We start from the raw sequence: 61,294 nt of genomic DNA on the forward strand, positions 1-61,294 counted from the left end.
ATTTTCTAGCATGGAGCACAAGTAAGGATGAGATGAGGTGAGTTACATTTGAAGCCAGAGGCCAGCATGGGAGAAAGACAGGTGGAGACAGTGCAGTAATTTCTTTCTTACCATATATGCAGGGTAACATTCCCATAACACACACCCTTAACACCTATATACATGCAACACACACTGAACCAAAATGGTGATTAAAAACTACTCTTTTTCACTTAGTTTACTTGAAAGTAACTAGATTAGTCATTCTACAATGGCCAGGATAGGAATCCCAGGCAGAAAGTACACTGTTTGAGAAAGCAGTGTGGGGTGGGGAAGGAAGGAATTTTTGCAGTCCTGAGTTCACATTGATTGAAAATCCTTACCAAGTCAGTTTCTCTAAACTGCCTTGGCCTGAGAAAGTCTGTTTTCTAGGTTTGAACCTTTGCATATTCCCAAACAAAATCAATCTTCTTTTATTTATTCCTATGTTACCTATGCATAGTAGTTATTGAATTATTTAAAATCCCGTTTTGCTCAAGCAAAAATTTTCGTGGATGGCCAATATCATGTAAAGTAAATAAAAATCAGTTGGTGGGGTGGGTAGGATGCCTCCCCGCAATCATCTGAGGTTCATAAAGGGACTCTATGGAACATTTAGGACTCAACAGATACAAGGCTGCCATGTATGGTTGTGCAGTGTGCAGGCTGCACAACAGTACTGACCAAGGCACTCTGTGAGAGCTGAAATCTAGCTTGTGTTCTGCTCATCAAGACTTGGGCTCTAGCACAAGGCTGTACCCATCTGGGAATAGGGTTGCCTCTTTCTATGTGCAAAGTATAGTCTGCTTATAAGCCATATGTCTACAAAGCAGCATGTACCCAGAGGAGACTTCTTCTCAAATTCATCCACCCAGGTGGGGCACCTTTTGTACACAGGCCATATAAAGTAAGGTAATGGTCCTGCATGAACATATTTTGAAAACAACAGTAAGCACTTGCTGATACCTAGAATTTGGCTTTCTATTTTGAGTTTGCTGATAAATTCCAAAACAAGTTCAGTACATTTCCTTGTTCCAGACTTAGAACATAACCACTCAAGGGTGGTGAGGGGCCAGTGGCCTGTTGGAAGAGCAGAGACTGGTACTGTCATTAAACTATGGAGAAATGTGCCAGTCAAGGCTTTCTCTGGGTAGAGTCCCTTGTTGTTTTTTTATTAATTAATGAATTTATTTATTTATTGGTAACTGTGAAAATCAGAACTAGGAGATCAACCCATCACTTTAGGAAAATCTTCTATTTGGAAGACAAGATGGAGGGGAAGTAGGAGGAGGCACCATTTCAACCTGTACCCTAAAGTGAGCTGATGACCTACCAAAGAACTCCAATCACCCATGAAATCAGCCTGCGATCAGAATTATACACATTTGGATCTCTACAGGGGCAGAAGAAGCCAGTGGGCAGGTAAAGCGGAGTGGGAACCGGGAACTGATGTCGGATGATAAACAAAAGGGGGAGGGAGCCACCAGAGGCGACCCATTGGAAAGTAAAACCCCTAATATGAGAGTGCCCTGCGTCTGGGGACCAGTATTAACTTGGAAACTGGTTGAAAGCACTCAGAAAGAGCAAAGGATTGGGGGTGGGGGTGGGGATTGTGGGAATCCAGGCGGCTAGGGACAGGGGCTTAAGTCCCCAGACCCAGGAGAGCCACCCCTGGCGCTGAGCCAGAGAGAGTGCAGTGGAGAAACCAGGTCTTGGTCCCTGAGCCGCCAGGGCGCCCGAACGCATGGGGTCTGGCTCCTGTGATGGGCTGGTAGCTTCGCCAGTTGGCAGACCGCTGAGCCAAGCTACAGAGCCTGAGAAGTGCACACCCCTCACCCTCTCCTGAGAGCCTGCACGAAGGCCCAGCATGGTGCTCTCGGACCGCATCCTGCTCTCAGAGCCTGAGACGCTCACGATCCACAGCCTCCCTGAGAGAGGTGCGTGCAAGTCCGGCGCTCTTAGACCCAGAAAGACCAGGCACTCCCAGCCCAGGCCAGCGGGAAAATCTCAGTGTGCGATCGCTGCTTGGAACCTCTCTGGTGGTCTGGAGCTGCCCAGACAGCTGCCACTGCAGTGGTTTTGTACAAGCAGAAGATCCTGCATCCCCAGGGACCGCGACTTGGAACCTGCTCTGCCAGCAGCCAAGGGGGAATTTATATGGGCTCTGCAACACCCACAGGGGACCAGACTGAAGCTTCTCTCTGAGAGAGGGGTCAGGGTGCAGTTTGCTTTCCTCTAAACCTACAAAAACCATCAAAAGCGGTCAAGGCGAGAGAAAAAAATAAAAAGTGAACAAACATAAAAACCTCCAGAGAACAAAAGCCTGAAAAAAATCGGTTTCCTCAAAGCCCACCCCTTGAGGGGGGGGCTGGAGGACTTAACTTTGGGAACATCATTGACTGAAAACCCACGTGGCAGGCCCCTCGCCCAGAAAACCAACTAGGAAAAAAAAAAAAAAAAAAAAGACTACAAGAGAACAACCACTACTTCATATGACAACTTTTATTTTTAACACGTTCCCACTATTCTGGTTCATTTTTTTAATATATAAATAATTTTTTAACCTATTTACCATCACAGTGAGATGTCCAGTACATCAAATTCCATAATAACCTTCTAACCTGAACTTTTTGATACACACACCTGTGTTTTTCTTTTGCATTTCTATTTTTTAAATTTTTTTCCTAAATTTTAGTTTAGTTTAGTCCAGTTTATTCCTTTTTTATATTTATTTTCTAATATTCATATAGAGTTAAACTTCGAGGTAATCCCCTTTCCCCAATCAATGCTACCCCTATAGGTAAACCAATTTTTAATCCCTTTTTATCTTAGGAAAGTTGAGTCCTTTAACAAAGATATCAAGACACATCCAGGAAGAATCAAAACAACCTTCCTAGCCCACACTGAGAATTTATAACCACTCTCCCATCTTTTTCTTCCACCAGTGTTTCTGTGTTTTTGTGTTTGCCCTGATAGTATATAAATCTTATACTTGGGGTTCTTTTTGACCAGGTTCTTCCTTTATTTGTGTGTGTGTGTGTGTGTGTGTGTATATATATATATATATATATATATATATATATATATATATATATATATTCATATACTTTTATCAGTCTTTTTGTTTGTCTGTTTTTGTTTGTATACTTCATCAGTCTTACCTTGGGGCCCATTTGGGCTGAACCTTCTCTTTTATCTTCCCTTTTTTCCCTCTCTCTCTCTCTTTTTTTTCTTTTTCTTTTCTTTTTTCTCTCATTTGGGTGGGGAACCCTGATTGCTCAGAAGCATTCCAGGGTGGTCGATACATCCAGCTACATCCATTCAGTCATCTCTCACCAAAATGATTAGGAGGAGGAATGCCCAACAGAAATAAAATACAGAGGATGAGGATGAGCCTTCTGCAACGGAGCTAATGACTATCAACATAGACAATATGTCAGAAAGAGAATTCAGGCTAACAATTATCCAGGCAATAGCTAGGTTGGAGAAAGCCATGGATGACCAAACAGAATTGATTAGGGCAGAACTGAAAGCAACTAGGGATGAAGTTCACAATGTTAGGGCAGAGCTGAAAGCTACCAGGGATGAGGTTCACAATGCTCTCAATGAGTTCCAATCTAATCTAAATTCTCTAAAAGCTAGGGTAACTGAGACAGAAGATAGAATTAGTGATCTGGAGGACAAACAGATAGAGAGAAAGGATCAGGAGGACGCCTGGAACAAACAGCTTACAAGCCACGAAAACAAAATCAGGGAAATAAATGATGCCATGAAACGTTCCAACGTCAGAATTATTGGAATCCCTGAAGGGGAGGAGAAAGAATGAAGTCTAGAAGATATAGTGGAACAAGTTCTTCATGAAAATTTTCCCAATCACGCGAATGGAACGAGCGTTCATGTACTAGAGGCCGAATGATCTCCACCCAAGATTATAGATTCCAAAAAACCATCAAGGCACCTTGTAGTCAAATTGAGGAATTATAATTGTAGATATAATCTCTTGAAAGCCGCTAGGACAAAGAGGCTCCTTACTTACAGAGGAAAGCCCATCAGAATAACGTCAGACCTGTCCACAGAGACTTGGCAAGCCAGAAAGGGCTGGCAAGATATATTCAGGGCACTAAATGAGAAGAACATGCAGCCAAGAATACTTTATCCAGCAAGACTTACATTCAAAATGGATGGAGAGATAAAAAGTTTCCAAGACCAGCAAGGCTTAAAAGACTATGCAACCACCAAGCCAACACTGCAGGAAATATTAAGGGGGTACTATAAAAGAGGAAAAATCCTAAGAAAAGCATTGAACAGAAATATAGAGACAATCTACAGAAGGAAAGACTTCAAAGGTAACACGATGTCAATAAAAACATATCAATAATCACTCTCAATGTGAATGGCCTAAATGCACCCATAAAACGACACAGGGCTGCAAATTGGATAAAATGACAGGACCCATCCATCCATATGTTGTCTATAAGAGACCCATTTTGAACCTAAAGAAACACCCAGACTGAAAGTGAAGGGATGGAGAAGCATCTTTCATGTCAATGGGCCTCAAAAGAAGGCTGGGGTAGCGATTCTCATATCAGATAAATTAGATTTTAAACTAAAGACTGTAGTCAGAGATACAGAAGGACACTACATCATTCTAAAGGGACTATCCACCAAGATGATCTAACAATTGTAAATATCTATGCCCCCAATATGGGAGCAGCCAATTACATAAGAAAACTGTTAATCAAGATAAAGAGTCATATTGATATGAATACATTAATAGTAGGAGATCTTAACATGCCTCTCTCAGATAGATCATCGAAGCAGAAAATCAATAAAGAAATAAGAGCATTGAATGACACATTGGACCAGATGGACCTCATAGATATATACAGAACATTCCACCCTAAAACAACAGAATACTCATTCTTCTCAAGTGCACATGGAGCCTTCTCAAGAATAGACCACATACTGGGTCACAAATCAGGACTCAACTGATACCAAAAGACCGAGATTATTCCCTGCATATTCTCAGATCACAATGCTTTGAAACTGTAGCTCAATCACAAGGAAAAGTTCAGAAAGAACTCAAACACCTGGAAGCTAAAGACCACCTTGCTTAAGAATGCTCGGATCATATGGTTTCACTTATTTGTGGAGCATAACAAATAGCATGGAGGACATGGGGAGATAGAGAGGAGAAGGGAGTTGGGGGAAATTGGAAGGGGAGGTGAACCATGAGAGACTATGGACTCTGAAAAACAATCTGAGGATTTTGAAGGGGCTAGGGGTGGGAGGTCGGGGTACCAGGTGGTGGGTATTATAGAGGGCACGGATTGCATGGAGCACTGGGTGTGGTGCAAAAACAATGAATACTGTTATGCTGAAAATAAAAAATAAATTAAAAAAAAAGAATGCTTGTATCAACCAGGAGATCAAAAAAGAACTGAAAGAATTCATGGAAAACAATGAGAATGAAGACACTTTGGTCCAAAACCTATGGGATACAGCAAAGGCGGTCCTAAGGGGGAAATACATAGCCATCCAAGCCTCCCTCAAAAGAAATTGAAAAATCCAGAATACACCAGCTGTCTCTACATCTTAAAGTACTGGAGAATCAACAACAAATCAAACAAACTCCACACATAAGAAGGGAAATAATCAAGATTAGAGCAGAGATCAATGAGGTAGAAACCAGAGATACAGTAGAATGTATCAATTAAACTAGAAGCTGGTTTTTTGAAAGAATCAATAAGATTGTTAAACCATTGGCCACACTAATCCAAAAGAAAAGAGAGAAAGCCCAAATTAATAAAATTATGAATGAAAAGGGAGAGATCACAACTAACACCAAGTAAGTAGAAATAATCATCAGAAGTTATTATCAACAGTTATATGCCAATAAGCTAAGCAACCTAGATGAAATGGATGCATTCCTGGAAAACTATAAACTCCCAAAATTGAACCAGGAAGAAATTGACAACCTGAATAGACCGATATGTAGTAACAAGATTGAAACAGTGATCAAAAACCTCCCAAAAAACAAGAGCCCAGGACCTGATGGATTCCCTGGGGAATTCTACCAAACTTTCAAAGAAGAAATAACAGCTATTCTCCTGAAGCTGTTTCAAAAAATTGAAGCAGAAGGAAAACTTCCAGACTTTCTATGAAGCCAGCATTACCCTGATCCCCAAACCAGGCAAAGACCCTACCAAAAAGGAGAATTTCAGACCAATATCACTGATGAATATGGATGCTAAGATTCTCAACAAGATCCTAGCAAACAGGATCCAACACCACATTAAAAAGATTATCCACCATGTCCAGGTGGGATTCATCTCTGGGCTACAAAGATGGTTCAACATTCGCAAATCAATCAATGTGATAGAACAAATCAATAAGAGAGAAGAACCACATGGTCCTCTCAATCAATGCAGAAAAAGCATTTGACAAAATCTAGCATCTGTTCCTGATTAAAACGCTTCAAAGTATAGGGATAGAGGGAACATTCCTGAACGTCATCAAATCTATCTCTGAAAGACCCACAGCAAATATCATCCTCAATGGGAAAAAGCTTGCAGCCTTCCCGTTGAGATCAGGAGTATGACAAGGATGCCCACTCTCACCACTCTTGTTCAACATAGTATTAGAAGTCCTAGCAACAGCAATCAGACAACAAAGAGAAATAAAAGGTATCCAAATTGGCAATGAAGAAGTCAAACTCTCTCTCTTTGCAGATGACATGATTCTTTATATGGAAAACCCAAAAGACTCCACCCCCAAACTACTAGAACTCATACAGTAATTCAGCAACATGGCAGAATACAAAGTCAATGTACAGAAATCAGTGGCTTTCTTATACACTAACAATGAAAATACAGAAAGGGAAATTAGAGAATCAATTCCATTTACTATAGCACCAAGAACCATAAGATACCTGGGAATAAACCTAACCAAAGAGGCAAAGGAACTGTACTCGAGGAACTATAGAACACTATGAAAGAAATTGAAGAAGACACAAAAAGATGGAAGACCATTCCATGCTCTTGGATCAGAAGAATAAACATTGTTAAAATGTCTATACTGCCTAGAGCAATCTATACTTTTAATGCCATTCTGATCAAAATTCCACTGGTATTTTTCAAAGAGCTGGAGCAAATAATCCAAAAATTTGTATGGAATCAGAAAAGACCATGAATTGCTAAGGAAATGTTGAAAAACAAAAATAAAACTGGGGGCATCACGCTACCTGATTTCAAGCTTTACTACAAAGCTGTGATCACCAAGACAGCATGGTACTGGCATAAAAACAGACACATAGACCAGTGGAACAGAGTAGAGAGCCCAGATATGGACCCTCAACTCTATGGTCAAATAATCTTCGACAAAACACGAAAAAATATGCAGTGGAAAAAGATAGTCTCTTCAATAAATGGTGCTGGGAAAACTGGACAGCTATATGTAGAGGAACGAAACTCGACCATTCTCTTACACCGTACACAAAGACAAACTCAAAATGGATAAAAAACCTCAATGTGAGACAGGAATCCGTCAGAATCCTAGAGGAGAACATAGGCAGTAACCTCTTCGATATCAGCCACAGCAACTTCTTTCAAGATATATCTCCAAAGGCAAAGGAAACAAAAGCAAAGATGAACTTTTGGGACTTCATCAAGATCAAAAGCTTCTGCACAGCAAAGGAAACAGTCAAAAAAACAAAGAGGCAACCCACGGAATGGGAGAAGATATTTGCAAATGACAGTACAGACAAAAGGTTGATATCTAGGATCTATAAAGAACTCAAACTCAACACACACAAAACAGACAATCATATCAAAAAATGGGCAGATGATATGAACAGACACTTCTCCAATGAAGACATACAAATGGCTATCAGACACATGAAAAAATGTTCATCATCACTAGCCCTCAGGGAGATTCAAATTAAAACCACATTGAGATACCACCTTACACCAGTTAGAATGGCCAAAATTAGCAAGACAGGAAACAACGTGTGTTGGAGAGGATGTAGAGAAAGGGGAACCCTCTTACACTGTTGGTGGGAATGCAAGTTGGTGCAGCTACTTTGGAAAACAGTGTGGAGATTCCTCAAGAAATTAAAAATAGAGCTTCCCCATGACCCCGCAATTGCACTACTGGGTATTTACCCCAAAGATACAGATGTAGTGAAAAGAAGGGCCATTTGTACCCCAATGTTTATAGCAGCAATGGCCACAGTTGCCAAACTGTGGAAAGAACCAAGATGCCCATCAACGGACAAATGGATAAGGAAGATGTGGTCCATATACACTATGGAGTATTATGCCAAACTGTGGAAAGAACCAAGATGCCCATCAACGGACAAATGGATAAGGAAGATGTGGTCCATATACACTATGGAGTATTATGCCTCCATCAGAAAGGATGAATACCCAACTTTTGTAGCAACATGGACAGGACTGGAAGAGATTATGCTGAGTGAAATAAGTAGAGCAGAGAGAGTCAATTATCATATGGTTTCACTTATTTGTGGAGCATAACAAATAGCATGGAGGACAAAGGGAGATGGAGAGGAGAAGGGAGTTGAGGGAAATTGGAAGGGGAAGTGAACCATGAGAGACTGTGGACTCTGAAAAACAATCTGAGGGTTTTGAAGGGGCAGGGACTGGGTGGTTGGGGGAACCAGGTGGTGGGTATTATAGAGGGCACAGATTGCATGGAGCACTGGGGTGTGGTGCAAAAAACAATGAATACTGTTATGCTGAAAAGAAATTAAAAAAAAAAAAGTAAAACCATCTATTTTATAATCAGGAAATGATGATCCTGAGAAATGATGGCTTATGTTCAAGGCTACCAGAGTCTAGTTGGTAGAGCTGGGACTCAAATCTAAAGCTTCCTGGCTATGGTCCCAGGACTTTTCAGCCAGCTGTGTGATGACAGAAATCATATAGCCAGAGAAATGATATGATCTTCCTCTGTGACCTCCTTCTCCAAAGACAGATAATTTATTTCTTGGAGATGTGCTGGGCATGGTCTTACTCTGAGGGAGTAGAGCACCTCACTCTCCATGGGGAGCCTGGCAACGTGCCATCGTGTGATGTTATTGAAATGGGCCCTCTCTATATCAATGGCTCCCCCAGCACTGAAACTCCTCCTTAGTCTGTCTTGGTGCTGAATCAGCCATGGGAGTCATGCCTACTTCCTGGGCTGCAAGATGGGTGCCCCCAACAACAACAGTAATAATAACAACAGTAATGATGGCAAGCCCCGTCATCATCTTATTGGGTCCAGGCAGAGCACCTTTGATCTGGGGATTTCCGAGCATGTTGCCAACATGATCCAGCAGCTAGTGTCATTATCCCTTCTTTACAGACGGAAAATGAGGCACAAGACATTGAAGCTAGAGGCTTAAGTTCTCGCGGGGCGTCATTAGTGGAGACATGTGAGGAACTCAAGTTGTTAGCTCTGAAATAAAATCTCTGGACACTTAACAGGCTTTTGGTTGGCAACGGCTGCTCTTTACGAGGACTGTCTATTTTTATAAACCATGCCATAAAAGTGAATACTGATCATTAGATTTCATTTCAAGCCTGTCTTTCACAATCTTAAATGCTGCGAGCATGTAGCACACATTCTCCTTGCTTCAAACAGCCTGCTGCTCTCAGAGTCCTCTGTAATACTCAGTGGCTCCCCAGTGGTCCAGGAAGGTGAACCTTCTCTGCCAAGATTCAAAGCTGGCATTATATATATGACAGAAGCAACACTGGTCAAAGGCTCAGGGGGCCTCAACTTGTTGCTTTCCCCCAGCTTTATTGAGGTGTAATTGACAAAATTGTATATATTTAAAGTGTACAACACGATGATTTGACATACTCTTTGAGATGGTTTCCACGGTTCTATTAACTAACACATCTATCGCTTCACAAACTTACCTATTTTTCTTTTCTTTCTTCTTTTTCTTTGTGTGTAGTGAAAATGCTTAAGTTCTCCTATCTTAGCAAATTTTAAAAATACATCACAGTATTATCCACAATGGTCGCCATGTTGTACATCAGATCCCCAGAGATGATTCTTCTTGTAGCTGAAGATTTATACCCTTGACCAGCTTCTTGCTGACTCCTTAACCTCCCCACCTCTGATAACCACCATTCTGCTTTGTTTCTATGAGTTGGCCTTTAAAAAAAAAAATTATTTATTTTTTAAAGATCCCTATATAAGTGAGATTGTATAGTCTTTTTCTCTGGCTAATTTTGCTTAGCAAATGGGAGGGTTTCCTTCTTTCTCATGGCTGAATACTCTTCTGCTATATATACACCACATTTTCTTCATCCATTCATCCCTTCACAGATATTTGGCTCGTTTCTGTATCTTTGCTATGTGAATAATGCTACAGTGAACACAAGAGGGCAGATATCTCTTCAAGAAACTGATTTTTTTTATATTTTAGATTTTTTTATTTGACAGACGGAAATCACAAGTAGGCAGAGAGAGAGGAGGAAGCGGAAGCAAACTCCCTGCTGAGCAGAGAGCCTGATGCGGGGCTTGATCCCAGGACCCTGGGATCATGACCTGAGCCGAAGGCAGAGGCTTTAACCCACTGAGCCACCCAGGCGCCCCCAAGAAACTGATTTTATCTCCTTTGACTAATACACAGATGCAGGATTGCTGGATCATGTGGTGATTCTATTTTTAATTTCTTGAGGAATCTCCATACTGTTTTCCATAATGGCTCTACCCATTTATATTCCCATCAGTAGTATACAAGGGTTCTTTCCCACACATTATTACCAACACTTAATATATATTGCTTTTTTGATAAAAGCTATCTTAACACGTCCTTTGTCTATTTTAAAATCAGACTTTTTTTTTCCGTATTGAGTGATAGGAGTTTCTTCTATATTTTGGATATTGCTTCTTTATTAGATACATGGTTTGCAATTCTTTTCTTCTATTCTGTAGGTTGTCTTTTCATCTGTTGCTTCCTGTGCTGTGCAGAAACTTTTTAATTTGATGTGGTCCCATTTATTTATTTTGCTTTTGTTGCCTGAGCTGTTGGTGTCATAGCCAAGAAATCATTGCTAAGACTAATGATGAGGAGATTTTTTCCTATGTTTTCTTCTAGAAGTCTTATGGTTTCAGGTCTTACATTTAAGTCTTTAACCCATTTTGAGCTAATTTTTGTGAGTGGTATTAAAGAAGAGTCCAGTTTCATTCTTTTGAATGTGGGTATTTAGTTTTCCTAACACCATTTTTTAAGTAAACTGTTCTTCCCCCATTGTATATTCTTGGTGTCCTGGTGAAAGGTAGTGACTAAATATGTGTGGGTTTATATATGGGCTTACTATTCTGTTCCACTGAGCTGTATGTCTGACTTTTGGTCAGTACTTACTGTTTGGATTTCTATAGCTTTGTAATATGGTTTGAAATCATGAAGGGGTGTCTCCAGCTTTTTCTTTTTCAAGATTGCTTTGGCTACTCAATGTCTTTCGTAATTCCATACAAATTTTAGAATTGCTTTTTCTATTTCCATGAAAAAATCAATGGAATTTTGAAAGGGATCACATTGAATCTGCAGATTGCTTAAGGTGGGATGAACATTTCAACAATTAACTCTTCCAGTCCATGAATATGTGACATCTTTTCATTTATTTGTGCCTTTTTCAATTTCTTTTATCAGTGTTTTATGGTTTCCAGTGTTCAGATCTGTCACCTCCTTGATTAAATTTATTCCTAAGTATTTTATTGTTTTTGATGCTATTATAAATGGGATTGTTTTCCCAATTTCACTTTCTGAGTGTGCTGTCCATGTATAGAAATGCAACTGATTTTTGTATATTAATTTTGTATCCTTCAACTTCACTGAATTTGTTTATTAGTTCTAACAGTACTTGGATGAAGTCTTCAGGATTTTCTCTATGTAAGATCATGTCACCTGCAAACAGAGGCATTTTTACCACTCTGATGGATAGCTTTTTTTTTTCTTACTTACTTGCTCTGCCTAGGATTTCTAGTTGGATAGAAGTGGCAAAAGTAGATGTTCTTATCTTGTTCCTGATATTAGAGGAAAAGTTTTCAGCTTTTCACTGTTGAGTATGTTAGCTGTGGGCTTTCATAGGTGGCCTTTCTTATGCCAAAGTACATTCCTTCTATATCTAATTTCTTGAGAGTCCGTATCATGAAAGAATGTTGAATTCTGTTAATGCATTTTCAGCTTCCACTGAGATAATGATATGGTTTTTATCCTTCATTCTGTTAATACGGCGTATCATATTTATTGATTTGCCTATGTTGACTCATCCTTGCCTCCCAGGGGTGAATGCAGCTTGATAATGGCATGTGATCTTTTTAACGTGTTGTTAGATTGTGTTTGCCAGCGTTTTGTTGAGGATATTCGTATCTATATTCATCAGGGATATTGGACTATTTTATTCTTGTAGTGTTATTGCCTGGCTTTGGTATCAAAGTGATGTTGGCTTTAAAAAAGTGAGTTTAAGAGTGTTTCCCTCCTCTTCAGTTTTTGGGAAGAGGTTGAAAGGGATTGGAATTAATTCTTTATTTTTTATTTTTATTTTTTAAAATATTTTATTTATTTATTTGAGAGAGAGAGAGAGATGACAGGTAGGCAGAGAGGCAGGCAGAGAGAGAGGGAGGAAGCAGGCTCCCTGCCGAGCAGAGAGCCTGATGTGGGGCTTGATCCCAGGACCCCGGGATCATGACCCAAGCTGAAGGCAGAGGCTTAAACTGCTGAGCCACCCAGGTGCCCTGGAATTAATTCTTTAAATGTCTGGTAGAATTCACCATTAAATCCAGTCCTGGACATTGGGGAGGGTATGTGCTTTGGTGAGTGCTGTGAAGTGTGTAAACCTGGTGATTCACAGACCTGTACCCCTGGGGATAAAAATATATGTTTATAAAAAATAAAAAATTAAAAAAAAATCCAGTCCTGGGATTTTGTTTTTTAGGAGGTTTTTGATTACTGAGTTGTTCTTACTCATTATTGGTCTGTTCAGATTTTCTATTTCTTTGTGATTCAGTTTGAGGAGGTTGCATGTTTCCAGGAATTTATCCACTTCTTCTAGGTTATGCAATCTGTTGGCCCATAATTGTTCATAGTAGTCTTTTATGATTCTTAGTATTTATATGGTATCTGTTGTTATATTTCCTCTTTCATTTTATTTATTTGAGTCTTCTCTCTTTTCTTTTATTTAGTCTAGCTGCAGGCTTGTCAATTTTATCTTTTAAAAAAATCCAGTTCTTAGTTTTTCTATTATTTTTCTGGTCTATTTCATTGATTTCTGCTCTGCTCTTTTAAAATTTCATTCCTTTTGTTGACTTGTTTTGTTCTTTTCCTAGCTCCTTGAGGTATAGAGTTAGGTTGTTTATTTGAGATCTATCTTTTTCATAATGTAGGCATTTATTGCTATAAACCTCCCTCTTACAGCTGGATCTTGCTATATCCTATTAGATCTGATATGCTGTGTTTCCATTTGTTTCAAGATATTTTTTAATGTCCCTTTTGATTTCTTTTTTGACTCATTATTTGTTTAAGAGTGTGTTGTTTAATTTCCACATGTTCATGAATTTTCCAGTTTCCCTTCTGTTGTTATTTTCTAGTTTTATATCATTGTGTTTGGAAAAGATACCTGTATGATTTTAATGCTCTTAAATTTAAGACCTGTTTTGTGATCTAATGTATAATCTATCCTGAGGGATGTTCCATGTGTGCCTGAACAGAATTTATATTCTGTGGCTGTTGGATAAAATGTTTCATATATGTCTGATAGGTCCATTTGGTTCAAATGTAAAGTTCAAGTGCAGTGTTTCCTTACTGATTTTCTGACTGGATAATGTATCCATTGTTGAAAGTGAAGTATTGAAGTTCCCTACTATTATTGTATTGTTTAAATCTGTTAGTATTTACTTATGTAGGTAAATGGATGTTGGTGCATATATGTTTACAATTGTTATATCCTCTTGATGAATTGATTTTGTAAGCATTATGAAATGACCTTCCTTGTCTTTTGTTGCAGTTTTTGACTTAAAGTCTACTTGTCTGATATAATTATAGCTACTCTGCTCTTTTCTGTTTTCCATTTGCATAGAATATTTTTTCCCAGTTTTTCCTTTGTGTCTGTGTATGCGTTTAAAGCTAAAATCAATCTTTTGTAGGCAACATGTAGTTGGATCTTTTCTGTATGTTCAGCCACTCTATGCCTTTCCATTGGGGAATTTAACCCATTTAGATAGAAAGTAATTATTGATAAATAAGGATTTACTGATTCCATTTATTGTTTTCTGGCTGTTTTGTAGTTCTTTTGTTCCTTTCTTCCTCTTTTGTGTCTTCCTTTATGAATTGATAATTTTTGGTAGTGGTATGCTTTGATTCCATTCTCTTTATCTTTTATGTATCTATTACAGGTTTTGTTTTGTGATCACCAGGAGGCTTACGTAAAACATCTTATAGTTATAACAGTCTATTTAAAGCTGATAACTACTTAACTTCGACTGCATACAAAAACTCTACCCTTCTACTCCCACCTCACATTTTATTTTTGGTATCATGATTTACATGTTGTATATGCAGTCACCAATTATTGTAGCTATAGTTATTTTTAATAAACTATAGCTTTTGTCATTTAACCTTTTATACTAGAGTTTAGTGATGTACATACACCATATTACAGTATTAGAGTCTTCTGAATTGACTATATACTTACCTTTACCAATGGGCTCTAGGTTTTCATGTTACTAGTTGGCATGCGTTCATTTTAGCCTGAAGAACTTGTAAGGATTGAGAACCTGCAGCATTTCTTGTAAGGCAGGTCTAACCATGAACCACTTCAGCTTTTGTTTGTTTGGGAGAGTCTTTATTTCTCCTTCATTGCTGAATGACAGCTTTGTTAGGTAATGTATTCTTGGTTGGCAGTTTTTTTCCTTCAGTGCTTTACATACATCAACCTGCTCTCTCCCGACCTGCAAAGTTTCTGCTCAGAAGTCCACTGATATAGTCTTATGGAGGTTCCCTTGTTCCCTTGGATTTTTTTTCTCTTTTCTGCTTTAAAAATTCTCTTTGTCTTTGATATTAGACAGTTACATTAAAATGTGTCTTGGAGATCTTTTTGGGTTGGATCTTTCGGGGAATCTATGACTATCATGAACTTGGGTATCTAAATTTCTCCTCAGATTTGGGAATTTCTCAGCCATTATTTCTTTAAATAAGGGTTACCACCTTCTTCTTTCTTTTCCATCTGAAGTTCTAATAATGCTTAGATTGTTTGCTTGATAACATCCCATTAATTCACAAAACTTTTTTCACTCTTTTATCTTTGTCCTTCTCTGACTGGATAAGTGAAAATGATGTGTCTTTGTCTTCACAGATTCTTTCTTTTGCTTACTCCATCCTGCTGGTGATGCTCTCCATTGCATCTTTCATTTCATTCATTGTATTGTTCAGTTCCAGAATTTTTCTGCTTGGTTATTTTTTAATGATTTGTATATCTCTGTTAAGCTTTCTGGTTTTTTTGTGTATTGTTTTCCTGATTTCATTGAATTGTCTTTCTGTGTTTTCTTGTAGCTCACTGAACTTTCTTAAGGCAATGACTTTGAATTACTTATTGCACACATCACAGATCTCCATTACTTTGGGGCTGCTTACTGGAAAATTACTGTGGTCCTTTGGTGGTGTCATGTTTCCTGGATTTTTCATGCTCCTTGAAATCTTGCATTGCTGTCTTCACATTTGAAGAAGGAGTCACCTCCTCCAGAGTTTACTGACTGGCTTTGGGAGAGTAGTGCCTTCCATCAGCCCTGTTAGGGATTCTTTGACTTTATCAGATATTTTCTATTGGCTTCATCTGTTTTATACTTCTTGTATCCTCTTGGTGGTGCAAGAAGTTTATGCCTTGGTGCAATTGTGTGCCTTCTTTCAGTCCTGCAGAGATAAGCATAGCACTGACAGCTTCCTATTTGCTTCCCCCAGGGCAGGCTAAATCTCAAACTTCTCTCAATCCTGCAGAGTTGGGTTGACTTCCTGACATGCTCACTAGCTGTCTACAAAGACATGTACTCAGTGCCTTCAGGAGTGTGCCCAGGAAGCCAGCCATGGGGTTGGGAAGTGTGTAGGTGAGGTATGCAGAACCATGGGGGTGCCTCTAGGACAGCTGGAGGGATCTGAAGATGAAACTTCCCAGAGGCTTGTTGTCAGGTACTTGTCTGCAAAGTGATTAGTAGAAGCCACATTCAGGTGACCTCAATCTGAACCACAGCTCTGCCTTTACTGTCTGTGCCACCTTGGAGAAGGGATGGGGATTCTCTGGACCTCCAACCCATCTTCGATTGTACTAAGAAGGATTTGCATTAAATCTTTGATTCTAGGTTTTATTTTGCACTCTGAAGGCAAAGATCCAAGAGCTCCTCCAATGCCAATAGGTACACCTTGCCTATTAAAGGATTTGGAGCTATAATCTAGATATCTGTGTGGTGTGCTTGAGGAATCAGCAAGATTTCCTTCTCCATCAATATCTCCCTTGCTGGGCTAACCTGGCCCTTAAAATTTCCACCATTAATATTACTTTTTGTGTGTTACCTTGAGGATATGCATATTTAAATATGTTAAGGCAGTAGATCATCTTGGAGTCATCTTCCCCAACTTCATCAAATAAGATGATAAATAGCTCTTTGAACGGAGCCTGCCTTTGGAAGATAAACTTAGAAATATCTGTCCCACTAGATTGCAATGAAGAGAAGTGAGGCTGAAGTGGAATACTTGACTCCAGTATTTGACTGAGAGTCCAAAAGTTGAACTGAGTACCGACTTCCTGATATACGTACTAGCACTACTATGCAGTTTTCAAATACAACTATGTGAACTGGGGCAAGTTATGTGATCTTTCTACACCTCTGTTGGGAGGATTAAATGAGAAAACCCATGTTTAGCACAAAATAGAGAATCAGCAGATCCAAGCTGTGAGGTCAGAGTGACCACTCCAGGTTGATTTGGATCTTGATCTACATGGTCTTCTCCAGAGGGGAGTTCTGAGGGGTGTTTCATTTCTCAACAAGGCTTGGTGAAGAGACCGCGCATGGAATCCCATTTGGTCTGTACAATAAACCCTGGTGGATGGGAAATAAAGGGGTGAAGGTCAGTAACAGATGGGGTGTCCCCAGGGACTAGCAAGAATGAGAAGTTTTTTCTAGTCTCTAGACAGATTACCCCAGTGAGCACTGGAGCCAAGGGAGTGGGGCTGCTTCATGGGATCCGTGACCATTGCTTGGGGGACCAGCTGCTGCCATAACCTGGCCCAGTAGGAAAGAAGTAAGGGCAATAAATCACTCGTCTCTCTCTCCTCCTGCCTCCTAATCTCCTCCTGGAACCTCCAATTGGCTGAGTGTCCCTAGAAGGCAGAGGGTAAAGGAGGCTGGCAATGCAGTCTACAGGAGGCCAACCTCTTGAGGCCCAGAGAAGAACCTGATCCACAGGAAAGGATGTGCAGAGCTGGGGAGCAGAACAAAATCAACACCAAGCAAGAGGCTCCTCAATCTCTCACAGTCCTGGGTCCAAGAAACCACATCTCCCCCACCCAAGTTGTAGCTCAAGCTCAAGGAGCTGACCCTCGCACTCCCTCCCCCAGTGGTGGTGAAAGAGCCGTGGACCACGTGGGCTGGTGGGGCGGAGGAGTGCCCATGTAGTAACGGAGTAGGGGAGAAACCCGACTTCTTTGACTTGTCTTTCCCAGAAGATGAGGAGCAGGTGTGAACCAGTGCTCTCCCCCAGGACAAATGTATCTTTCCATTCATGGGAGGAGTAGGACGGACTCACATTTGTCAAGTATTGATTATACATGGGGTACCGAGTTGACCCTTTCTGTATGTTGCCTCTTTGAATCCTTTGGTGATTGACTCATGGGGATCAACAGCTACAGGGGCAGTTGGAGGGGGCAAGTAGGCCTAGCTCTTAGAAACCTGATGACACTAAAGAAATTTGACCACAAAGCCTTCCCCACTCTCTGACTCCTGTGATACCCACCTCAACTCCGTGGGCCAAGCACCCATGTATTTCTCCTATCAGGAGAAAATGTCTGGTGAAGTTATCCGCCTGTCACCCTTCCCAGGTGAATGTGTGTTTCCCAGAATGGGCCAGAGAGTGGGTGGTACTGAACCAAAGGAGTGAATCACTAATAGTGGAATCCCAGGCATTTAGGGAGGTCATATTTCTTGGGTGGGTTCCTTGCTGACATTGTTGATATTATACAGAGGTGACAGCCACCTATTGTCCCCCGAAAGGAGATCGTCTCTGTGGGTGTGGTGATGATGAGGAAGGAGGGGCCCATCCAGGCTGGAGCCAGGGTGGTCTGATTTTCAAAACCAGATCTGTCCCTGAGAATGAGAGGGAGCTTAAACACCCATGCAGCCTCCCCGAGTGTCTCGAGCTTCTGTTGCCTCTCTGAAACCGGGTTCTCTGCACCTGGAACACGGTGCTGTCATTACGCAATGTCCCTGTTGGCAGAGGTGTTTGGGCCCCTTGTTTTCAGGTCTGTGCCATTTCCAAGAAGGAGCTGTGGACTTTGAGGAAGACTCAGCTACTGAATAGCAGCCCCGGTGCCAAACGAAGGCGCCAAGAAGAGGCAGAGAAGAGAAAGTCCTGACTGTCACACGCGGATGAGGCAGCCAGCCCCGCAGCAGCCAGATGGCGGCCCTGCTGTCCCCCAGTGGCCTTGGGTGCAGGCTGCGGTCAAGGTTGGGCTGGGGGCAGAAGGAGGCCAGGCCAGGCCCCGGGAGAGAGAATAGTGAGGTCTCCAGCCACCGGGTCGTAGGATGGGAGCAAAGCGACTTTTGTCAGGAGCTCAGGGCCTGGTGGATATCGCTCCACATTCAAGTCCAGCGCCCCACAACTTTATAAAAGCCAGGCTCAAGGAAAAAGTTTTTCCTATGAGACCTCAGCAGCGTCATTAATAACAATAACCGCTGCTACCATTTACTGAGTGTGCGCGCCTCAGCCCTATTCAGAAAGGTCTATCCTTGGGTAGACTTGCTGTCGTGAAGGGCCAGCTGCGACTTCTAATCCTTTCATGTAGTTATCATTTATTCAGTGTCCTAGTGACATTGGCAGGGAAGTAGGTCCAGTAGGTCCAGGAAGTAGGTCCAGGGACCTACAGGCTTGTAAGGGTGGCCTCCAGGCTCCATTGGTTCAGATGGAGTAGGGGTCCTCCGGCACCCTGGGATAGGTCTCCTGAACCCAGGGAGCACTGGCAGCAAGAGTGGAGAAGGTTCTCTGCTCTGGGGAGCTCACCTGCCCAGGGCGGCCTCTAGTTTTCACAGTGAAGAGCTTGAGGCTTGCCTTTGGACCAGACTCAGGGCTACGCCAGATGCAAAAGGAGGACAGCCTTGTCTACGTTCTTCTGCCTCTTGTCCGAGTTTCTGTCTTGAAGGAAGAAAGGTGGCCTCTGGTTGTGGTCCCCTGTTCTGCGGGGTCTCCCTTCTTCCACCCCCAGACATAATGGTACATGGCTCTGAGCCCCGAATAGGGCCGCCAGGGATCTCACGCCAGCTGCCTTGACACCGTAATCCTGGGGACTTGACATTGTTTATCATTAGTGTCCAGGAGAAATGGGGAGACTGAACTGATTGTGAGAGGACGGCAGGTTATTTGGGGCCAGAGACCAGGAGGGACGACGGGAAAGGTCAAGGGGAGCGCGGTGTGTTAAAAACAAATTCCATCTTCCTCTCGATTTTACCCAAGACAGGTGTTGCCTAGACAGCCTACATTTTGGTAGAGTGGTTTTCATGACAGAGTGGGCCACAGGTGACAAATGTCTGGCACACTTGCCACCATCCCCCTTCTCCCCACACCTTCTCCTGGTCACTGGATTGTAGGGTCAGCCCCTTCTCAGTGCAGTGTTCCAAGCAGTCTCCACCCACGAGAGTCAGCAATGGAGGTCAAGTGCCTTCCCTATGCCTATTTAGAACTTTTGCTCTGAATTCTCCACAGTAATGTATTCCCAAGGCATCTAATCTTGGTGTCGTGACTGTCACAGAACCTGGAAACTCAGCGCAGTTCAGTGTTGACTCCCATATTGTCTTCTGCTTCGATGGCTGTCAGTGTATACTGAACTTGACTGACTCACTGGTATCTATTTGTCTCCTCCTCCTCCTCCAACCAAGCTGGTTCTCTGGGCTTGGCAGGAGTTCTGGCTGAGACCTCTCCTTACTCCATATTCTCTTCATTAGTAATGAGGCGTTGTTCCTTAATTACTAGGTGCTGGATACCAGAATTGATTTCCTTTGTTTCAATGAATTTAGCAAAGAGCTCAAGAATACTTCTTGCGCTTGACACAAACTGACAGATTTTTCATTTCCAGAACGCAAAGATCACCAAAGGCGAAGGGATGCCTAGAACATCAACAGGTGTGAAATTCACCTTCATCATTGAAGCGTTCAGACCCTTTGATACACGACCCCTGGACACTCTGTTGCCTCATTGGAAATGAAAAACCAGTTAGAATGTGGGAGAAATACATGCTCCAGGTAACTCAATATTCTAATGGATGAAAATGAATGAAATTAGGATATTAAATCACTAATAGCTCTCGCTGTCAAAAACCATTCCAACATAGATTAGTCTAAATTTCCTACCTCAGGGTGTCCCACCTCTTGAACATAACTGAGTCCTTAATGATTCAGAGTTTCAAAGCCTCAGGGTCCTAATCCTGAGAAGCAGAGACTGGGGAAAGTTTACTGATGTTTGTTGGCTGGCTATAAGATCTATTAAGAAATTGTCTTTTTTCTTGGATTAAATCCAAGAGTTTTGTCTTGTCTTTTCTTCTCTTCTCTTCTCTTCTCTTTTTGCATGAAAGCCCAAAAGTTAAGGAAGGTAGAAGCTGGCTGGAATTTCATTTAATGGACAGGCTCTTTCTCTATGTCTTGGAGAGCTTATGTCTGAGGGCAGAATACATGTGAAGTCCCGGTGATCTGTGTTGGCCATTCCAGCATAAACAGCCTGGGTTTGCAATAGTCGGAATCATCTAAACCACCCCTGGCAAAAACGTGGATCCTGGCAAGTCACCCAACCTCTGTGAGCCTTGGTTTTCTCTCCTGTAAAATGGTCAGGGTAATCAGGCAAGGTGTGGTATTTAACCTAAGTGAGGAATGTGGATTATTATTGCCCTGAAAAACTTAAGAGAGAGACATTAGAGACATTGTTATTTAATAGCATGTTGAAATTTATTTTTTTAAATCAGGATTGTTAGATTTTCCAAGATCAACTGAATATATTTCTTATATACATTTTAGACAACACAGAAAATTAGAAATAAGAAAAAACAATCATGCAAAATCTCCCACTCAAAAACAGTTTCTTTTTAGTTTATTTCCAGCTAGTCATTTTTGGGGCAACTTTTTTTAATATAGTGGCAAAAAATACCGAACATAAAATTTACCACTTTCACCATTTTTAAGTGTACAGTTCAGTGACATTAAGGACACTTTTTATTGTTGGGCAGTCTTCACTACCGTCCATCTTCAGAACTTCTTCATCATTCCAAACTGAAACTCTGTCCCTGTTAACCAATGATTCCCCGTTTCCCTTTCCCCCGTCCTTGGTAACCATTATTCTATTTTCTGTCTCTATGAACTTGACTAGTCTACATTCCTCCTACCAATAGGATCATTTCTAGTTATTTTTATAAATGGGTCTTCTTAAAAAATACCAACATAGCCTAATGAATAGGGAATTCAGCATCCTGGTTTCTTCACATTGTCAGCTACATCTAAAATATTACAAACATTTTTTAAAAATTTTGCTGCATCCTCTGTATAAACGTCTTTGCAATGGCTGACTGTTATTGGGTTGAGTGGATGTATCACTCATTCTTAATCTTCCCTAGTTTGCTGTGTTAGAGAAACACTGTGTTATGAAAACAGTTCTGTGTAGAACTTTTATCCTGTTGAGGCTCACTTTCTTTAGGCAGATTCTAGAGAGGAATGACTGGCTTCAAGGGAATAAGGACATTTTCAGGCTCATGATTTGCACCACCAAATGTCTGGGAACAGTGTTTCAGATGGCGCCAATGACAGCTGCATGACTGACAGCTGTGTGATTGATAGCTGTCTGGCTTTCCCCATGGAGGGGTGTGCTGGGAGGTCCTAGTCTCTTCAGACGTTGACAGTTTATGGGGTCCATTCAAGCACTGGCTCTTTGTGGCGGTGAGCAGACAGGGCTAGTTCTGAAATTCCTCTGTAGGAGCAGGTTAGGCACATTGATGTCTTCCTTGGGGGAAACAGGAGTTTTCCTTGAAGCCGCACGTGCAGAGCAAGCATACCATTTTCCCTTTATATTATGTGTTTATTTGGGGGCAGCGTGGAGGTTCACTGATGGAGGTCATGGAGAATCTATGGAAAGGCATCCCCCATCCCAAAACTTTGGTTCCTCTGCCAAAAAAGGTGGACTCTAGTGACCTTTTGAAGCTCTCCCAAATCTGTGTTTTTGTTCCCTGGGATCCACTATGATGCAGGCCCCTGGCGGGACTGGCCAACTTTAACCTTCTCATGTCAGCTTGGCTGCTCCTCTTTGGTTTGGTCCCAAGTGTCAAGGAGAGGTGGACGCACCCTCTCCCTTCCCAGGAAAGCCCATGTCGCAACGAGCACTCATGTGCTTCTCTCCCTGTGGCTTTCTCGGTAGCCCAATCTGATGACACTGCTCCCACCGCCCTCCGCTGCTCTCCAAGAAGACGTCACAACCTCTAGAGATCCCAATCAGCCTGCGTTCTCCCTGTGGCACTGTGTGCTTTGGCTGCCCCACCAGAAAGCTGGGCCTATTTTTACCTATCATTTTGATATTATCTCGGGTCGTAATTGGAAGCGAGCTCTCAGTGTGGAAATTCTTACTCAGAACACAAAGGATTGAAGAGAGCTTGGAGGCTGAACTCCGGAAGGACTCTTGCCCAAGGCCTCTTGGCAGGGTTGGCTCTGGTTTCTTGGAGCAGGGGGGATGGCCAATAGATGAGTGTTGCCCTGGGAGCGATTTTGTGCTTTTTTAGTAGCTGTGGGCCATGGTGAACACCAACCATTCCTGCCTTCTATGCATTATTTAGTGAACTGCCCTTGGTTTAATTTCAGTGGCAATGTAATCAGCATTTGCTGGTTTTTCTTGTCCCTGTGAGAATGCTGGTCTGCATCTCACTGTTTGCCTTGAGATGTGGTCTGGGGTCCTTTAAGCTGCCACATGTCCCTCTGAGTGATGTCATTCAGATTTCAATCAGATTCCAAATCAACAGTCTCGGCCTTGAGAGCTACCTGTGTGTGGGGGAGGTCCTGTCCTTGGTGCCCACACCAAAAGTATCAGCTGAAAAGTGTCTGCAAAGGACATCATTTCAACGATCCATGACATTTGTCTCTTTTTTGAGTTTTTCCTTGCACAGATCATGCAATGGTTGTTTTAAAATCAAGCCCCTTTCCCCGCCTCTCCTAATTATTATATCTTGTGTGTGGTTGATTCTAACATAATAGCAAACAATGGGCGCATGTTCACTAGACAAACTCATGATTTTAGGAAGACACGAAAAGGCTTACAATAATTTCTGTGAAATCCACATTTGATCATTTTCCTTTCTCAACTGAGAGGTAAGTTCTTACAGTGCTCAGTAAAAATAAATAAATAAATACATAAAGTTTTTCTTTTCTTTTTCTTTACATCTTAACTATTTTTAACTACTTATTATGGAACTAAAATATTTAAGTTGGCCAAATAACTTACATACCTAGATATCCATCTCTAAGCCTCCTTAATGATCAACCTTTGGCCAATTCTGCCTCTTCTGATCCCCAGCCACTTGCTGCCTCCAGATTTCCTTTGAAGCAATCTTAGACAGCCTGTCATTTCACACCTACGTTTTGTACTACGCATCTCTAGAAGATAAGCGTTCCCTTGAAAAGCCTATACCTACTTTTAAAATGAAGAAACTTTTGGGACATTTTCAGAGAGGACTTAGAAAGTGATGAAACTATTTCTCCTTCATTAAAAATTTGTTAAACTAATACATGTTAATTGTTACCAGTACAGGCGTGTTAGCAGTAAGAATGGCAACAGGTAAAATTAAAGAGAGGCCATTCCGAAGGATATGTCGAAATTTTTAGTCACTGGTTGAAATCAAGACTTTAATTCTGCAGAACCCAGTTATTAGCATGGTTCAGAATTATAGATGTTGACTATAGTTCCCCAGAGGTAAGCTCAGACCCAACTGATTGACTTTTCCATTTGCTCAGCTATGTGGAGTGGTCATGTTAGCTCTGTCCAGGTGTCTCCAAGAAGTTTTGACTGCATACTTTGATCAGGAAACAATTAAGCATGTATCCACAATAGAAATTATTTATTTAAAAACTGTATATATACTCAATAATGGTGATTAAGTATGTCAGAAAACACATATCAAATAGAAACTAGAGGATAAAATGATAAGTAAGAATGTGTGGCAGTTCTAATATTTTCTTGCTGCCTTCAATGGGTCCCCTTGTATGTGCCCCAAAACTGGAGAAGGTGGGAGACAAAATGCATCACGGTGAGGTGTCAGTCGTGAGCCTGGGCTCAAATCCCAGTGCTGCCCCTCCTTAGCTCTGTGACCTTGTACACATCACTTAGCTTTTCTAAATCTATTTTGTCATTCATCATGGGAGAGCATTCATGCCTTTTGGGGTATTGTAAGGGTTAATCCTTACACAGTGCTTGGTGCATGGTAAGTACTCAATACATTCTAGCCAATAATGACGCTGCTCATGAGAATGAGTTCCTAGAGGGTTGGGCTGGACTCCTCGTTTTTATGGAGTACCCAACGTGAGTCACGTGCTTATTGGCCCTGACTCCCGGGTTTGGTGTGCTGACGGCGATGTGGGTGATGCTACGGGATAGTTACGGGGGGTCATATTGGGTGTGATCAATAAAGCAGCGTACATGTCTTCACTCATTCAGATTTATTTGAACTGATGGTAACGGTGACAGGATGATGACACTTACAAGGAGGATCACATTGAGGAGGGCGGTGACTATGACCCAAAGGGGAAGCTCTTTTGCAGTCCCTGCTGGAACTGCACCATCAGTGTCTGCCCTTGTCTCTCCTAAGAATGTACCCACCCAACAAATACACTGACTAGCTTGTTTCACTGTCTCCCTGCCTGGCCTCTTTGCCTTGTTGACCTGTTTTGCTGCTGTGCTGTCCTTTCGGGCTCCCGTGCCTCTGTCTCTCTGTAAGTCTGCTGCTCTCCTTGCCTGCACATAAGCCCAGGAGATGAACCAGCCCTCTGTTCCCTGCAGGGCCATATTATTTGCCAGTGGCTATTTGGTTCTCATGTCAAGGAACCTGCTTCTTAGCCCCTGAGGATAGGTGGTGCTAGAAACCTAGAGTGTGGCCCTTTGTGGCCTTCTTCAAGAGGTGGCCCACGTCTTTTCAGGTGTGAGAGAGGGCGGAGTAGTAGAGAGCAAACTCATGTGCTTGTACAAATCTGGAACAAAGGCCCAAAGCCGGTCAGGCGGGGCCCCTGGAAAGTTCTGGTCTGGGAAATCCACGATGCAGCTCTGTGCCTCTGCTTCCCAAGTGACGGGAGAAGCCTCCTAGAAGGGCCGAATCCCCACTGGCATGAGATCTCAAGAGAGGTGTCGAGGAAGGACTCCCTCCTTTCCAAAATCAGGACAAAGGAAGGTTAGCGTTGCATCCAACAGTACCAATAAGTAAGGGTGGATTAAAACAAGAACTTGCCTTAGGCTCTTTTTCTGGGGGTTTGTGCGTGTGTTTTGTTTTGTTTTTTTCCATGAACCTTATTTGCTGGGTTTCTGGGAAATATGCTTCACCCTCTCTGGGGTGGTTCAGATTTCATGCAATTAAGAATTTAGAGAGTCTCAGGTTGACATTTCCTCAGGAGCACCCCTAACTCTTTCGATCTAGATACTGACTTGGGAATTAATCTCCTTAGGGAATTCCAAATATGGTAGCACCTCATAACTTTCTATTTTTAATCCTTTTTTTTAAAAAGATTTTATTTATTTATTTGACAGACAGAGATCACAAATAGACAGAGAGGCAGGCAGAAAGAGAGGAGGAAGCAGGCCCCCGCCGAGCAGAGAGCCCGATGTGGGGCTCGATCCCAGGACCCTGAGATCATGACCTGAACCAAAGGCAGAGCTTTTAACCCACTGAGCTACCCAGGTGCCCCTTTTAATCCTTTTCTATAGACCTCATGGTATATACCTTGAATATTCTGAAAATGGGTGCTGACACCTAAGAATATACATTTATCTCGTCATACTAATTCTTTAATTGGGATGTTGCTCATGTCTCAAAATGACTAGGGTATGGAATATGGAATTCTGTAGAAGAAGATCATGTGCTCTTAAAATACTAGCTCTGAGGGATTGTTCTTTAATATAAATATTCTAATGACTTGAAAAAATTTATCAGTTCTATACTTAATTTTAAATATTCCTGGGGTTAAGTAACCAGACAGTCATGCTATTCTAAACAGTTTGGAATTGCCTTCCCAACCACATTTTTGGGGTTTTCTTTGGCGGAGAGACCCCAGGCCAGAGAAGAGGAATGGATTTTGATTCGTGACTCTGATGGGGTAGACTGTATCCTTTTTATGGTCACTCCAACAGGGACTGGTCATGGGACAGATTCCTAAAGCAGAGGTTAAAATGAAAACCAGGCTGTTGTGTGGTCGGAGAGATAGAGCTTGTATCCATACTTAGTGAGATTGTTTTAGTGAACTGTGGCAGACCTACCTGTAACATATGTCATCTCTCTTTTTCAACTCCCATCCCTGATGACAGGATAGGAATAAAAGAGAAGAGATAAGTCCATCCACTGACAAATAGGTGCACAAATATGGTATATCCATGCAATGGAATATTATTCAGCTATGAACAGGAATGAAGTGCTGATACATGTTACAATGTGGATAAATCTTGAAATGTTATGGGAAGTCAGAGAGGACAGCCACAAAAGGTCACATATTGTATGATTCTGTCTATTGGAAACATCCAAAATGGGCAAATCTATAAAAGCAGAAAGCAGGTTGGTGATTTCCAGAAGGTGAGAGGAAGAAGGACCAGGGAATGACTGCTTACTACATATGGGGTTTCCTTTTGGGGCGATGACAATGTTTGGAACTAGAGAGAGGTGGTGGTTACACAACACTGTGAATGTACTCATTGCCATTGTGTTCTGTACCTCAGAATGGTTAAAATAATTTTTATGTTGTGTAAATTATACCTTGGCAAAAAAAAGAACAGAATGAGACAAGGAGAAAGGCAGAAGAAGAGAGGTCATTGGAGACATATCAATGCCTTTTGGAATATGGGAAACATTTGGAGACATGGCGATTGATTTACCAGAATGGAGAGAGCAATGACCTAAGGGACTAAGGCAGGGGGATGGGGATTAGTATCTGTGAGAATCAAGCCACATTACTGGTCAGAACCATAGGAAGGTGAGGCTTGGAGATACCAAGTGCTACAGGTGGTAGCAATAAAGGGGGGATTTCTTGAAATTTCAAATATAGAGAACTTAGTTGCTAAGTTTTTATTTTTCCCCATGCTAAGCAACCAGGAGACTCTTTCCTGCCCCTTCCTCTGAGCTGGGGAGACCTAGAGACAGCCAAGTTCAGGGTGGAATCCCATCCTGAAAATAAGGGAGAAATACAGGTCTACAGCTGAGACCCTGGCTCTCTTCAGAATGCTCACAGCCAGGCCTGGGTCAGTGCCTTTCTCAGATCATCCTGCCCTATGCAGAAGACTGGAATATTCCTTTCTGGAGAAACTGACTAGTCCAAAAGAAAACACCCATTTTCTTAGTAAGATCTTTACTTTTGGGAGTTCCCTAGGAAAAAGGCAGCTCACTACCTCATCAGCTTCTGGGGATGCCCACTGGTCAGGGTTCACTCTGAACGCATACCTTCTAATCTATTGTATGGTACTTTAGTCTTAATTATGGAAAGACAGGATCACTTAAAATTTATTTATTTTAGAGGGAGAGAGAGAGAGTGCACACTTGCACGAGTGGGGTAAGGGGTAGAGGGAGAAAATCTCAGGCAGACTCCCCACTGAGCATGGAGTTCTATACAGGATTGATCTCACATGAGATCATGACCTGAGCCAAAACCAAGAGTCAGATGCTAAATGGACTGAGCCATCGAGGCGCCCCAAGACAGGCTCGCTTTTGTAGAAACTTCCAGTGTGAAAAAGAGAATAAAATAAAGAGGAGGAAAAAAAAACTTGATGGTGTAAAGAGAAAAGAAATCTGGCAAGGAAAGAAAGTAAGTTAAAAAACTGAAACCTTTATATAATTAAATATATATATATATTTAATAAATATCTATAAATAATCTCTTTGGAGAGATAAAGAAATATATTGCATCCCTGAAACAAGTACAAGTTCCTGTGGAGACAGATTAATTAAAGAAGAGAAAAGAGCTCCTAGAAATTTAAAAAGTGAACAACAAAATAAAAGTAAAAAGTTGGGCAGAAGATTTGAAGATAATGTTGAAAGAATAATACTTTAGATTTCAAAAACAATGAAGAATCAACTCAGGAGGTCGTATGTGACCAAAAGAAATTTCAGGAGACAGAGGAAAGGGAGGGGGAAATATTCTAAGAAAAATTTCTACAACAAAAGACCATGGATCTCCAGATTGAAAAGATTCACCTTGTTTTCAGAAAAAAAATAGATTAAAAAAATCTTCATTGAAACCCACCCTTGTGAAATTTTAGGACAAGAAGACCCTAAAAATTTTCAAAGAGAAAAATAAGTCACATATAAAGGAGTTGGACTCAGAATGACATCAGACTTCTTCCCTAGGACAATATTGGATGCTACAAGAAAAGAAGCAATGCCTTAACATTTCCAAGTGAGAATAATTTTTAACCAGAATTCTATATCCAGTTCAACCAAAATCCTGATGTGAGGGAGGAAAGTAAATATTATCTAAAATTTTACCTCCAATGCACCTGATCTCAGAAGATGCTGGAAAATGTACTTCACCAAAACAAGGACCTAAATCAAGAAAGTAGAAGTGGGGTCTGGAAAATAAGGATGCCACCCAGTACAGGGCACAGCTGGTGGTGGGGGGTTCCCAAGAACAGAGCTCTATAAGGGACAGCACCAGAGGAAGAAACCAAAGGACTATCTGATCAGCTTAAGCATTTGGAAGTAGTTTTCAAAATGTATGTAGCAGATATGTCCCAACAGTTATAAAAAATAGCAGAAGGCACAAAGAAAGTCAAACAAATGAAGAGTAAAGAAGACATGGGGAGATAAAGAGGAGAAGGGAGTTGAAGGAAATTGGAAGGGGAGGTGAACCACGAGACACTATGGACTCTGAAAAACAACCCTAGGGTTTTGAAGGGACAGGGGGTGGGAGGTTGGGGGAACCAGGTGGTGGATATTAGAGAGGGCACGGATTGCATGGAGCACTGGGTGTGGTGCAAAAATAATGAATACTGTTATACTTTTTAAATAAAAAATAAAAAAAGAAGGCAATGCTTAACTCTTAGAAAAACAAAAATAAAAAAGGTCTTCAAGAAAGGAAATGCAATCATGCTTTACTACTTGACTAATTGTTGAATAATATATACATAGCCACTGATTATTCATTTAACCCCAAATCAAGACATTCTGGAGGAAGGGGCAGGGACAGTGTGATATAAGAGAGCCAAATCTAAATCTTCGTTGACAATAATGTCTAAAATTGACATATGAAAGAATAGCAGCATAAGGACATTATTTAGAAATAATGTCCGGGGCGCCTGGGCGGCTCAGAGGATTAAGCCTCTGCTTTCAGCTCAGGTTGTGGTCTTGGGGTTCTGGGATCAAGCCCCACTTTGGGCTCTCTGCTTGGTGGGGAGCCTGTTTCTCCCTCTCTCTCGGCCTGCCTCTCTGCCTACTTGTGATCTCTCTCTCTGTGTCAAGTAAATAAATATAATCTTAAAGAAAAAGAAATAGTGTCCAAATACTAGAATGCAATACCAGAAGAAAAGCCAAAAGAGGCAAAACTTGCCTCTGCAAACAGGACTTGGGAAGTAAGAGCAGGGGAGCAGGGACTCGCTGCTTTGTTGTTGTTATTACTATAAGCCTTTTAGTGCCATTAACCAGGTTTTCAATGATGTTGAAAACTAAAAAAATAAATATTAGTTAAAAATTAGTTTAAAATATGGAGTGTTCCCATGGCATGTATGCCAAGACTGTTTAATTGTGGTGACTTCCTTGTATTCATACCCCATACGAGCACAGATAAAAACTGGTGGCATTTATTGGACATTGACAATAGACCAGACACTCTGCATTGTCTCCATTAATGTTTCCAACAAGCCCTTGAAGGAGGCTCTTTTACTCTCTTCTTTCACAGATGGGTAAACCCAGAGATGGAAGTGACTTGCCCATGGTCCCATAGCCGGTAGCTTGTAGGTGTAGAGCTGGGATTCAAACCAAGTCTGGGAGACCCCACAGCCAGTGTGCTCACTATTGTAGTTTTCCTACCTGTCCTCTGCATCTTCATTAAGTACTCTTAGTTCCTAATTGCATATGCCCTGTGCTGAGGGCTGTAAGGAGAATTAGAGCAGGCACAGTGTGCTGTGACTCTTGTTGATAGCAAGAGGTTAGGAGTAAGGGAAACACACACCCATTGCCCACTGACTCAGTGATGGGACACGGTGAGGGGGTGGTGTGGAGAGCACCTGCGACCCTGTAATTTGGGGGACCTGGATGCTAGAGTAATTTGGGATGGGGTGGGTGCCGGTGGGCATGTATGGGGGAGAAAGAAGGATGTTCTTCTGAATCAAACATATCCTTCATCACTTAATCCTTCACCCTGGGAATCTCCTTTCCCCTTTTACAATTTCTCTCCTACACCTGCTTCCCAATTTCTCTTCCTGTTCAAATCTGATGTTCTGTTTCAAGAAGCTGATTTGATTTTTCTCCTGTATAAAATATAAAGGTGGACTTTTTTTAAAAAATTGGGAAATAGAGAAAAATAAAAATAAATCATTCAAGCACTGTTGGCCACATCTTCTCCTTTGTTTCTTTAAAATTCATTTTATTGATTTTTTTTTTAATCAAATGAATACATGTTTCTAGTTCAAACATTCAAATAGTGCCACAGGTTTATAGTAGCTGACTGTAGCCCTTCCTAGCTCAGCACTCCAATATTTTCAGTTGCTGCTTCAGGTCCTTACCTCCATCATTCTCAACATGTTTAAATGGGTTTTCTTATTGATTGATTGAGTTTATTGCCATCAAAAATGATGACTTCAATCAGTCACTTACAGTACTTTCCTCTCGCCATGCCCCCTCTCTCCATCTATACTCAAAGTCCTGTCCCTGTCCTCCAGGTAGTAATATCAGCGTGTTGAGTAAGTCAAGGTCACTATTTATGTGAAAACTACCCAAAGGGTGTTCACAGCTGATATACATACACGTAATGTATTAAGATATAAGATATAAGATATGAGATAATACATACACATAATGTATTAAGAGTAGATATTCTTTCTTTAAACGGTCCTCATTCTCTACCCCTGCCCTCCATGTCACTCTAGCATTCACAATGACCTCATTTTTCCTTTGCTTAGTCTTCCAAGCACCTGTCACCAATTTTTCTCCCAACTCCTTTCTCCAAATTTCAGTAAGATTTTTTTTTCTCTCAATCACATTGTCCCATCAGGTAGTATCTCAGCTTTTCTCCAGCTGACTCCTCTCCCAGAACCCTCCACCCTGCTCTGGTGGTCATTCCTGTTGGCTGTTCCACTGTTTTCCTGGGTTTCTGACCTCTCCTCCATCATCTCAGGAATTCTGGTCTCATTTTTCCTGGGTTGGGTCAAGTGTATCCTGGATTCCGTGTCTTTCTGTCTCTTGAGTTTATTTCCTCAATTGGCTCTAGTTCACCAACTATGAACATTCTAAGAAATAGCAAAAGATAAATTTTCTGAATTCTGGGCTGAATTTTGTAATCACTGGTCTGGAACCATGGCAGTGTTTCTGTTAGTACACCAGGATTCCCCTTGCACATAAACAATCCCCCTTCTACTTCCCCAGCTTGTGGTGAACCCATCCCCCAGGACAACACTGTTGAGTGTCCTGGTTTGGCACGAGGCCACTGTCTGTGCCCAGCAAGTGCCAATCAACAGCACTTGCCTTAATAATACCTTAGCCTCAACACCCAAGGTTTAAGTTGTATTAATCACCTAATAAAGAAACCTTCACAAGTGCTAATTACTAGCCTAGTCTTCATATGAGGCCCATTTAAAGAGGTGCCATTTTAGAAGCTGTAGTGCTTATAGTCACTTAACAAACATTTATTAAATGTCTACCATATACCAGACACCATGATAGAGCTTTGACATGAGTTGTATGGTTTAATCCTCATGGCCGTCCTGTGAAGTGGGCATTATTGCCATTTGTAAATGAGGCAACAATTTCAGAGAATAAAGCTTCTCCAGCGATTCATTCCACACATTTACTGAGAATCTACTATGTGCTAGGGGATGGGGATATTGTTGGGGCGGGGAGGGGAGACACACACATATCCCTGGCCTCACGCAGAGTCTAGTTGAGCCAAGGGAGACAGACTTCGAACAAATAATTTTACAAGTAATTTGTTAAATACCTTTGAAAGAAGTGCCATGAGAAAGAAGTATGAGGCGCTATGTCCCATTCTGGGGATTTAGAGACTGTTTTCTGGAGATGGTATATTAGATCTTTAAGATGAGTGAGAGTGAGCCAGATGAAATGAGGTGTAAGAAAGGGAGAGAGGGAGGGAAGAGCATAAGCAAAGGCTCAGAGGCGAGAAGGGGTTTGCATTAGTGAGGGGCTCATAGGTCAGTGTGATCAGAACAGAGTGGAATGATGTGCCATAAAGCCCAGTGGGGACCAGGTCAAGGAGCAGAGTGTCAAGCTTTTGAGTGCTCTATTAGAAACCTAACAATTATCTTTGAGGATAAGGAGAGGCTTGTCAAAGATGAAGAGGTTTGATCAGTGAATGAACAAATCATCATATTATCAATGAAATGATGAGATTTATTTTTATAAAAACTCCTTCGGGGGGCACCTGGGTGGCTAAGTGGGTTAAGCTTCTGCCTTCGGCTCAGGTCATGATCTCAGGGTCTTGGGATCGAGTCCTGCATCAGGCTCTCTGCTCGGCCGGCAGCCTGCTTCTCTCTCTGCCTGCTGCTTTGCCTACTAGTGGTCTCTCTCTCTCTGTGTCAAAAAAATAAAATCTTTAAAAATAAATAAATAAACAAATAAATAAAAACTCCTTCGGGTTTTTGTGGGGACACTACATGGGAGGAGGCAAGAGTGGACCTGGGGAGAGCCAAGGGATGGCTGCTCCAGATGTCATAATCCAGGTGGCAGTTGAGGGAGATGGGGACAAGTGGAGGGACTCAGGATGTGTTTGTCAAGAGGCTCGGCCAGCTCTCTTTCTGATCTACCAACGCTGCTTCTTTCTCTGTGCAAGGGTCAGAGGGCACACACACCCTTTCTCTCCCAGCTTGCTGGCTGGGGATGCTAAGTTGTAACCTAATAATTGTGAAGAACCTCTTCCTTGTGCAGTGCGAGCTCCTGAATTATACTGTGTAATATGTCAGTCATTTGGGATATAAAAAGAAAACATAATCATTGCTTTTAAGAGCACGAGCATCCTAATAAGGCTATAGGGATGTAAACAGGGTCTTCAAACAAAATTAAATATGAGGAAGTTAGGGGCGCCCAGCTCAGGTCATGATCTCAGGGTCCTGAGATCGAGACCTGCATTGGGCTGGCTCTCTGCTCACAGGGAGCCTGCTTCCCCCTCTCTCTCTGCCTGCCTCTCTGCCTACTTGTGATCTCTCTCTGTCAAATAAATAAATAAAATCTTTAAGAAAAAATATGAGGAAGTTAGAGAAGCTCTAGAATCTCACACAGTTCTTAGGGTCACAATCCTAGAGCTACAATTTAAACAATTAAATTTAAACAGTGGACTGTTTAACTCCATTATACCCGGCAGTATCTTTAATGATCCCAGAATTAGGCTGTGTTTTTGTAAACAGACTTAAAATAACACTATTCTTGGACAGCCTGATTCTTAATCTGGGCCAGAAATTGTATTCCTTAGAAACAAGAGTTACACATTTGAAATTTTTTTCGTATTCTTTAGGTCTAATTATTCTCCTAAATCATTGATCTTCATGGATTTGTTATTGATGCTTTAAAACCTCATTAATAAACTTCTTAGTCGTGGGCCCAGAAGGTACAGAGTCCGAGAATACAACACTGTGACCTAAATTCCATACAACATTCTTAGTTTCCATATATAAAAACAATGTCAGAACATGTATGTAATTTTGCTTTGAAAATAAGTTTCACCTCCTGGGTCAAGGGTCAAGTGTGCAGGAGCTAGCTAGTACATTTGACCCTTGAAAAACATGAGTTTGAAAAAAAAAATAGAAAAGAAAAACATGGGTTTGAGTTGCATGGGTCTACTTACATGCAGATTTTTTTTTTTTAATAATACAGTAGGATCCTGTAAATGTATTTAACTTCTTTTTGTGTGTGTGTTTCACTTCTTAATGATGTTTTTAACATCTTTTCTCTAGCTTACTTTATGTAAGAACCAGGAGGATATAATACATATAACATGCAAAATATGTGTTCCTCAACTGTTTATGCTATTAGCAAAGTTCCCAGTCAATAGTAGGCTATTAGTAATATATTTGGGGAAAGAAAAGTTCTATGTAGATTTTTGACCATGTTGGGGGTCAGCACCTTTAACCCCCATGTTTCTCAAGGGTCAACTGTCACTTGTTTCCAATGGAAACTTTGAATTCAGTTTGAAAAGGGGGGCAGGATCTTGTAGATCTCTTGACTTCTAGACGAGAAAGTCTCTTGCAGAAGCCTTGGGAATTCAGACCATGTCTTTGGTGGGGGGCCTTCTGTGATGGGGCAGGGCTGAAAGGAGGAAAAGAAAAAATATTGTTTATGGCACATGATTCATTCTCGAGGGTTGTAAAAACCCTGTGTTACCTGGCCTAGGCCATAACAAAATAGATTAAAGTACATGAAGTCGAGTGGAAAGCTGGTAAATATTTATTAACGTAAAGGATGTGCAAAAGCAATTTATAAATCACAAATGATACAAAACTCTTTATTGTAGTTTCCTTATAGCCAACAGATTCCCATGGAATGGTCTTGACTTTGGCCCTGGGCTCATATATCTGGAGTTTCTCCCATCTGCTCTTTCAACTGATGAACGAGTGCAGGTCCAACATGAATGTGGGTTGATGTTTTATGTTAATAGGTGAGAAGAAAGCAAAACCACAAAGCTGGATGTTGGGTCTCCAATCATTTGTCAACGACAAAGACAACTTCTTTCCAGAAGGAGATGATTTTTTTTCAAATATCGGAGGAATACTTCGTGTGTGTGTGTGTGTGTGTGTGTGTGTGTGTGTGTGTGTGTCTGTGTGCACGCATGCGCTACTCATAACATTTTGGCTATAAACACTTTTTAGAATTTAATCGGCATTATTAACTTTTTCCTAATACTTTCTTTAAAGTCTTGACCAGGGATCTGGAAACAAGGGTCTGTGGGTCAAATCTGACTCTACCACTTCTTCCTGTAAATCAAATTTATTGGAACAATCCGCTCTGTGGTTTTCCATATTGTCGCAGCTGCCTTTGCCTTACAGTGGCCGAAGTAAGTTAGAGAGTGTATGGGCACCAAGCCCAAAATATTTACTGTCTGGCCCTTTACAGAATACCTTTTGCCAAAGCTGGGTTTAGAGAGTCAACAAAACAATAAATCAGGCCTTGATCTGGTGGTGTTTGCTGACTTCTGTAAGATGTCACTACTCCCACGGTGGCCAATTCCCATCTTCCAGGATGCCATCCCTAAACCCAGAGCTGGGAGGAGAGGCACAGCAGCATCGCTTGGGACCATGTTCTCACTATGCAGCCATGGCCCGTGTCAGTCGCCTCCAGAACCCTCCATCACTGGACAACGCGGTAAGATAATTAAGAACTGATGTGTTTTCGGTATTCCTATCCTTGTTTCTGAATAGAATCTGTTTAGTTATAAATTTATAACCTTTAATTTTTTTAAAGACTTATTATTTATGTATTTGAGAGGAGGGGGAGAGAGAGAGAGAGAGAGAGAGAGAGAATCTCAATCAGACTCTGTGCCGAGCGCCAGGGCCCAACGTGGGGCTCGATCTCCCCACCCTGAGATCGTGACCTGAGCTGAAACCAAGAGTCCAACTCTCAACCAACTGAGCCACCCAGGCGCCCCATCATCTCATTTTTAATATGGTTGTTTTAAGTGGTTTGCAAGATTTTTGAGCATGTAACGATCTGCTGTCACGAGCTGGTTCAAATGCTCTCCCGTGTGTCCACCCCCCCCACCCCAGCCTGTTTTCCTATCTCTGGGAGAAAGCCCCTTCTTCTCAGCACACCTGGTTCCCAGAGTGTCCGGTGCCCTTGTAATGACCCTCTGGCTCTTCAGGGACCCTTTTTTTGCTAGTCCTGCCCTCGACAACGCCTTGTTCTCACAGAATCCCCATTTCCTCTCATCGTTTTGGGCGACGCATTTAGCTCTGTGGTGAAGACTGACCTCAAGTAGTGCAGGCGGGTGGGCCCCAGAGTGGTGGTGAGAATCAGCAGACTCTGGAAATGCAGTGAAGCCGGATGGGCCGCGGGCTGTGAGAGAAGAGGAATCCCGGGGGCGACTCCACAGGGTTTGGCCTGAGGAACTGGATGGATGGGACTTCCATTGACCACGGTGGGAAGGGTTGGGGCCAAACCAGGAATTTGGATGTGAAGGAGCAGGAGGCTGGCTGAGGACAAAGCAAAGGCTGGCGCCTTGCACCACCCCCCTTCACCCGCTCCCCTCCATATGTGTAGCATTCCTCAGGCACCCCTGACGGCCATCAATATCCTGGTAGTGTTTTTTTCGCATGCGTGGGCTAACCGGCCAGTTCTGCTTCTGTAAGATTGCTTTGTCTGCTTTCGCGCGGGGTCCCCTGACCCAATCCACTGACGCCAAGTATGCCTGTTCAAACTATCAATCAATCAGCTCAGCCCCACCCGAAACTTGTTTGTATCTGTCTATAAAAATCCTGCACCAACCCAGCTCTGGACCTCTCGGGCGTTATCGGCAACGAGCGCCGCAGAGGTCCAGGTTCGAACCTGCAATAAACGACCCTTGCTGATTGGCTTTGACTCACGTCTCTGGTGGTCTTTTAAGGTGGGGGTAGTACTCTATTGGCATTTCAGATGTGGACTTGGTAGTTTTGATGGCTTAGTCGACAAGGTAGAGATGTGGGGTACCCAGCCGCATATATGAATCTGGAATGCAGAGGGAGAGCCTGGGGGTGTTGGCACGAGTTTAGGAATCATCAGCAGATACTCTGCATTTACTGGCGTGAGACTAGATGAACCCATGTGTCGAGGGAGATTAGATGCAGGAGGGAAGTGGTTTGAGGACTGGGCTTTGGGTCTTGACGTGTAGAGGGGAGAATGCAGCCGAGAAGACCCTGTATTTATAAAACGAGAAGGCATGAAGAATCCTTTCTATCAGGGCCTTTGCCCAAGGGCTCCTTGGAAATGGTTGAGTGAGGTGGGGACTGGAGGAAAAGTCCACTTGACAGTGCCCCCGGACCCAGGCCAGTGGCCTCTGCTAGAGTGAGATGTTCTGCGTCCCACCTCTTTCTCAGAGAGGCCGATATCTGGCAACATTTCTCCAAGTCAGTTTTATTTATTTATTTATTCCTCTAAGTCAGTTTTTTTTTTTTTAAAGATTTTATTCATTTATTTGACAGACAGAGATGACAAGTAGGCAGAGAGGCAGGCAGAGAGAGAGAGGGAAGCAGGCTCCCCGCCGAGCAGAGAGCCCGACCCGGGACTCGATCCCAGGACCCTGAGATCATGACCCGATGAACATGTATGTCCTATGGCTTTCCAGTGTGTCCTACAGTCAAACTAAGAACTGTGGGATGTGGCAGCCGCAGAAATGCTTCTGTAGTTGTCGGGCCAGAAGGACGAGGACCGGCTGAGCGTGGTCTCGTCACTCCCTGAGTAGAGAAGCCCCGGAAGCTGTGTGCAGAGCTCTTTGCACCCTGCCCGGCCCACGGTGGATTAACCATTGTTTTCCCCCTCCTGTCAAGTCCCAGGGCTGCCATTGGTGGCTGTGTGACCTCAGGAAAATTGCTTCACTTCTCTGAGCCTCTATTTCCTCCTTCGTAATGACTCATTATTCCCACCAGAGGGTGTTTGTAAGGATTAAATCATTTAAAATGGACTGAAGCATGTAGTAAACTGTGAAGTTATTTGCAAATAGGAGGCGGAAATGACTCTGTCTGTACTAAGCTCAATTCACACATACTAGATTTTTACCCTTTGCAGCAACCGCGAGGGTTTCTCTACGCAACTCACAGAACAGACTATCTTTGGGACACGAGTATGCCAAACAATACACGGAAGCACTCACTGTTGTGTCACATGTTTCTTGCTGGCCCCCGAGAGTGACAACGATGAAATGACGGATCAAGCCCATCACCGTCACTGACTCCCGAGTTGGAAAGATAAAGCACAGAACAGCATTCTGGGTTCTCACGTCTGCCCACTCTCTTCCCCTCTTGGTCTCCTACCTGTCTCCTTTCTGTGCCGGTTGTCAGTTGAAAATGCCTCTGGTCTTCCTCTCCTGCCTTCCGTGAAGTCAATAAAAAGCAAGAGGGGGCATGCAGAGCGAGGACGATCCTGTCCGTGCTGGCCTCAGTTATGGAATCCGTTTAAGCCCAAGTGTGAGGGATGAGCACTGCGTGTTACACTAATGAGTTGTTGAGCGCTACATCAAACACTAATGGTGTACTATGTGTTGGCTAATTGAACATCATAAAAAGCTTTAAAAAATCTTAAAACAAGTGTGAGGTGAGTGTATGTTGAGGGGAGGGTACTCGCATAAAGGCTCAGTAGGTCTGGTTTCTAGCTCTGACACAAACTGCCTCTACCACATTGCCATTATTCGGCCCAAGGAAGGGAATCTGATCCAAGCTCTTCCAGGTCTTTCTCTTTGGGATTCTGGGATTTCAGTCCTTTAGAGACGCCTGTGTACTTATGTCAGTATCATTCCACCAGGTGGCGATGTTTCCCTAACCCCAAAGCAAGTTTTCATTCAGGGGGAAAAAAAAGCAAAAGTTTGTAGCCAGTTTTTTGGTTCCATTTTGTTTTATTTATTTATTTTTTTCCTCCCCTGATTGTGTGAAAGAATGATTCTCCACAGCTGGAAAGAAGAAACTTTCCTTCTGAACACCTTGGGCAGTTTGTACTGGAAACAGACAGGGTCCCTGTTTCGAAAATTTCTCCTCCCCGCAAGGAGTGGAGTGGGACACTGGGTCAGAAGACACAGGGGGGCGGAGGCAGCGGTGGGGTGGGGTGGGAGATGCTGCAATTCCTGGATCCTAGGGAGGTTAGGGGCAGTGGACATAGCACTAGTCGTGGGCCTGGCAAGTCCTGCAAAACTCCGCCCAGAGAAGGGCACTGCACGCCAACCTTTTCCAGGCTATGTGAGAGTAAGTGGTGGCCGGTGCTCGCTCGAACGGCTGAGGTGGTCCTGCCAGAATCAGATGGCTTTACTTGTGAAGGTCAGAGGTGCGAGAGGGGAGTGTGACGTCCAATTACCCCCTCCCTGCATGCAGATGGGGAAACTGAGGTGCAGGGTGGGTCAGTTCTCCTGATTCCATCTCCTTGCCAAATTATTTCTTCCTTAGACATTTCAAATAGACTTTTCAGGTGTCTCCTCTGGTATGTGCAGCTAGCACATCTAGTTAAGCCTGCTAGCCTCCGGGCCTTGCCAAGCCTCTAAGTTATGCACACCAAGCACACTGCCTTGAAAGAGACTCCAAGAGCTGGTTGGTTTGTCTCAAGACCACGAACAGCAGACCGATAGAGTAGGAGGAAAAAACCCATTTATCTTTATCTTTTTTTTTTTTTTAAAGATTATTTATTTATTTATTTATTTGACAGACAGAGATCATAAGTAGGTAGAGAGGCAGGCAGAGAGAGAGGAAGGGAAGCAGGCTCCCTGCCAAGTAGGGAGCCCGATGCAGGGCTTCATCCCAGGATCCAGGGATCATGACCTGAGCCGAAAGCAGACGCTTTAACCCACTGAGCCACCCAGGCGCCCTGAGAAAACCCATTTAAAGCAACTTTATTAACCTGTAAAACAGATGTCATGGTAGGGTTTGTTTGTTTGCATTTGATAATAATGTAATAACAACGAACTTTTATTTAGGGCTTCCTATGGACTGGGTTCTGTGTTAAGTGCTTAACATAGTTGTATCCTCTAGTGTCTTCCTAACAAAGCTGTGAGGCAGCTATTGCTATCTATTTATAGCAGAGGCTCAGAGAGGTTGAGTAACTAGCACCAAGTCACACAGCCGGAAGGAGCAGAGGCAATATTTACACTCTCATTTGCCTAACTCAAGCTCTGGTCTTTTAGCTTCCGCGTTGTACTTCGTGACACTTTCTCCCATTGAGAGGATCTGATATAGAAACTTACAGGAGTTTCTTTCTGGAGTTGCAGCCACTATCTCATCATGGTCCTGTTGCTCTGTGAAGGCTCAGCAAAAGTGAGCCATCTCAGGGCCTGGAGACATGGTGACATCAGTGTTGCGTCTACGGGCCCCTGGAACATGGTTGCACGGGAGGAAGAGAGATGCTCCCGAAGGAAGCTGTTGGCACCGGACTCCGAGAAGCAGTAAGTGTGTGTTTGGATGTGTTTCCTACCACCTGTGACAGTGGGATGACCAGCAGCCTGGGGGCCTGGGGAACAGCCACATGGTAACGGTGGCTGGGTGACGGATGTCACATTTAGTCCACATGATTGTATCCAGGCCTCAGCGCTGTCTTTGTCCCCAGCTCACAGAGGACAATATCTCCAGTACACGAGGTTTTCTAAAGAAGTGGACGCCAGATATGAATGGCCTTCAGAAATCAAAATTCCTGTTTACTCTCAAATGGGTGTGAAACTGAAGTGCCTTATTAAGGTGTAGACAGATGCCACTCAGTGCCCAGAGCAGCAGTTACTGGTACCGAAAAAGGGACAAGGGTCTCCAGCTCATAGATTTCGATCTCCAGCTTAAGGCCAAGCCATTTGAGCCATGGGGACCTTGGGCAAATTACCGAACTCTTCAAGACTTAATCTCCTTGTTTTTAAAAATGGGCCAACATTATATACATCCCGGGGTTGCAGGGAAGGTGAATGAGATGGTGTATGGGAAGTGCATGGCGTGGTTTATGCAGAGGTACTCAGTAAGTACTAGTGATGATGATGAAGGTGGTCGCTGTTAATGCCCTGACTCCAGATACTTCTTTATGACCACAGTGAGGGACTCTAGAATGTCTGAACCCACGTAAACCCCATTGACCCAGAGCGCCTAGACATTTCTGCCTGTTGATGGCTCACTGGTTTCAGGGATGACCCTCGTCCGCCACGTCCTCATTCTATGTTTTGGCAGAATTTAGGTTGTGAATTCTCAGGGCTTTGGGAGCCAAGTCTCTGATACGTTTACTACCTGTGCCCAGTAAATGTTCAATGAATAAATAAGAGCCAATAAAACTATAAAAAGGAAGAATAAAAATAAGTATCCTTATAAGCGCTTTAGATCTTAAAAGGTCTTTATATTCAGGCTGCTCAGAGTCAAGTGTGTATCTAGTAAAGATTTTACAAAGGGCCTGGAGTGGTGAGACCAAAGGAAGTGGGAGGCTCTAGCATCCGTCACTGGCCCGATGAACAGCCACCCCCCCGGGCAAGGCTACTGGCCTCACATCTCCGGGTCCGATAACCTCCATGAAGGACATGCAGGTCAAAACATATTTCGTGTCAGAGAAGGGAGACCAGAAATGGAAGAGGGAGAGAGGAGGAGGCCGGCCAAGGGCACCTCACTCTGAAAATAAGGACTGCAAATTGACCACAGAGAGGCTTTTCAAAGGTGGCCGTAGGCTGTCTTGATGAAGTTAGTAACTATGCAGAAAAGAGCCATAAGGAAGACCGCAAAGACCATGGACACTCACCTCCATCCGCCATCCCCAATCCCTGAAATCCGGTCACCGGGAATTTATTTTTTCCCTTTGAGTTTCCTTTCAGTTTTGAGTTAACAAACAATGAAGAATGATGTCTGGAAAATTCTAATTTTATATCCTCAATGTTTGGATTGTCTCTTCTAGATTATAAACACACAAACAAAAATTAATAACTTCTCATTTTTTTTTACATTTCTTATTACAGAGGAGATCCACATGCATCATAGACTATTTGCAAAAAGAGAGAAGCAAAATTAAGGAAAGAAATTCAGACTATAATGTAATTACCCAGGGTTGGCTGTTACTAAAATTTAGGGATTCCCTTTTGCTGTTTTCTTTAAAAAAAAAAAAATCCTTTTTTTCTCATAAAATTTAATAGAACACAATTTATCTTTTATAGCTAACAGTTTTTATTTATGGTTGAAAAAAATCTTTTTTCTGGGTTATGAAAAATTATCCAGTATTTTCTCCTAAATTTTGATAATTTATAGTTTTGTACAGGGTTGCCTTTCAAATAAAGTTGAATCCACCTAGAATTGATTTCTGCGTATGGCATGAAGTAGGGACAAGTTCTATCCCCCACCCCCATGGATAGCCAGTGGTACCAAAACCATTCTTCCCCTACTACTCTGCAATTTCACTTCTTGTTGAAAAATCAATTGTCCAGGGGCACCTGGGTGGCTCAGTGGGTTAAGCCGCTGCCTTCGGCTCAGGTCATGATCTCAGGGTCCTGGATCGAGCCCCGCATCAGGCTCTCTGCTCAGCAGGGAGCCTGCTTCCCCCACCCACCCTTGCCTGCCTCTCTGCCTACTTGTGATCTCCCTTCTTTCAAATAAATAAGTAAAATCTTTTTAAAAAATTAAAAAAAAATCAATTGTCCGCAAATGGGTGGCTATCTATCTGAGCACTTCTGTGCCCCATTGGACTGTCTGTATGTTGGACAAGATAGGATGCGCTGTGCTTTGTTTGGGGTAATACATAACCGCAATATCTCATGGCTTCACATATTAAGTTATTTATTCCTCACTAAGAGGTCACTGGTGATGTGGGAGCTGTGTCAGGGCAACTGTCCTGCATGAATGAAGTGTCTACACCATTGGGAGCACTCTCTATCCAGAGGAGAGAGACTGGAGATTGCCCACTGACTCACCGGGTATTTTTACTCATCATTCACTTCTTCCTACAACACATTTGCCAGAACCAGTCAGAAAATTAAACTCATGTCTGAGGAGCTATGAAATGTTTTCTGCCATGTGCTGGGAAAGGGAGGCTACCCAGATCTTGGAAAACACTAGTGACATCTGTCTTCCTCTATATCCTTGAGTGAAGACCACAGTCTCAATCACTCTACTCTTATAGTAAGACTCAGTGCCTGACAGAGTAACTCCTCTGATCCCGTGTATTTCTTCAGGAAACTCTTGGCTAGTCTTGGACCTTGGCAAGTCCATATACAATGTAGAACATGTTTGTTAAGTTCTGAAACAACTTGATCTGAAGAGGCAGCAAATTACTTTGATTTTCTGATAATAAAGCAACAGTCACACCAGCATCCTGGAATTAGTCAAATTTGAGCATGACATATTTTCCTTTTTATATATTGTTAGCTTTGGCTTGTTAGTATTCTGTTTAGGGACTTTTCTGCCTCTCTGTTCCCTGTTCACGAGGAAAATTGACCTGTAATTTTCTTTGCCATGCATTTTTGTTGGGTTTTGGTGTCAAGATTACTTCAACCTCACACAACAAAATGGGGAGTTCTCTCACTTTTTCTGTTTTCTGGAAGAGTTTGTCTAAGGTTAGCATTGTATCTTCTTCAAACATTTCATAAAATTTGCCAGAAAGATATTTTATTTGTGAGAAATTTATTTTTAATAAAAAATCAATTATTTTAATATAGGATTATTCAGATTTTTAAATTTCTTTTTTTGTTAGGTTTGGTAAGTAATGTTTTCCAAGGGATTTGTCTATTTCATCTAAATTTTCAAATTTATCTACAGAGTTATTAATAATATTTCCTTATTATCTTGTTAATGTCTGCAGCATATGTTATGGCTTTCCCCCCCCCCAACATTGACATTAATTATTTTGTACCTTTCCCCTTTTTTGTTTTTCTCTGTCTTAGCAGAAGTTTATCAATTTATTGGTCATTTCAAAGATCCAAATTTTGACCTCTTTAATACTATTTTATTTTTGTTTTATTAATTTTTCTTCTTATCTTTTTTATTTCCTTTATATATTTGAGAGATTGTTTTGCTGTTCTTTTTCTAACTTCTTCTGAGGAGTTATTCTCTATATTGAGAATATTGAGAATCTATATTCCTGAAGAAAATATGTTAAGTCTGCTTACTATATTCTGCTCCTCTTTGTATTTTCTATTGTCTTGTCTTTCTGTGCTTTATTCTAGGTCATTTCTTCTGACCTGTCTTTCAGTTCACTATTTCTCTTTCCTTCTTTATTGAATCTGTTATTAAACCCATCTGTTGCAATTTTCACTTTGATCATTGGATTTTTTTTTAATGTTAGCATTTCTATTTGATCTTTTTCTCAGAGTTACAATTATTTAATTTCAGTTGATTGCTGAAATATGCTAAATTCAGTATTTATCTCTTTGAACATGGTAAGCACAGTTGTTTTATAGTCTTTATGTAAATATGATCTCTTTCTTCAAGCTTTCCAAGTTTCTGGTGGTAGGAGTAGCCATGAAAGGCAAGGACTCTCTCCTTTGGGTTTCTTTTTTCTTTTTTTTTTTTTTTTTAAAGATTTCATTTATTATTTATTTATTTGTCGGAGAGAGAGAGAAAGAGAGTTAGCACAAGCAGGCAGAGGCAGAGACAGAAGCAGGCTCCCTGCCGAGCAAGGACCCCCCCCTACCCCGATGTGGGACTTGATCCCAGGACCCTGGGACCATGACCTGAGCCAAAGGCAGTCGCTTAACCCACTGAGCACCCAGGTATCCCAACTCCTTTGGGTTTCTTTAGTCCTCACCCACATTTCACTCATGACATCTATTATCTTCTTATCTCATTATGTAGGTATCTTTATCCCTTACTAAACTAATGGTTCAAGGTCTATCAAAGAGAAATTTCTCTTTCTGGTTTATCTTTGTCTTTGTTAGAGTATCAAGCAGAGTTCCACTCAAGATGTGAAGTTATTATGAATACATGAATGAATTTCATCATAAATCCTTACCTACCTACCTACATCTCACTTAGTTTTTTCCTTTGGCTTCTTCCCGAACCTCAACTCCTACTGCCTTCCCCATGGTTCACTGTGTTTAAGCCACACTGGCCTCTGTGCTGGTCCCTAAATGAAAAAGCCTGCTCCCACATCAGTGTCCTTATACCTGAACTTCCTTCTGTCTGGAATGCCCTTGCTCCACCAGATATCCTTCTGTCTTATTCCCTCCCCTCATTCATGTCTCTTATCCAGTGTGGCTTCTGCAGAAAGCGCTCCTCTGACCACCGTATCAATAACAACATTTGCTCTCCCTCTGCCTTTCTCTATCCCTCACCCTGCTCTAATGTGCTTCATAGCATTTTTTACTAAGGGACAGAAGGTTGTAAGTGTAGCTGTTTATTGTTCATCTCTACCACAATTTTATAAACTCTCTGAGGGAAGGGTCCAGATATTTTTGTTGACTGTAATTATCGCCAGGCCTTAAACGGTATCTGGCACACAGAAGGCCCTCAAGAAGTAGTTATTGAACTAGGTGCTGTGATAATTGATTTACGTGAAAGTTTTTAAAAAGTTCTTCTCCAGCAGTTCTGGAATTTTAATCTGTCATTATTGTCTCCATGTTACTGATGGGTGGGCTGAGGCTCCGAGAAGTTACTTAACATGTCCGAGAAGACACAGCTAGTGAGTGATTGACTTGGAATTTGAACACAGGCCTCTGCCTTCTACAATTAGGTGGGAGAGCCTGACATAGGTGACAAATGCCTACTGAGACTTGCACAGAAAATTAAGTGACACAGGGTGGGGTTCAACAGCAGTTGGGTAGGATAAAAAGAGAACACTGAAGACATTGGGGGGCACCCTCCCATATACCGTTCAAACCATCACCCTGGTCTGATGACCCCCCACCCCTGCCCCTGTATCACTCAGTGTCTGTGTGGTGGGTTCACTGCACTATTTGATCCAAACAGCAGTGTCAACAGAATGATGAGCAGCCATGGAGAGCAATGTCTTAGACAAAAAGGGAGAGGCGGCTCAGATGACGCAAGATCGTCCAGATGTCAAGCACCCTGTGCTTGCACACTTGCCCATTCATGTTATTAATTTTTTCAACATCTATGATAAGAAAAACAGTTGGGCTGCTTCCCCCTGAGGCCTCCCTGGATGGATTAATGCAGACATCTGTGGCTTCAGGTTTTCTGATTGGTTTCTACTGGTCTGGGGCAAAACCAGAAACTTCTGAGCCAAGTGAAGGGGAGAAGATCTGGGGAAAATTGAGGAGGACAATCAAGAGATCAGTGGGAATCTCTCTTGCCAGGATCCTTTCCTATCACTTGACGGTTTAGAAGGACGGGGTTGGACATCATCCACCGGCCCCCCTCTTTGTAGCTACATTGGCATCTCACTCAGGAACAAGTGGTAAGAAAACCCATACCCTCTAGAGAACAGGGTTAGGATGCCCCGCACAGAACCAGATTAGCATATCGTTGTTCCCATGATCATTTGGAGATGGGAGTTGATTCCATTCTGGGGCGGGGGGCGAGGGTGACAAGGACAGACAAGAGCGCAACTTTGGAGTCAAGCAGAACTTACTAGAATTTGGGTTGTAGCTAGATGACCCAGGGACAATAATTCTGAGTCTTAGATTCCTTATGTGTAAAATGGGGATGATAATAGCTACTGTTTATAGAGTTACTTGTGAAGAGTAAATGGAGTCCTGCATGTGCAGTGTCTGAGAATAAGGCTGACACGTGGAAGGTTGTCATTAAGTGGTACCTCTTATTGGGATGGAAGCCTGACAACCTGGGCATTTATCTATCTTTTTATCTGGGCTGTCACCCAGACCAGCCTTCTTATCTTCTTACTGACCTCTCCTTCTCTGTGGTCGATGACAACCTTTTTCTATCTCATAGAACAGTGGCCCTCAAAATTTGTTTTTCATAAGAATCCTCTGGAATGCTAGTTAAGGACACACCTTACCGGGTGCCATTCCTCAGATTTTCTGTTTCAGTAGGTGGGGTGGGATCCAGGAATCTGAGTTTTTATCAGACACCCATCCCTACCTTCCCCACCAGGCAATTCTGACTTTGGGAAACACTGCCCTGGGATTTAGAGAAGGCTGACAAAGCCTGATTGACTTAAAAGCAAGATATTTTCCTAAAGACTAAAATAGAAATGCATACTCCCTCAAACTCCTTTGGATGTACAATTTGCATAGTCATAGCACCTTTTCATCAAGGGCAAATGAGATCCAAATCAGTCCTTATTTTGACCCATGAAGAATGGGTTGGGGAGAGATAGAGGAGACCGAATGCCATAGGGAAATTAACACCAGCCCACAAGACACCTGCGTTCTGGCTTTGCTCTGTAATTCACTAGATGTGTGGCTTGGCATAAGCCCTTTAGCATCTCTAGATGTGTTCCCTCTCTTGTAAAATAAAGTGGTGATCCTTGCCCTGTCTGCGTCTCGGGGATGCTGTGGGCTTTGGTGATATGAACAAGTTTTGAAAAGGACAAGCTCCTCAAGGAGGATGGAAGACAAAGAGCTCTAATATTGACTGGGCTGAGAGGAGACGTTAATTATCTCCTGTAGCAGTTGGCATCTAACCAAGAAAACAGAAAGGAGCTCAAGTGTTGGCAACAGAGGGACTCTGATGCAGGCAATGGGTCACAACCAGTATTGGAAGCTCTGTGAAGCTGACCAGCATGGCAAGGTAACTGAAAGGTTAACCGAAGCAGAACATCACTAGTATAGAGAGAGAAGGGGAGGAGGTGGTGTTACCAGAGTCCCTGATGGGCTTGTCTGGAGGGAGCTGGAGTCTGGGAGGAAAGGAAGTGGCTGCTGGAGGTATGCCCAGGAGAGAGGGCGAGGGAAGAAATACCCTGGCTTCTTCCCTCCAGTCTCTTGCTGGCACCCTCACTGGCTGCCTCTGGGCTGAAGCTGGCTGGCAGGGGAGCCGGGAGCCCCAGAAAAGCCTTCAGCCTCAAGTATCAGACAAGGAGGAGGCAGAGAGTGGAAAGGGAGGGAGCCTCTGAAGGAAAAGGGGTAGGGAATGGATCTGAGGGCAAACGGGCCAGAACAAGCGTATCTTCTGATCTTTTGCCTGGACATAGGTCTACCCACAGATCTTCGTGAGTGGAATTTGTCCCGGAGCTAAAAAAGCTCCCACTCTCCATCCTGTGCCTCAGCCTTACTTAATGACGAAATTCAGAAATTAAAAAAAGTCTCAAAGGCAAAGATTCAAAGATTACCTCCACAAAGACCAAGATTCATGAGAAAAGACGTGGCACGGAATCAAGTTTTTATTTGAACCTTCAGTCAATATTAGTTTTCCTTGTCCACAGAGGCAGGGAAGTAAGTGTGTGTAGGGAATTCGGCCAACATTTGTCTGAACCCTACCCAGTTCAACAGCAGTCAAATAATGAATCAGATATTCTGGGTCTTGTAGTTTCGGTATCAGCCATGCATGTGTTGCCTTTTTCAAGCCATTACAATCGTATTCTCTCCATTGGGTTGGGAAATGGTCTCTAGATATACTTGGCGCTCTTTTGGTGAAAACACGCTGGGATTTAGAGAAGGGACCACGGAGGGATGGAAGGAGCCGGAAGAGCTCATTCCCAGAGAGTTCTGCTTAAGGGAGCGCTGTCTAATATAGAGGCTGCTGGATACAGAGGTAGGGCTGTGCGGTCCCTCGGAAAGCTGCTTACTTATGGGACAACACGGCCACGGAGGGAGAGAATCACAGAAGCGAGAACAAATGGAGCCGTCCTCCAGTTTGCCTCTCTTGTACACGAGAGGACTGGGTTCCATGGAGGAGAAATGCATCCCCCTCCCCGCCTCCCCTAGTCCCTCCTCCACTGATCCTGCCGATCCAGGCGATCAGGACGCTTTGCCTAGTAAATGATGAGTAAGCAGGGGCCCCATGTGGCCCGTAGAGTTTTGTAATCCAGCTTGAGATGGAACCTCAAGATGAAGGGTCAGATACAATGTGACTCGAAGACCACATGTGCTGGCGTCAGGGGCTGCCCTCCCAAGCCCCCCCCCATCCCCCTCCCGGCACTGCCTTCGACACCTTCCCAGACCGAAGACTCAGACTCTGAGGGTGGGGGCAGAAATTCTGCCCTTTAAACAAGCCTCCCAAGTGATTCTTACACCTATTAACAAGAGAAGGAAAGGTGCTGAACGGAAAAAAAAGTGAATAAAGCAACAAATGCGGAAGCCGTGGATTTATTTATCAACATATGTATCTGTTCTCCTACTGAAGTCCTTTCCCCAGTTGTTCATTTTACTAACAGTGACGTGATGACTCTCTCGGTACTGTCACCTTGCGAGCAGGCGCTGAAGTGTCCTGGGGCTTGTACCTGGATGTGGGTTCACGACGTCGCGGGCTCTCTGCTCAGCGGTGAGTCTGCTTCTCCCTCTCCCTCTGCCTCTGTGCTCTCTCTCTCTCTCTCTCCCTCTCTCAAATAAATAAATAAAATCTTTTGAAAAAAGACTATAAGTTGTACAGACACTTGTATTTTCTTTCTCAATTTCGTTTGTGCAAAAAGAGCCACGCCCCCTGGAGGAGACAGTGGTAGTTGCAGACTGAAAGCCCGGCTGGGGCAACGCTTAGAAAGGTGTGCCTCTACCCGAGAAATGATGGATCACATCTGCAAGTCAAGGCAATCTACCCAATCCAACTTTCCTCTGCTATGATTTCCACGGATTTCTCTGCTGCTGCCATCTGGTTCTCTTCCTTGGGTCCTTCCTGCTGTCTGAAAAGAGGGACTTTGTGACCCAGAGTTGCCTCACTTCCAATCTTGGATTCTCCCAGGCGTTATTGGTAGTTGCCGCTGGAAGCCATTCTAAGAGATGAGGGGAAGGCACAGGAGGCAGAGAGTCTTCTGCCGATGGTGTCATCAAAAGCAAAGGAACCAGGCTGCACCCCACAGCTCTCTCCTGGTTGCCTTCCCTGATGTATCAGTCATAGTTCTGAAGTCATCGGTCCCATCCCTTTGCCCTCCCCTTCCCTCCTGGCTTTCCCAAGACTAGTGCTCATGAGTTTATGTCTTCCATCTCTCTTATAAGGCGACCTGTTCCCTTTCCCAAACCAGCCACCAAAGTCAGAGTCATCACCCTCACAGGAAAAACCAGATAGATGTGGTATCACCCCTTATCATGCAGGGACGTCATGTGGAACTAGTTTCTATTGAGCCTGCTCGCTTGGATTTCCCACTCCTGTCTTGGAACGACCATGGGGGAAGGGCAGTTTCCAAATGTAAGCTCTCTTTCTCTTGCCATTTGTCCAACTTCACTAGCCCTCCTTCAGTTATGTGCTTTTCCCTGGCAAGAGCCCAAGACCGTGATAGGATAAGCAGAAGGGACATGGGCTGTGGGATGAGAGGTGGGCAGCTCCACAGAAGGGTACCCCAGGGCAGGAAGTTGGGGGAGAGAGCGGAGAACCCTTAGGTCTCTATGGGTGGGTTGTAGCATGATCAAGAAGAATCTGTTGCCATTAGTCATCCTTATGGAAATGCTCTCCACTGGGGTCCTCTGTCCTAAGAAATGGTGATGAAGAGAACCAAGGCTCTGTGTGGTTACTTGTCTAATTTAATCACTTTGTAGATCTTTACTGAGTTCCTACTGTGTGGCCTTTGTTATGCTGGATAGCTTGGGGGGGTGGAAATAATACAGAGAAAACCTGTCTTCATGTCTGTAGTCACTTCACACAGAGCAGGAACTTAAGGGAGGAAAGGGACAAGAAAGCTTTGATCTTTGCAGAGAGAAATGTCTAAAAGAGAAAATGCTATGGGGAGGGGTCAGAGCCGTGTCCCTTAATGTCAGGAGAGGGGGCTAGATGGTCAGTAGGCCACAGGTACTCAGAGGAAGCACAGCATCTGGGGATGGAAGCTTCTTGATCACAGATTTTGCCTCTACTTGAAGTTTTTTTCTAGACCTGAGAAATGAAGTAGGTAGAGCACCAAACGCAGTACATGGCACATAGCAGGTGCTCAATAAAATCTTCTCTCTCTCTTCTTCTTATTGTTTCTCTTTTCCTTTCTCTCTTTTATTTTTATTCTTTTCCCTTCCTCCATTCCTTCTTGGATCCATTTGGATTCCACCCCTTCCTCCCTTTTTAGTATTAGTTAGAGTAGGGTGGGCAAACTTCTTCTTGTAAAGGCCTGGGCAACAAATACTTTAGGCTTTGCAGCCTATGCAGTCTGTCACTACCATAGACACACCCCCGAGAACACATCAATGGGTGATTGTGGCTTTGTTCCAATATGACCTCAGTCATGGACGATGCAATGTGCATTCCATATATATTTCATGTGTTCCTAAATATTATTATTCTTTTGGTTTTTTTCTCCAAAACAAAAACAAAAAACATAAACATAAACATAAACAAAAACATAAAACATAAACATAAAAATAATTCTCAGCTTGCAGGTTGTCCAAAAACAGACCGTAGATTTAATGTGCCTCAAAGGCTGTCATTTGCGGATTTCTGATTTAGAGCCATAGTTGTTAAATTTGGGGGTTTACAACCAACTGCTCTGAGGACTTGAGGACAGCTTCATGTCCATTTGGTCCGTCTACACACGTTTTGAACACTAGGTTCTCCCAGCCACTGGAGTTACAGCAGTGACAGTCACAGCGTCCTGTCTTTGGGGAGCTTATATTCTATACCCTCAACAAACAAGCGAAGCAAGACCTAGTCTGTGCTCTGGAGACATGGTGGGGGGCTGTGGGGAACTGGGGGTGGGGTGGGGGTGAAGCTGACTTGGCGAGAGCAGTTAGGACACGCCTCTCTGAAGATGAGCTATTGGCCCTGAACCTGAACTCTGAGAAGGGGCTGCCGTGAGAAGAGCTGGAGAGGAGCAGGAGGCAGGGAGAGGGAACCGCAAGGGCGAAGGCCGGGGTCCGGGCAGAGAGGGAGCCAGTGGGGCCTGAGCATCGTGATCCCGGGGTTCACAGGCGGGGTCCCCTTACGTCAGGGGAAGGGTTTGCCCCCACTTGCAATAAAAACGATGGAGCAAACCGGAAGTGAGTAAAGGGTTTTAGGGTGAGATGTGATAAGGTCTGATTCACATCCCTTGGGCTGAGTATAGAAGCCCTTTCCTAGAAAAATGTGCTTACATGTGTACTCCCAATCATTCTGCTTACTGTGTGTCTTAGGGCCTCCTAGATCTCCCTGAAAGTCCCTTTATGGAGGTACAACCTCAACTCAAAAGTCCTGGCATTAAAGAAAGGGAAAGGCGGAGGCGGGACCCACATTCTGGAAAGGAAATGGTCTTTGTGTCTTCTGGAAGGAAAGGAAATGGTCTTTGTGTCTTCTGGAAAGTTCTGGACAGTGCTCATCCAAATTAGCCTGGTCTCCCTGATGGGTCATCTGAGATGGGGCTGGCTAAAAAGAGGGGAAAGTAGTATGCTCCAACCTTTGGGGATGTCTGCGAACATATCTCCTTTCTGATAGAAGCCCCACAGTCAAGGTTTATACTGAAAGCTCCAGGGGGTGGGCAAAGGCATGGATGGCAGATGGTGAGAGAAAGTCAGGTCGCTATTTCCTGGGTCCTGGTTGTCATCCACCTTTCCCCCAAACACACACACACACACACACACACACACACACACAGCACCTGCAGACACACCTCCCAGGTGCCCTTCCCAGCAACCCCTGTTAGTGCAGCACCAAACCTCTTGGCTTTGCCCCAGTGGGCCCATGACCCAGGGGCTGTACCTCTGGGTCCTCCCTGTCTCTCGCAGGGAGAGCTAGGCTCTGAGTCAGAGCTCTCTTGCTCCAATCCAGTGGCCACCTGTGCTCCCGGGGAGCTCTGGAGGCTGGGAAACCTTCAAACAGCAGTTAATCACTAACTAGCTGGAGATAAGAGAGAATGAAACAATGGAGAAATGCCCAACCCAGAGTTAAGCGCTTCCCTGCCTGCACACGCTGGGACCTGGCCTCCGGGAGGAGTGGGGATCAAACCACGGTGCTTCACGGGGGAGAAGTGGCAGGCCAGGCCTGCGGGTCTGAGAGCGGCCGCTGCCCCTCCCTCACTGGACCCTCTCCCTTCAGCCAAGCCTCAGCCCCGAGGACAAATGTGGGCAGGGAGCCAGGGAGGGCTCTCTTTATCTTGAAGTTCAGGGTCTGGAATTCAGATTGGCCCATTTATTATGCCAGTTTCGCACAGGACACAGAGATCCAAGATCAATCAGACAGGGTCCCTGCCCTCGTTGAGGTCACGGTGAGAAAGGAACAGACAGGAAAAGGAAGACTTCCAGCCGTCCACCTGCTAAAATAGCAGAGTGGATGCCAGGCGGGGATCTAGGAGGGCAGGGTCAGCCCGAGCTGGGGAGGTCATATCCACGGTCATTAACGGGGGTGCCACTGGCCGGCATGCTCCTTGGCACTTCCCGTATGTTATCTCGAATCCCACAGCCTCTCTGCACGGGAGGAACTAGCCCCACTTGACCGACGAGGAGCTTGGTGACCTGCCCAAGGACACACAGCCGGCAAATGCTGGAGCCTGATTCAAACTCAGGGCTTCCCTACCTCGAAACCACATCACTTTCCTTCCAACTGTCCCTTCCCCGTGGCTGACGTAGAAAATGTTCTTAGTGGAGTGTTTTTCCTTCAGGCAAAGACTTGGATTCCAGGGGAAAACAAAAGTCCACACCTTCACTCAGGCTGCTGGCAGCCAATCGTGCCTCTGTGGACATGATGTGGATGGGAGGTGACTTGCTGGGGGACAGGAAAGCTGGGGGGGGGGTGGGTGTGCCAGGAGTAGAGACAAAGAATCCCCCAGCCAGAGAAAGAGGAACCAACCTCTGGGTACCTGGTCCCTAGTTTTTCCCAAGCCCTTGCTGACCCGATGACCCCAAGGACTCTGAATTTAAGCCTTCTGAGAACACCCCTGATAAGCACGCCCGCCTTCTTTTTGACGCTATCTGCAGGGTTCTATAGAGCTACCACATAGCTCTTTATTACCTTCCGGCTCTTCAGGATCTTGGAGATAAAAATGTTCTGCCTCCTGAAAGCTCTGAGAGGCTTTTCGAGAAAACAGATGGAAAGACGGCCAGCTGGGACCTCAGCCCTTCAAGGGGGAGCTCTGCTCTCTGCCTGCTGGGGCACTGTCCTCTGCTCAACTCACACCAGCCACAGCCACAGGGGGTGAAGGGGGAGGGGCGCGTGGTGCCCTGGGCTGAGGGACCATTCCGTGGGCGATGCTGGCTTTATCCTTCTTGGCCCAAGACTAGCTGGATGTCGGAGAAGAATGTGTTGACTCGTCTGGGGTGGGTGTCTGGGACAGAAAGCAGGGCGATGGCCTCCTGATAAGAAAGGCTCTCCTCTACTTTCTGATGACAGTCCATGGTTTCTGACTCCTTATATGTGCCAGGCACAGAGCAAAGTGATTAACATGTGCTAACTCATCACCTCCCGCCTCCAGTGACTCTGCAAAGCAGGCACTAGTACCACGTCTCGCCCCTTTATAGGCAAGAAAACCAAGGCACAGTAAGCGGCTCAAGGCTACACGGCTGGTGAGAAGAAGAGTTGGGCTTCGAGTCCAGGCGATCTGGCTACATGATGTTCAGGTTACGGTCCGGGGCTGGCCATGTTGGCATCACCCAGAAGCCCGCCGGGACTGCAGAACTGTAGCCCGCCAGCCCTCCCGGAGTCAGCATCTGCCTTTCTTGTAGGTTCGGCAGGTGAGTCCCGTACATGCTGCAGCTGGTGAAGCGTGGCCCCCACCACATCCCACACTTTTCTCCCTGTAGTAGACTTGGTTCCCCAGCCGTTCACTCATTCACCCAGTGACTAGTCCCTGAGCTCTGGACGTTGTGCCAGGCGACGGATGGCATCCGAGAACCAAATGTCCTTGCGGAGCTGTTGCTTGTGCCTCTTATGTGCACAGTGTGTGGGGGGTGAGGGGGCGTGGCCAGGGCTTGGATCCACATCTGGCACCCCCGGTGTGCTGGCTGGTGGCGAGACCAAGGCTGAGTCATTTCACCTTCTCGGTTCCAGGTTGTACAAAACGAGGCAGGGGAACCAGGAGGCTCCCAACCTTGTGCTGAATTTTTGATGCACAGGGCAGGCTAGCCAGCAGGACATGTGCTGCAGGAGGGAGGGAATGAAGAAAGGAGGTGCTGATCCCCAGCATGGGCTTTCTGTTTGTCCCTCAATTTCCAAGTGAAGAAAAAAGTACTTCAGTGTAAGAGACCCAGGAGGGCCTCCTCTGTCGGTGAAGAGGCAGGCTGCCCCAAGCCTCCCATCCATGACATGGGGTCCTAGGTGTCCCCCTCAATGCTCCTCGATCCCTCGGTGTATTTCTCTCCATGAGAGGCTGCCTCACGTCTGTGGGTCACTGGGTAATGTTGGGCACACATCACTGTAGGCAGAGAAGTGAGGAGGGACAGAGAATCCCAGCCTCTGGCTTTAGGAACCTCACAGCGCGGGAAGGGAAGGAGCAGAAGAGTCTGGACCGCAGCAATGGTTTGGGCTCTCCCGCTACCTCCTTCCCACACTTCTTCCTCTTCCGCCCTTGTCCTCTTGGCAGACCGCTGTGACTTCCTTTCGGTTACCAAGATAGAAACCCAACCCTGTGTTAATACTGGCCCGTACTGGGGCACCTGGGGGGCTTAGTCAGTTAAGCATCTGCATCCTGGGATCGAGCCCCCCATCGGGCTCGCCTCTGAGCAGGCGGTCTGCTTCTCTCTCTGCCTCTGCCTCTCCCACCCCACCGCTGTGCACTCTGTCTTTTACTCACTCTTTCTCTCTCTTAAATAAATAAATAAAATCTTAAAAAAAAATACTGGCCAGTATTTCGGTAGTTCCTACTTGAAGCCAGTCACTGAGCTGCACTTTTCGTACCTCGTAGAATTCTTCAAACAATCCGAGGACGCACAGGAGCCCCTGCTACCCCCGTTTCACAGCCCAGACGCTGTGGTTCAGAGTGGATGAGCGGCTTGCCTGAGGTCGCTCAGCCCCTGCCTTGTGCTGCTTGCAGGATTTGAAAAGAGCTGTGCTCAACTCCAAAGCCCACATCAGCAAACCTCTCCACTTACTAACTTGTTAAGATAACTGTGGGTCCTTCCTCAGCCACACCACCCAGCTGAAAGGCCAACTCTGGGAAGAGCACCGAATGCTGCTTGCCAGGCCCCGCCCTTGGGTGACTCTGGCTCGGGGAGTCTGTGTGGGGCCCTAAGGTGCCTTCATGGTGTGGTCGCGCTCCCCAGGAGCTCCTGATACGGAGCCTGCACGGGACCCATCCCCCCGACCCCTTCCCCTGGGAGAAAGCCGGGTTCCCCGGAGGCTGGTCCCAGTTCTTCCGCCCGCCGAGTAGGAGAAGAGCCCTTGGCTTCTAAGAACGAAGGCCGATTACCTTCCAGAAGCCTCCTGCGAGAGACCCTTGTCCTCAGTGAAAGTGTGGAGATTGAGATAAGGGAGATAAATTGCCGGCGTCGCTGGCGGTGGCGGGAAGGACGCGGTGTTTGCCGTCGGGCTCCAGGCCCGGCTCCCGTGGCCTCTCTCCCGGGGACTGCGTGGCGCGAGCCGGCGGTGGCAGCAGGGCTGGCGGGGGACCGCGGTGGCAGGTGCAGCACTCCGGAGGGCCCCAAGTCGTGAACCTCGGAGCTCTCGCGATACCGGATCCTCAAAGCCCAGGAGCCCGGGGCCAGGAGCGCGTGTGGCTCATGGGAAGCGGCAGGGCTCCTGGCCACGCGCGTGGCGCTGTCTGCTTCCAGCCTCCCCGACGCCCAGGGCTCTGCTCCGGCCACTGACCACCTGTCCTGGCCGCCTCTCAGGTGCTTCTTCAAAAATGATGTACTGATCAGAGAATTTACCTTTATTTAAAGAGTGACCGTATCACCACCTTTCATGGAAAATTAGCATCACTTGCCCCCCAACACGCGTTAACTGTTAATAAGCGGGATGAGAACCCACGGATGGAATTAACTTCTCGCGGGTTCCTGCAGCTTCTCCCTTTTCCTTGAAAGGGGTATCAGCAGACTGAGGCCTCCTTCAAAGTCTGGAAAGGATCGAGAGACAATTGGAGAGGGCACACCTTTCTCACCAGGTAATTGAATATTGTTGAATTCCAGGCCCATGTGTCATCTGAAATCATGTCATTTATAGCTACTTATAAAAACTGCAGCACCAGAAGATAAGCTCCAGGAGACCTGGGGTTCTTTGTCTTTCTTCATTTTTCTTTCTTCTTCTTCTCCTTTTTCTCCTCCTCCTATCCTTCTTAATCGGTTTTAGTCCCTGCTCTAGTCCTAGAGTCTGGAACAGTGCCTAGAACATACTCAGTGTATTTACTCATGTATTTACTGTATTTACTGAAAACTCATGTATTTACTGAAAACTTGGGACTGCGGGCCATGTGGGCTGGGTGGTCCCATCCCTCACTTCTTCCTGGATGGAGAAGCAGAATGTCAAAGTGTGGACGATGTCAGCCTAGCGACTAAATGTCCTGGTTCCTTGATCCTAGCCCAGCCACCTATTTAGGTTTGGGAACTCTGGGAAACCAACCCAAAGCCTGTCACAGCCTGAGCTTCTTCCTAGTCCGAGGCCGCACGCACCATCCTGGTTTTGTGGGGACCCGATGAGATCACGATGGAAGAGGACTTCAGGCGCCATAAAGCCCTGTGCGTGGGGGAAGGGCTGAGGTGTTTGTAAATGGCGGGGGAGGTAGCTGATAGTGACACTGATGACTTTGTGTCCCTAGGACCTGACTCTAGAACATTTTCTTTGCCCTCTTAAGGAGAACCCACTTGCTTCCCTTTCCCTGGCATTGGGCCATCCTGTTAACATCAAGGATATGGTCAGACCTCACACAGTTGAGACCATGTTGGTTCCATGATCCAATGACTACTGGGAGGTTGTGACACCATTTTCCCTGTGAATGCTTATTTTTAGTGGAGCCATTATTATACAGCTAATAATAATAATGATAATAATAATATACTATTAATAATATAAGGAGGCTCCCATCTGTCTGTGATTGAACTGGTCTTGCCTGGAGGCAGGGGAATGGACTCTTGACCTCCTGAGCCTGGTCGCAGCCATCAGGTTCTATTACCACCTTGTAAACATGAGGGTGTTCTATTTTTACCCCCAAAGAATTGTGGTTGGAACCTACCAGAAATTTCTCACAACACACCTCCTGACTGTTGCTGCCCTTCATAATAGACCTTGTCATTTAAGACTTAATACCTCCTAGACAATGGCAGAGAGGAGCTGGCCGTATGCATCAAGGCAGCAGCATCTAGGTGATGCCTGTCAGGGCTGCCAAGGCCAAGTTCCATTGCTAAAGACAGGCACCTGTCATCTACCATGGGGTGACAGCCATACCATGCCATTCTTCATTCATTAATTATATAGTTAGGGATTTCTGTAACACATCAGCCACGCGGTGCTAGTCCAGCCAGGGAGAGACACAAGCAAATAAGTCATTACAAATGCAGTGTGGCAAGTGCTTGAGAGACAAAGACTCAGGGAGAATGGGGGCAACCACTTAGTAAGTGGGATGGGGGGGGATGTTGGCAGGGGAGGCCTATCTGGAACTCTCCCCAGAGGAAGGCAAAGTCTGCAGCACGCAGAGCAGTTAGCCAGCAGAAGGGGGAGTCGAAATGCTCTGGGCAGATGGTATAGTTTATGGAATAGTCTGGGAAGGAGGGAAGACGGAGCAGGGGAGAGCAGGGGAGGGAGGCCTGCCTGTTGGGGGTACCGAGTGACATCAATGCGCGGAATGCTGGGGGAAAATACCTGGAGATGTGGCTTAGAAGGGGATGGCAGATCACAAGAGATCTTACGAATTATGCTGGGGAGGCTGGACTTTATTCCAAAGGGCATGGGGCCACTGAAGCATGTGAAACAAGTAGGTGCTTGTTATAGAAAGGCCTCTGAGATCTCTACTCCTACGGTCCCTCTGAGGACAAACCCTTGTGGGTGTCTTGAGCAGCAGTTCATGCGGCATACCTAGGATGGAAGTGCTCCCACCACCACACTGGGGTTTAGGCCTGCCTCCATTCAGCTTCGAGCAAGGTGGGGATTAATGACTCATTCCCAAACAACGGAGCCATCCTGGGATGGAGGCACCTGTTGGGGTGTGCTTACCTGGTTTGCTGATGGAATTATTAAACAGGAATTATTAAACAGGATAATTAAATAGGATGCCAAGCATCTTGTCCTTCTCAAACCTTTTTAATCTCTCCCCTACTGCTTTTCCCCTTCCCCACCCCCAACACCATCCCCCTCAGCTTTGTTAGCAATGCCAAGGTACTCTGGTTTTCGCCCTGTGCTAGAGAAGATGGGAGGCCAGCATCATCTGATTTGGGCCAGGGAAGGAGTATTGCTGGTCTCAGCTGGGAGGGCTGGGAAGGTGCCACTGTTGGAGGAGGACAACCTGGGTTTCTCGCCCTGGCTTTACCCACTACTAGCTGTTTCCCACGCCGCTGAACCTCTTCTCCTCTAGAAGCCTGTCTAGGAAAGATGGGGATAATCAGATGGGGATAGTGTGAGATTCCAAGGAGATTTTGTTCGTGAAAGTGCTTGGTAAACTGCAAAGCACTGAGGAAGTGTTTATTTGGGCGTGATTATGCATTCTTTGCTAGAAGAATCTACCAGAGGGATGGTGGGGAGAAAAGCTGAGATCCATTGTGTTGGGATATTTTTGTCATGTAGACATAAATACACCTGTCACAAAATCTAAACAAAGACGAATGTGAACTTTTTCCCAATCCCACCCCCGCAGGAGCCACTGTTCCTGCATTTGTCACATATTCACCCAATGATAAAAATATATGTGTTTAAACAAAAAGAATGAATCATATTTTAAGCTCTATGCTCAGGCTTTGTTTTTGCACTGTTTCATGTCATAACATATAGCTCTGTCTTCTTAACAGGACTTCATGGTGTAAAGGGACCATAGTTTATTTAAGTATCCTACTGATGAGCACTAATGTTATTTTCGATTTTTCATCATATATTTCTGTGGCCTTATGTACATGTCTCTATGGGAGAAATTCTAAGTAATGGGATTGCTGAGTCCAAGGATGTAAGCATTATAATTTTGATAGATTCCCCCAAAGTTCTCTTTATAAAGATTGCACAAAAATACCCTCCTACAGTGTTCCTGCCTCCCCCTGCTCGAATCAATCCTGGGTGCTGCCCGTTCTGTTGGGGGTTTTAAAGCAATGAAACTTTCCTGCTCCCTGCACTGGTCCTGTGGCCACTGGCCAGCAGTATTCCTAGCTCCTCTGCTGGAGTGTTATATGACAGCTGAGGACAAGTGCATGCGACAACGGGTCACCCAATAAAATGGTAGGCACCAGGCCTGAGCTTATCTGGAAGGCTTGCTTTTAGGGCTAAATAGAGTATCTCCATTTCCAAACAGAAAGTCTAGAAGCAAAGGGTAATCTACTTGAAGTACTTGGCACTTAGTACCTGGTCAGGATGGTTTCTGTTATTCTAGAAAGTTCTGACTTACGAATCTCCGTTGTGCTCAGTGGGATGGTAGTTAGAAGAGGAAGATGTGGAGGCTGAGGTGTTAATTTTTGAAAAGTGTCACTTTGTCAAGCTGTGCTGGTCACGTGTCCTGGTCACATCCAGGCCTGGGGTGTCACAAAATGCAAAACACCAGGTAACCAAATTGCATTTCCATGGAAAGAGCCCATGACCTCTGGGAGTGAGAACTCACAGTGAGGGGAGGGGCTGGAGCATGGGGGCAGGGGGAGAACGGGGAGTCTTTAGTCTGTGAAACCTAAAACAAGGGGCCACTGGAAATTTCCAGGACTGGATTACCCATAGCAGAGGCCCCATGGCTGGCATGTCTGGAATAACCAGAGACTCAGCAACCCGAGACCTGGGTTGATGACCAGTTCAATTGGTTCCATTTTAAAAGTCGCCCAACTTGGGCAGAGAGTCAAGCCCAGTGGTCTATGGGGAGACAGTGACCAGTGGCAGTTGTGGAAGATGGATGGCTAAGTACCGGGAATAAGGAGGCAGAATTCAGCATTATAGGAATAACGCAGAAAATAACTGACA

General features: G+C 44.2%; 1 long non-coding RNA gene across 1 annotated transcript; it reads left to right on the forward strand.

Annotated features, from left to right (window-relative positions):
- Positions 1-20,375: 20,375 nt before the first annotated feature.
- Positions 20,376-38,910, forward strand: LOC116599215. The gene is made up of 3 exons (XR_004289285.1): positions 20,376-20,535; positions 35,900-36,023; positions 38,418-38,910. It is a non-coding gene; the product is annotated as an uncharacterized LOC116599215 (long non-coding RNA).
- The last annotated feature ends 22,384 nt before the right edge of the window (positions 38,911-61,294 follow it).

Source organism: Mustela erminea, chromosome 9 (assembly GCF_009829155.1).
Source record: "Mustela erminea isolate mMusErm1 chromosome 9, mMusErm1.Pri, whole genome shotgun sequence".
Taxonomy (NCBI): Eukaryota; Metazoa; Chordata; class Mammalia; order Carnivora; family Mustelidae; genus Mustela; species Mustela erminea.